The sequence below is a fragment of the Oryzias latipes genome, chromosome 12 (assembly GCF_002234675.1).
Source record: "Oryzias latipes chromosome 12, ASM223467v1".
In the NCBI taxonomy this organism is placed as follows: domain Eukaryota; kingdom Metazoa; phylum Chordata; class Actinopteri; order Beloniformes; family Adrianichthyidae; genus Oryzias; species Oryzias latipes.
In genome coordinates, this window is record NC_019870.2 from 1,333,134 (window position 1) to 1,394,081 (window position 60,948).

At 45.4% G+C, this 60,948-nt stretch overlaps 3 protein-coding genes across 6 annotated transcripts in view; all 3 read right to left on the reverse strand.

Annotated features, from left to right (window-relative positions):
* The window catches only part of LOC101169909 (tetratricopeptide repeat protein 28), a 111,499-nt gene extending 89,502 nt beyond the window's left edge, over positions 1 to 21,997 (reverse strand). For all 3 annotated transcript variants that reach the window (XM_023960668.1, XM_023960669.1, XM_023960667.1), the window contains exons 1-2: positions 21,368 to 21,997; positions 14,334 to 14,690 (exon numbers count right to left, since the gene is read on the reverse strand). In XM_023960668.1, coding sequence (XP_023816436.1) covers positions 14,334 to 14,690; positions 21,368 to 21,472 — 462 coding nt within the window. In that variant the 5' untranslated portion in view covers positions 21,473 to 21,997. The remainder of the gene's footprint in view (positions 1 to 14,333; positions 14,691 to 21,367) is intronic.
* A 762-nt stretch (positions 21,998 to 22,759) lies between these two features.
* Positions 22,760 to 30,789, reverse strand: LOC105355175 (group 3 secretory phospholipase A2-like). Of its 2 annotated transcripts, none has more exons than XM_011481392.2 (7): positions 28,934 to 30,789; positions 27,832 to 27,964; positions 27,623 to 27,757; positions 25,953 to 26,311; positions 25,746 to 25,875; positions 25,261 to 25,371; positions 22,760 to 23,774 (listed from the first exon to the last, which is right to left on the reverse strand). In XM_011481392.2, the coding sequence occupies exons 1-7, from the start codon at positions 29,535 to 29,537 to the stop codon at positions 23,546 to 23,548; spliced, it is 1,701 nt and encodes a 566-aa protein (XP_011479694.2). In that variant the 5' UTR covers positions 29,538 to 30,789; the 3' UTR covers positions 22,760 to 23,545. The 2 variants fall into 2 exon arrangements, with proteins under 2 accessions (XP_011479694.2, XP_023816866.1); XM_023961098.1 differs by having other exon boundaries at positions 22,760 to 23,771; positions 28,934 to 30,788.
* Positions 30,790 to 33,187: 2,398 nt separating this feature from the next.
* LOC101156594 (rabphilin-3A) lies at positions 33,188 to 60,729 on the reverse strand. The gene is made up of 16 exons (XM_023961007.1): positions 59,234 to 60,729; positions 46,371 to 46,499; positions 46,165 to 46,294; positions 44,726 to 44,809; positions 43,220 to 43,382; positions 39,867 to 39,998; positions 39,608 to 39,793; positions 39,063 to 39,142; positions 38,289 to 38,363; positions 38,080 to 38,189; positions 37,878 to 38,004; positions 36,664 to 36,717; positions 35,654 to 35,805; positions 34,563 to 34,644; positions 34,383 to 34,479; positions 33,188 to 33,925 (listed from the first exon to the last, which is right to left on the reverse strand). The coding sequence occupies exons 2-16, from the start codon at positions 46,484 to 46,486 to the stop codon at positions 33,792 to 33,794; spliced, it is 1,722 nt and encodes a 573-aa protein (XP_023816775.1). The 5' UTR covers positions 46,487 to 46,499; positions 59,234 to 60,729; the 3' UTR covers positions 33,188 to 33,791.
* Positions 60,730 to 60,948: the final 219 nt, after the last annotated feature.

Sequence of the window (60,948 nt, forward strand, 5' to 3'; positions counted from 1 at the left end):
GAACTGAAAAACCAAATGACATTACGAGAGAAAAGTGACCTGAAAAAGGAGAAAATCCAACAAATAACAGAAAGGAATAAGAGTCTACAAATAAAAATTGAATTCCTTTGTGAGAAACTTGTGGACCAGAATGCTTTGGAGAAGAATTACAACCTTTTGAAGAAGGAGGAAAAGTTGTTGATGGAGAAACAAATCATGTTGGAAAAAGAGCTTTCCAGACTTCAGTCTCTGTTTTCTCCACTAAACATAACGCTGGAAACAATCCAAGAAAAAGAAGAACTTCTCCAATATTTACAACAAAAAATCCAAACTCTCACCGAGGAAAAGAGGGAAATGCTGGAAATTGTTGACCAGAAGGAAGACATTGAAGATCAACTGTCTGCTGTAAAAGCTGCTTCAGACGCTGCCGAGGAGAGAATTTTAAAGCTGCAAAGCAGAATCCAGAGGCTCAATAGTAAATCCAAGGAATACAGGAGAATGCAGGATCTACTTGTGGCAGAACAGGAGAGGCTCAGAGGAAAAAATGAAACATTGATGGAGCTGAAGCAACATTGTGAGGCCTCCAAAGCAAAAGCCATTGCTGTCAAAATGAAGAACATTGAGGTTGCTCATGAAAATGCGGATCTTTTAAAGCTTCAGGAAAATCTTCCTGCACTTAAGAAAAACCATTCCACTTCAAAAAAGCAGATGACTCCCCCAGGGAAGGAAAGCAAAGTTGAAGAAAAACACGAGAAGATGCCAAGAACAGAAAAGAAAGCTGATGACCCTGTAACGCTGGAACAAGAACCAGAACAGGAAGAACCAGCAGAAAATGACAGCCACACATCAGTGGACGGCAGATCGCCACATGAAGATGTTGCTGATGGTTCACCACAAGACCATCCCTCAGACACCAACAGCTGGGATGAAGACAGCGATGAAGAGACAGAAACCACTAAAACATCCTCACACCATGCCCAAAAGGCCAAAAGCTCCTCCAATGAGGGCACTTCTAAGGCTCCACCAACGGTCAGCAGTCCTATCAAGGTCCCAGTCAGAAAACCAGAGGAGGATTCTGGGAGGGAAAGCTTATGGAAAGAAACCGCTAAAAGTCAGGGGTCATCAAAGGTCACCAAAGATAAGAAAACTACAGAAAGCTCTGGTGACATCGCTGATGACATCAACAACATGATAGATGGTTTTCTGTCTGGAAACATAAACTATGAAGACCTTTTTTAAAGGCCGAAACAGGAAAAAGCTACTGGACTTGCTTGAGAAGAAATCTAGAAACTACAGAAGTAATAGAACATTTTCATTTAGTAAAACTTACTTCTTTAGTTTGTTTGTACAAAGTTCAGGGAAGAAATAGTTCATTATTAGGTTCCAGTTACCGTTCTACGTTCTTTAGTGCATGTTTGGGTTCTCTCCGGGCGCTCCGGCTTTCCCTGAAGTTCAAAAAAGACGTTTTTCCAAGTCAATCAGAGACACTTAACTGTTTGAAAGTGTTGTTTTCTGCATAAATCACCGTGTGCAGAAATTGTTTGTGTGTTTGTGTGCATGTTTGGGTTCTCTCCGGGCGCTCCGGCTTTCCCTAAAGTCTAAAAAAGACTTAAAAAGTGAATTAGAGGCTAACAGGCGCTACCTGCCCTCGCCGCCGCCTCTGCGCGTTCAAAAAAGACGTTTTTAAAATGGATTAGTCCTGGAAAACACAACAACAATTGTCTTCAGGGCTTTTAAAGTAAAAAAAAAAGGTTTTTTTTTGTTCATTTTGGAAAGCAGCAATTATCAGCAGCTAAAAAATAAAAATAAAATCAACAAATGAGAAGAAATAAAAATACCAAAGGCCACCTTTGACCCCATGGCTTCCCCAGGCTCAGACAGTTAGTCAGTTGTCTGGAAGTGTTGCTTTCTGCACAAATGGCTCAATGTGCAAAAAATGTTTTTGTGATCAGGAAGTCACTTTACCAGAACGAAGGTCAATTATTCCATCCCAGCCGAGACCTTCCTGTGTTACCGTTCTACGTTCTTTAGTGCATGTTTGGGTTCTCTCCGGGCGCTCCGGCTTTCCCTGAAGTCTAAAAAAGACTTAAAAGGTGAATTAGAGGCTAACAGTCCCTACCTGCCCTCACCGCCCGCCCGCCTCTACGCGCCACCGCCGCTCTCCCCCCCACACCTTTGACCCCACCTCACTTGCTGAGCCACAAGTGGAAAACAATATGTTCCTTGCAGTCAGTGACTGCTGTGGGCCATGATAATAATCCAAAGGAAATACTAAAATATACAAAGTGATTATATAATAATACATTCATAATAAATAAATCAAAACATCAAATAAATAAATAAATATCAGTCACCAAAATGTATAGATACTGAACCAAATTGAAGCGGCAGTCCTGTGGGTTTTCTCCGAGAACTTCGGTTTCCCCACAGTAATTGTTAGTGATTGGCCAGTGACTGATAAATACCCCCTCCCTGAATCGCCACCTTATCGTGGTGGAGGGGTTTGCGTGTCCGAATGACCCCAGGAACCGGTAGCCGGGTGGTGTTCCACCTCCAACTGGTCCTGGGAGACGGGCCAGACTAAGGGCGATTCAACCAGAAACCTTTTCATGACTAGATCCACTTACTGCCCCCGATAAGAGTCACCAGCCCCCCACCCTGGAGCCAGACTAGTTAGTTCTTGTCTGGTGGCTTTTAATTGCTCTGTGGCAGTGGGCATGTTGTCCTGAAGGCCCCCCCCAAAGCAAAAGAACCTTTTCTGTAGGTCCTCTTGTGGCTTTGGTTGCTTGTTGGTGATAGATGTTGGGTCAGGACGAGCGACGGTGGGACACTGGCTTTATCCACCTTTGGTCAGACGCTCCACAGTGGATCACTCAATCGTCTGTCTCCAATGAGCCCCCCATCCCCAGAGAAACAAAGAACTCCTCCCCCGTGTCTTTGTGGCAGATGAGGCCTTCCCCCTGCAGAGAAACCCGATGCCGTCATTCCCTGGACGCCTCCTTCCCCGATAGAGGAGCATCTTTACCTACGACCTGTCCCCAGCCCGGCTGCTTGTGGAGAATGGATGCTCTCTGCACAGTGGGGTCTGTGCTGGACCTGACTGAAGATCCAGAGTGGGAAGTTCTGGTGTTCTGCACAGCTTCATCAGCACCTCAGCACCTCAGGAACCTGCAGTGATGAGGCCGTGGTAACTGAAGACCAGCCGCTGCACGGGATCAGAAAGGTTGCTGCCAGCAGAGACGCTCTCCAGCTGAGAGAGTCCTTCATGATCCACTTTCCTGCAGAGGGAGCAGACCCATGGCAGCTCCACAATCCTGTTTCTGTCCTCCAAGGACTGACCCACAACGGCTCTTTTGAGAGCCACCCACAACACCTTTCAGAGCTGGATTCTCTCTTTTCACAGCTTTTACTCAAACTTGAAAGTACTACATTAGTTGAAAAGGTCAGAGCTTCAAACTGGTAAAATATTACATCTGAACTGCCCTCTTCCTGGTAAAATCACACTGCTGTAGGTGCAGGACGCTGCTCAGTAGCAGAAAAGCAGTGAGAGAGCGGGAAAAGTGACCCGAGGTCTAAAATGGGTCTCGTCAGAGTGTAAACACGCTTCATGCTACGTGTAATGCTCCATGTGCACTGAGCATGTGTGGTGCATTCAAGAACACACTGAACATTGGCTTTTGGACGCACTCTTAGCTCACAGCGTTCACACGTTGAACACTCACTAAAAGTCAAACCCCTTGAACTTTGACCTATTGGGTGGATCTAAGGGATCTGAACATCCATCCATCCATCGTCTTGCACTCATCCAGGACCGGGTCGTGAGGGCAGCAGTCCAACCAAAGATGCCCAGACTTCCCTTGCCCCGCCCACTTCCTCTAGCTCCTCTGGGGGGACCCAGACGTAGTTGGACACGCCCGGAACACCTCCCCAGAGAGGCGTCCAGGAGGCATCGGGACCAGATGCCCCAGCCGCCTCGGCTGGCTCCTCTGGATGTGGAGGAGCAGCGGTTCTCCTCACAGCTCTCCGTGGGGGACAGAGCCTCTCCCCCTATCTGTAAGGGAGCTTCCAGCCCCCCCACGGAGGAAGCTCACTTAAGCTGCTTGTATTCAGGACCTGGTTCTTTGGATCATGTTGCAGGATATGGATGGCATCATTTTTAATTCACAAGTGTCAATGGTTTAAAAATTGATCTTGTAGGGGAAATGAATTATTGCTGTTTGTGTCCAGCTGGGATTCTATGACACCAAGTCTTTCATTTATCGGAATAGAGCTGCGAAAGAAAAATCCTGGAGCCAGATTCCTCACATTTGCCGCTTTGACATTTCACACCAAGACTCTTCCAACTGTCCGGACATGTGCTCGTATCGTGTATTCAGACCAGTGTCAACACCGCACGCTCAAAGCGCGTACCCGTGTTCCACGCGTTCTTGAATGCATCACACATGCCCGGCCGGTCCGTCACATTAGAGCCGTTCAATTGGGTCAGAGCGTGTCACGTTTGAACTCCAGTAGATTCCCTGTAACGAGTAAACATGAAGAGTGAGGGTTCTAAAAATGCACATTAGATTTTCTTTTACGTTTCAGTTTAATTTCTATGTTTCAGTTTGATTCCCATCAAGCTTTTCAAGAGATTTTCACAAGAGGCTGACTTTAGAAATTAATAGAGGTTAGAGATAAGCAGTGAACATACATGGGAGAATTGACCCTATCTGATGAGGGAACCGCTGTGTTCGCTGATCCTTTGAGGCCGAAATATTTAAATGAGGAAACGTTCACACATTCCCACCAAGACGAGGGACAGCAAAGAGCAGCAGGACAAAGAAAAGCTCCTTTAGGTTTGTGGTTGTGTGCGATTCTCTTCAGCTCAGACGCACAGTTGGTAGCACATATGCCCGGTGGAGCCGCTTGGCACGTCCTCACGGTGGTCCTGCCAAACAGATGAGCCTGTAATTGTGTTTGGTTTCACACTGAGGAGAGCTTACACAAGGTTTACATGCAGATCCACTGTTTTTGTCTTTGTCTCTCAACCATGTGTCCAAACCTTCATCCTGAAATGTTGTAAAAACAGACACAGTCGTTGAATTTGGTCATTTTTAATGTCATCTGCTGACTTTAGAAATGAACGTGTGTTATTACAGATGACAGTAATTTATTCCACCTGGGTCCAGTCTGTTGTGGATCAGGAGACAGTGGGAAGCAAAGACTTCTTTCTAACAGAAATAAATGGGTTCCTTTCCCCTGATAAAGCTGGTGTTCTCCTGGTTCTGGTCCAAACTCCGGCCCCAACATTTGGTTTTGTTTCCTTCAGAACTTCAGTGACTCTTTCTTTCTTCTGTCTTGTCCCATAAACTGATGGGATGTTGACGGGATCCAGGAGTTCAGCTGCTCCGAGCATCAGAGATGGAGCATTAGGCCACGCCCCTTTGGTGTCAGAGGTGTGGAGTTAGAGATATTCCAGAAGCGTTTTCCCATTTTCTCTGAGTGCAGTCTGTGTGACCATCTGAAGTGCTCCTCCTCTGTTGTAAAGCTTGAACATTCCTGCTTTGTCTTCCAGCAGTTTCCAAATGGTAGATGTTTGCAGCAGCCGTTGGTGACCGTTTTTCTGTTGGACCACATGTTAAACTTCAGCTTCACACACATTCAACAGAACCTCCCAGAGTCCACAGACTCCCACACAGACATGAGAGGAGCTACAGAGAGGAACTCCTTCATTAACCTCAACCTCTGTCTGTCATAGCAACATGCACGTTCATAAAGACTCGTTCGCTGGGGTGTTTATCTTAAAAAATTAGGATTATGAAAAAAACGTTAAAAAATGTATCAGATCAAGAATGTTTATTCTGACCAATAGAATTTCTCTATAGAAGTCTATTGGATTTTGGGTACTTCCTGTTTGGAACGCCAGGGGGAGGAGTCACTCAGTCCAGTTCCTATATACAGTTATTTGTTGTCAATTAATACTTTGTAAAATCTCTAATTAAGCATCTTCTTCCTGCTCCTTCCTCTTACCCATATATGGTCATTTAAATTCAAATTTAAACCAACATGTAACGTTTGAACCGTCAGTTTACTCAACGTTTGGAGGTTTCCTAAATGAGATGTTTAATTGGCTGTCAGTACCTCACACAGGGGTTTCTTTACTTCAAACTACCGTAATTAGAAACATCAGTTTGTCTAATAATCTCTGACCTACATGGAGAACAAGTTTGTGTGAGTTTCTGCTGGTTTTCTTTTGGATCTGTGTACGGAGGGATTAACGTCTGAGAAACGGCTAAGACCCAGACCCACGTCATGTGACACCGAGACGATCTTTGATGACCTCTCCCAGCATCGTGGCCTGAAGGCCCCGCTGAGGCAGCAGAGTTCAGTCGGGTTTTATCCCGAGGAAGGAACCGGCAGCAGCAGAGAGGCGGGAGTCCATCTGCTGATTACTGACAGATGATTAGCTTCTGCCCTCCTGGAGGCAGAATCCACTCATTACACCCAGCAGGAGGAGGAAGGCTGGGCAAGAGCAGGAAGTGGATCTTTATCCAACATGTCATCACTTCTGATGCATCCGGCGAAAGCCGCTTTTTTGCAGCTTCATCTTAAGGTGGATGACACACTCTGAGCAGGATGTAAATGACTTTCCTGCAAAGCCTCATGGGACTAGGGTCATGAGGAACAGCAGGAACAAAGGGAAGTCTGTGCTTTCAGATCTTGAAGAGGCATGTAGCACTTCTCCTTTGTTTCAGCGCTGCCCTCTGGTGGCCGCTGACCAAACACACCTCTACTCAACTTAATATTAATAAAAATAATACATTTTATTTATACGGCGCCTTTATTAACACTCAAGGACGCCTCAAAGTACATAAAGCAGCAGTAAAAGCATAAAAACACAACAACAACAACTCAACAATAACACAACTAAGTCAACAGTTAAAACAGCAGTTTAGCTAATAAATAATAATAAATTTTATTTGTATAGCGCTTTAAATGGCACACAAAGACGCTTGATGTCATGTATGGAAAGGTGATGAGAAAGGTTTTAGGATGTTTGGAGAACTGAGAGAGTCAGTCCATATTTGGTAGATCTGAGGGGAGGGAGTTCCAGAGTTGTTGACTAAATCTGTGAAAAAGGTTTAATTAACGAGAACAAGAGCTCATCAAAACCACCATGGCTCAGGCTCCCAGAATATTTACAGAAATAATTCAAACTGGAAGAAAATATCTCCTCAATTGAGTCGAAATGGCAACTGCACAAAACGTGGTTAGAAAAAGCAAAACATTGAACTTTTTCCTGCAGTCGGTTCAACATTTGTCAAATCAAGACAAGAAAAAAAAAGGATGGTAATTTGACCTCCGACCTTTGCTGATGAGGCAATTTTTGAATCAGACGGCCTTTGAATCTATGTAATTGTATGTCTTCAAAATAAAGTGTCTCTGAAGTATTTCTGATAAATCTAAACGAGTCTGTTTTTCTGAATTTATGTGGTTGAAATAACTAAAAGCGTTTATGAAACCACAGAACGCATCGTTATCAACGCTTCCATTCTCAGACACAACAACGTCGACTGAAACATCAACCGATCGTTTTACTGGTTCTAGTAGTTTTATTAAAGTAATTGAATCAAAAGTTCTAAAAGAAGAACCAGGTCTCCTGCTCTTTGTGTTTTCAGGGTCTCTGAAACAGAGCAGAAAGTCACTTGAACAGGATTTCAACGCTGCAGCCTCACATGCTCTGCAGCCGGCCCTGGATTAGCCTACTAAGTTCTCCAGGACCCCGTTTCTGATGCGCCACAGACCCTGCAGGACAGTTCTGGGTCTGTTCCTGCTGTTGAAGGAGGAGGAAGGCGCTGAGATGGAGTTCCTGCACTTTGATCTCATCGTGTGGAGAAACAAACTATTTCAGGTCCAGAGTTCCGCTTAAGGAAACGGGACTTTCTTTGTTGGTAATATTTCTGCAGAATGTGGTTTCAGAGTAGTTTCTTAATGACAGGGCAGCCGGGGCGGTCTGCGTACGCAGGCAGAGCCAGCAGCCATCTGGTTGGCTTCCACTTCAGAGCCCGTCAGAGCTCTGTGAGGCGACCCTTACTGCAGCTTCCTGTTGAAGGAGCAGCTTCCTGTCGAAGGAGCCGCAGCTTCCTGTCAAAGGAGCCGCAGCTTCCTGTTGAAGGAGCAGCTTCCTGTCGAAGGAGCCGCAGCTTCCTGTTGAAGGAGCCGCAGCTTCCTGTCGAAGGAGCCGCAGCTTCCTGTTGAAGGAGCAACTTCCTGTCAAAGGAGCGGCAGCTTCCTGTCAAAGGAGCCGCAGCTTCCTGTCGAAGGAGCCGCAGCTTCCTGTCGAAGGAGCCGCAGCTTCCTGTCGAAAGAGCCGCAGCTTCCTGTCGAAGGAGCCGCAGCTTCCTGTTGAAGGAGCCGCAGCTTCCTGTCAAAGGAGCCGCAGCTTCCTGTTGAAGGAGCAGCTTCCTGTCGAAGGAGCCGCAGCTTCCTGTCGAAGGAGCCGCAGCTTCCTGTCGAAGGAGCCGCAGCTTCCTGTCGAAGGAGCCGCAGCTTCCTGTCGAAGGAGCCGCAGCTTCCTGTCGAAGGAGCCGCAGCTTCCTGTCGAAGGAGCAACTTCCTGTCAAAGGAGCCGCAGCTTCCTGTTGAAGGAGCAACTTCCTGTCAAAGGAGCGGCAGCTTCCTGTTGAAGGAGCCGCAGCTTCTTGTCGACGAGCCGCAGCTTCCTGTCGAAGGAGCCGCAGCTTCCTGTCGAAGGAGCCGCAGCTTCCTGTCGAAGGAGCCGCAGCTTCCTGTCGAAGGAGCAACTTCCTGTCAAAGGAGCCGCAGCTTCCTGTTGAAGGAGCAACTTCCTGTCAAAGGAGCGGCAGCTTCCTGTTGAAGGAGCCGCAGCTTCTTGTCGACGAGCCGCAGCTTCCTGTCGAAGGAGCCGCAGCTTCCTGTCGAAGGAGCCGCAGCTTCCTGTCGAAGGAGCCGCAGCTTCCTGTCGAAGGAGCCGCAGCTTCCTGTCGAAGGAGCCGCAGCTTCCTGTCGAAGGAGCCGCAGCTTCCTGTCGAAGGAGCAACTTCCTGTCGAAGGAGCCGCAGCTTCCTGTTGAAGGAGCAACTTCCTGTCAAAGGAGCGGCAGCTTCCTGCAGGGCCGAGTCTCTGACCGTCAACAAAACCTGATGACAATGAAACTGTGAGGTCAACACGTAGAAAATGAGAGGGAACTAGAAGGAGCTGCATTTCCAGTGGAAGACGCAGGTTTAATGCTGTGTTGCTGAATGAAAATGAAACTTAAAGGGTCATAAATGGAATAAAAAATACATTAACAAATGATCAAAGTTAACCATAAATAAAGTGAAAACAGCACAATAACTACAAAGATATCTTTGTGAAAAATGCCAGAGCCGGGTATCGAACCAGCGAGCTTCTGCACCAAGGATTGTCCATGGATTTCAATGGAGGCAGAAATCCTGGAATATCTGGAAAAGTTCAAGGATTTGAAGGACCAAAACTGGAAAAAGCTGAAAGAGCTGAACATTTGAATAGTTGAATGGTTAAAATAGATGAAAAATTAGAGGAGATAAGCGGCAAAAAATGGTGGAAGATACTAAAATAAAGAAAGAGAAACAGGAAAACAATGGTTGAAGGATTTATAGCATTGAACCCATTAAACAAAGAGGATTTATTTACTGATGAAACCAGCTCTCCACCAATAGAACGATCAAAAGAGAAAGGGGATCAGAAATTCCTCAAGCAGGTCTTTCAAGAAGAAGGACACGGAGAGGCCTGCAGGTTCTCCGGGATCCCAGGAGATCCACTGGGAGAGTCCAGGGAGGAGGACCAGGAGCAGCAAGAACACAGAGCTTCGGGTCCCATTTGACAAAAAAACTTTCTTGAAGATGTGAATCCCCTTAAACCTAGGAGTAGATCTTCCCAAAATGACATCAGGACAGCAGACAAACACGGTGGAGGTAGTTTGATGGTGTGTGGCAGGAAAAGTCCTCACTGTTCGTTCCTGGGGAGAAACTCCTCCCTGAGTTTCTAAGCTCAAGGGCACTTTGGTTCTGCAGCAGAACGGTGATCCTAGCATGTGGAAGCGTTCACGTCTGGACGCTTGGAAGGAAGGTTCTGGAAGGTCCCTCCTCTGTGAGGAGGTGCAAACCCTCCCATGCCTCTGTTAAGTAGGGGGGGGCAAACCCTCCCAGGCATCTGTTAAGTAGGGGGGGGCAAACCCTCCCAGGCATCTGTTAAGTAGGGGGGGCAAACCCTCCCAGGCATCTGTTAAGTAGGGGGGGCAAACCCTCCCAGGCATCTGTTAAGGGGGGGCAAACCCTCCCAGGCATCTGTTAAGGGGGTGCAAACCCTCCCAGGCATCTGTTAAGTAGGGGGGGCAAACCCTCCCAGGCCTCTGTGAGGAGGTGCAAACCCTCCCAGGCCTCTGTTAAGGGGGTGCAAACCCTCCCATGCCTCTGTTAAGGGGGGGCAAACCCTCCCAGGCCTCTGTGAGGAGGTGCAAACCCTCCCAGGCCTCTGTTAAGGGGGTGCAAACCCTCCCATGCCTCTGTTAAGGGGGGGCAAACCCTCCCAGGCCTCTGTGAGGAGGGGGGGCAAACCCTCCCAGGCATCTGTTAAGTAGGGGGTGCAAACCCTCCCATGCCTCTGTTAAGGGGGTGCAAACCCTCCCATGCCTCTGTTAAGGGGGTGCAAACCCTCCCAGGCCTCTGTTAAGGGGGTGCAAACCCTCCCAGGCCTCTGTTAAGTAGGGGGGGGCAAACCCTCCCAGGCCTCTGTGAGGAGGTGCAATCCCTCCCATGCCTCTGTTAAGGGGGTGCAAACCCTCCCAGGCATCTGTTAAGTAGGGGGGGGCAAACCCTCCCAGGCCTCTGTGAGGAGGTGCAATCCCTCCCATGCCTCTGTTAAGGGGGTGCAAACCCTCCCAGGCATCTGTTAAGTAGGGGGGGGCAAACCCTCCCAGGCATCTGTGAGGGGGTGCAAACCCTCCCATGCCTCTGTTAAGGGGGTGCAAACCCTCCCATGCCTCTGTTAAGGGGGTGCAAACCCTCCCAGGCATCTGTTAAGTAGGGGGGGGGCAAACCCTCCCATGCCTCTGTTAAGGGGGTGCAAACCCTCCCAGGCATCTGTTAAGGGGGTGCAAACCCTCCCATGCCTCTGTTAAGGGGGTGCAAACCCTCCCAGGCCTCTGTTAAGTAGGGGGGGCAAACCCTCCCAGGCCTCTGTGAGGAGGTGCAAATCCTCCCAGGCCTCTGTTAAGTAGGGGGGGCAAACCCTCACAGGCCTCTGTGAGGAGGTGAAAACCCTCCCGGGCCTCTGTGAGGGGTGCAAACCCTCCCAGGCATCTGTTAAGTAGGGGGGGGCAAACCCTCCCAGGCCTCTGTGAGGAGGTGCAAACCCTCCCAGGCCTCTGTGAGGAGGTGCAAACCCTCCCAGGCATCTGTTAAGTAGGGGGGGCAAACCCTCCCAGGCCTCTGTGTGGAGGTGCAAACCCTCCCAGGCTTCTGTGAGGAGGTGCAAATCCTCCCAGGCATCTGTTAAGTAGGGGGGGCAAACCCTCCCAGGCCTCTGTGAGGAGGTGCAAACCCTCCCAGGCATCTGTTAAGTAGGGGGGGCAAACCCTCCCAGGCCTCTGTGAGGAGGTGCAAACCCTACCAGGCTTCTGTGAGGGGTGCAAACCCTCCCAGGCATCTGTTAAGTAGGGGGGGCAAACCCTCCCAGGCCTCTGTGAGGAGGTGCAAACCCTCCCAGGCATCTGTTAAGTAGGGGGGGCAAACCCTCCCAGGCCTCTGTGAGGAGGTGCAAACCCTACCAGGCTTCTGTGAGGAGGTGCAAATCCTCCCAGGCCTCTGTGAGGGGTGCAAACCCTCCCAGGCATCTGTTAAGTAGGGGGGGCAAACCCTCCCAGGCCTCTGTGAGGAGGTGCAAACCCTCCCAGGCCTCTGTGAGGAGGTGCAAATCCTCCCAGGCCTCTGTGAGGAGGTCTGTTAAGTAGGGGGGGCAAACCCTCACAGGCCCCAGGAGCTTCACGGAGTAAACAAGTGGAATTCTAAAGAGTTTGTGATGCAGAGAGCTACAAACCCTCACAGACCATTCAAACTCTGAACAGTGAGGTCCAAAGAAGTGGAGTCTTCGCTCCTGCAGGAGGTTTTGTCTGTGTGTGTGTGTGTGGGGGGGGGGGGGGGCATTTGCATTACAAACAAACAAAAGGCGTCCTGCGATGTTTGTGCTCGAGAAGGAGACGAAATCAGGAGAATGCAAAGAAGCTGCAGAGACATGAGACTTCTGACCACCATCACCTCAGTGTGTTATGGGGGGGGGGGGTTGGTAGGGGGCAGCAGGAGGCACCAGAGGGGCACCAGAGGGGCAGACTGTGGGAGGCGGATGGAGAAGAAGAAAAGCGTAGAGCAGAAAGTAGAAAAGGCAGAAAGAGGGAAGTGAAGCAGAAGTAAACATTCCCTCAGAACTCTGGTTCTCTCAGCCGCTCTGAGGGTCTGACCTTGGCTTTGACCCGCGGCGAAGGCTGCAGTGAGCTCACTGCAACGCCGCCACCGCCAACGGCGCCTCCGTTATTGTGTTAGAGTGACAAACTCCAGCCAAGGCTGGGCCAGCTTTCCAGAACACAATAACAGCCATGCACACGCACACAGGAACACGCCCATGCTCACTTCCGTCCATTCTCTCCTGCAGGGAAAGGAAGCAGGGCGACCCGGCCCCCGCCGTCCAGACAGAGGCCGACCCCCCTGGCCTCAGCTGAGAGTTTACTTCATTTTAGCTACTGACAAATATCCGGATTATTTCAGATTTCCAAACATCTGAAACATTTTGGAGTTTCATCCATTGACTCTTTTTAAGAACCGTAAAATTAAAAGTAAAATTAATGAATGAATGCAGAAAAACGGAAGAGAAGGATTTGGAAAAAAAGGCTGAAATGTATTTAAACTAACCCAGTGTTTTTCAACCGGTGTGCCGCGGTACACTAAAATGACCCAATCACTGATCTAAAAACATTCAGCATCTTCAGGATATCAGCTCTGTGTTCATCCATACAGGCCCTGATAAAACACTGAGTAGTTAGGAATATGAAAGATCATTAAATACTTCTTTCTTTGTGTTTATTTGATTCTATTAAAGACATTTTGATTAGAATGACGGTACTGCGATTTAGCCGTAGCGTCAGCTGTTTTCTGAAAAGTCCCGCCCCTTTAACTGTCTCCACCAATCATTCTTGGACTCTTAATCACATGTCATCAGTCTGACCAATCAGAAGTGGTTAAAGTCTTCACTTCCTTGTTCTGATTCTGCTCATAAAGTCTCTCAGTTCCAACAGAAATACCAGCTAAAGCTCGTCTTTAGCGGTGTAGCTAACAATGAAGCTCAGAGAAGAGAGTCTGTCTGACATCACTACATCTCCCATGATGCATTGGGTTAAAGTGACAGCATCTCTGCTTACAATGAGTCTTCCTTTATATGTAATCATATAATTGTTCAAACATTACAGTTGCCTTTGCACCAACATTTAAAAAAATATAAAATAAATAAATCACTATTTAGAAAGAATATATTTGTTTTTTTATGAGGTTACATTAAATTACATGTCAATAAACTGGAGGAGAAAACAACTACCAGAGTAAAATGTCAAATAATTTAGTTGAAAATTATTACTGTAAACTAACTTCACTTTTATTACATATTTTAGAAAAAACAGCTGCAACTTCCAGCTTTTTCTGCCACAATTATCACAGAAATGTGTGAGAGATTGTAGATCTGTAGAATGTAGATCAATACAGACTATAGAGTTTCTGCTTTTTTCATTTTTGGATGCTGGTGTGCCGCGGCTCAAAAAAGGTTAAAAAACACTGATTTAACCTAATCTACTCTATTCCAATCTAACCTAAAATTAATGCTGTTATTAATTCAAATAACTGAAAAACGCTACATAAGCTGAATACATTGGGTACAATCTGAATAATGTTGATAAAGTTTAAAGTTTTAAAAATGCAAATATTTCCTGAAATGATGAAGACCGAAGGTTAAAAATGATGACATACTAAAGAACCTGATTCCTGATTCTTGACATGATGAGGCGTCATGAAAACCATGAGGAGCTCTTCCTGTAGATATTCCAACATGAATGTTCTCCTTACAACAAAGGTGACTGAAGTTGGTAGAGAAAAAAGGTTTTGTCGTTTCTTCACGTTACAGTAAATGAGCAAAAAACGTTTGAAGTTTCCAAATCCATAAACGTAAATGAAAATGAGAAGATACCAGACGGACGAAAACGAGTTAAAGTCTGCAGAAGAACGTCGAGAGGAACCAGGAGCCCCCTCCTCATCAAACCCTGGTCCGAAGCCTCGGATGGGAATCGAACCTCTTACCTTCGGCCACTTGGGGTTGATGAGCCGCGCTTTGATGGCGTCGTCCAGAGCCGTGCTGTACTGGCCCAGCCTCAGGTACGCGGCGGAGCGGTTGCTGTACAGGATGCAGTTCTGCGGGTCGGCGCCGAGGGCCTCCGAGTACAGACGTACGGCCAGGGCGAAGTCCCCCTTCTGGCAGGCCTGGTTACTGCGCCGCACACGCTCCAGAAATTCAGCCTTGCTCAGGGCGGCGGCACCAGAACCAGATCCAGGGACGGACCGCGTCCCCACAGGAGATGGAGGCTTCAGAGGACAGGAAGAGGGTGCAGAAGGGGGGTGGACGGTTCTGTTCGTGGAGCGGGATCCAAAAAAAGAGAACTGAGGAAAAAGAGGAGAGAGCCGTGAAAGCTGAAGGACACGCCCATCTTCAAGATATTAGAGAAATCAAACAAACGGAGGAGCCGGTAAATGTCTGCCAAACGCTGACCTGGACTCCTCCTGGGTTGACCCAACGTGACCTGAAGGTCACGAGTCTGAAGGGATGAAGATGACAGGAGGAGCAGAGGCTTGTCAATAAAAACAACACATAAGATCTGGTGAAACCTGATTCTGAGAGGACTGCTTGACGTCTAGAGAAGAAGAAGATCTGCTCGTCTCCATGTTGGAGGATGAAGATGAGGATGAAGATGAGGAGTTCACATCTTTTTACTGTCTGATCGCTTAAGCTCCAGCATGAATGGAGGCCGTTTGTGGTCAGAAAGGCTCCCCTTGTTGGCCCATGTTTGGTTCAAACCAGGAAGTAAGAAGAAGTGCAGTTCCTCAACAGACCACAGGGGGCAGGTTCCAGAGGAGAACCACGCCCCGTTGACTCCACTGTTAAAAATCAAACTTTACTCTATGGCTGTGTCTGAATTCCCACCGTAACCCCTAACTACTAAAAGGTTTTAAAGGATTTAAAAGCAATTCAAACACCACACTCACTACTTAGTTGTTGTTTTTTAAGGGGGAGGATATGACGTCATCGATTTCACAAAATGAAAGTCTAATCGATATGAGCCGATTATTTATGAATCTACTGAGTTCTGAAGATGAAAATGTTGATGGTTTTAAAAAAAATACATTTAAATACAATTTGTTCCACTGCAATGCATTGTGGTCTATTTTCAACAATCTAGTCAGCATGGATGCACACTGGTTTTTCGCAGAGACTTCTGGGAAATTTCTAGGGCTCTGAAATCTGGAATTGTAGATTCAGACAAACTAGAAAATGGCAAACGCTCTCCATAGAGCATAAACAGTCTGATGAAAGAAACGGTTTTAATGTTTACCGTTTTATTCTATTCATGACAACTGTGGGGGAGGGGCTTCTTTCAAATCAGTTGTTTTGACTTTATTAGAACTTAAATCTGCTCAAGTTTGGGGATTTTTTATGCTGATTGGGTAACTTCAAACTTTACTTTGTCCCACCCATTCGCCAACTACAACATGCATGCAGGTGGGCGGAGCAAACAAGCCCATCCCTCTTAAGGTTTTATTTCTGCTGTACAGAGATGATCTATTGGATACAAGTCTAGGATTTAGCAATGCAAGAGAAATCTACATCTCCCATGATGCATTGGGTTAAAGTGACAGCGTCTCAGCGTACAATGAGTCTTCCCTGTTAAACGTCTTAAACCACAACGAACACATCAATAAGTTTATAAATCTTCTTGATGAAATCAGAGGTCAGAGGTCAACAGTTTAGTTCTCCTTCCAGGTTTGTGTTTCTTAACAGCCAAACATCCCAGAGTTTGGTCCAAGTCATCTTTCTGACTAAAACACTTTTCTAAAGACGTCTGGATTATTTTAGATGTTAAACTGAAGAAGAAGTAAGAACATTAAAGAAACAGGATGAAGGTGAAACAGACACAATTAAACTAAACTGAAACAATTTAATCATCTAAAAAGAAAAAAAACATTTCTGTTAAAGTTTTCAAAGACTTCATTTTTGATTAAGACGAAAGAAAAACTAATAAAACTTCAACATCTTCACTTTTTGTGTAGCTACAGAAAACAGAAATATCTTATTTTTGTGTACATTTTATCAAACATTGTGATCATATAATTGTTCAAACATTACAGTTGCCTTTGCACCAACATTTAAAAAAATATAAAATAAATAAATCACTATTTAGAAAGAATATATTTGTTTTTTATGAGGTTACATTAAATTACATGTCAATAAACTGGAGGAAAAAACAACTACCAGAGTAAAATGTCAAATAATTTAGTTGAAAATTATTACTGTAAACTAACTTCACTTTTATTACATATTTTAGAAAAAACAGCTGCAACTTCCAGCTTTTTCTGCCACAATTATCACAGAAATGTGTGAGAGATTGTAGATCTGTAGAATGTAGATCAATACAGACTATAGAGTTTCTGCTTTTTCATTTTTGGATGCTGGTGTGCCGCGGGTTTTTTGTCAAGGTTAAAGTGCGCCGTGGCTCAAAAAAGGTTGAAAAACACTGCTCTACATAATCGTGATCTTTTCTACATTTTAGGTTGAATGGCTCAGCAGTAGAGTCTGTGGGTTTTCTGTGGTTGTGGGTTTGAATCCACACTCTGGTCATGGAAGGAAAATCGTTTCAGAGGGTCAAACGTGACTTCATCCTCTGCAGCTTCATCTTCAGGCGATGCTTCAGCTTTGGCTGAATCAGCAGCGACATCTTGAATCCCTCTGAAGAACAGAGGAGACTCTCAGACAGAGGAAGGAGGGTCGTCTTCCTCTCATTCATTTGTGACACGTGAGCTTAGGAGGGAAACATGTCAGAAAGAGGCCTGTGTGGGCAGCTGGAGGCCTGAAATGCAGCTCCGCTCTCTGATGGGACGTTTCCAAATCTGTCCTCTCAGCACAGCTTCCAGCAAAGCCCTCATTATCTCAGAACACACAAGCAGGCCCGCTTTACGCCGGAAATCTGCAGGCTGGAGGGACTCCCGACACCTTCACCCCCCAGCTTTGACGCACAGCAACGGTAAATTTACAGCCTGAAGATGCAGAAAGCCTGTGACTGTCACTGCGTTGTTATGAAGCCGTGTTTGCTCCAGAGAAGAGAAAAGGCTGCATTTTATCATCATAAAGACATTTTACATCTGGTGTTTTGGTATTTATAAAGCTCCATCAGTGAAATAGATCATCGAAACAAAAACACACCAATAGAAACTAAACGGGTAAAGACTAAACACCGAAACAAAAGACGACACTCGAGAAACAACCAAACCTCAGAAGATGGAAGAGAACGGACAGAGAGGAAGAAACACAAATGAAAAACTCAAAAAACAAGAAAGATTCTGGAGAATTCTGACAAGAACTAGACTGCAGACAGACCTGGTCCTTTTTTTTTACAATAATCAACCACATAAACGTCGGCCCATAAAGGTGAGACATAAGCATCCTTTAACCTTCATTAAACCTTCAGTTACAATTCTGTACTGTTAGTATGTGGAACTCTGTTTGTTGGGTTTTCTACATTATTTTATAAGTCAGGCCTTATTTCAGAGACAGAATGAACATTTAAGTCGGCTTTGTTTCCATCATGTCACTCATCTTAACTCTGGTGTTTGACAGACAGAAAATCTATTCAAGGTTGTGGAAAATGGACTAAAGATCAAAGGAAACATCAAAGAATAAACATAATTAAAATAATTCAATAAATATCCTGACAGTATTTTGAATCAATACAAGTACTACATGAACTATCGTGATCTATCGGCAAAAACATTTCTTCTAACACATCTAGTGTTGCGGCTCCTTGTTCTTTCATCTCAGTGGGAAACTGATCCAAACGTCTCTTTGAGAGCTTCAGGTTTCTGACCGCTGGTCTAACACATCCACATGCATTCCAGGTTTGTATTGGAACATTATCATGAATAAAGTAAATGTTTTGTTAAAAAAACACTGTTGTTGCATAATGAGGAAATAAAACACTTTATGTTCTTAATTTGTTATTTATTTATGTATTTTACATCCTCAAAAAGTATCGATGAGAGTATCGTTAAAATACCGGATCGATAAGCAGTATCAATAAGAGTAGTAGAACCGTTAAAACCTTAACGATACCCATCCCTACCCCTAAGAGACGAACAGGCAGCCATTCACAAACACTCAGGATCAGGTGCATCTTCAACCAGAGGTCACACAGCAACAGGTTAGGCAGCAGCTCTGCCACAGAAACAGTGGGAATATCCTGTTACAGTCCTTCCAAGATCACCAGCAAACACACACTTCCCCCCTCCATCCTGTCAACCCCCCCGTTCAGCCCTGGTCACAGAGAGGGCCTTCCTGTAGAGACGCACAAACACCTGGGGGCTGAATTCCTGAAAAAGAGGACATTTTGCAGCAGAATGTGTCCCCTTGGGTTTGGACTTGAACCTCCGCTGGAGTGTGAGGACCAGAGGACGCAGATCAAACCCAGGATGTGATGTGGAGGTGTCTAAAGGAGATGGAGATGAAGAACACAGCAGCTCCTCAGGCCTCTTCTGCGCAGTGAGGAATCCCAGCTGGTGTCAGGATGTCTTTCCTACTCACTCTATAGAGCGTTCTCCATGTTCTAGTTTGTCTGAATCTACATTTCCTAAATCCAAACCCCCAGAAATTTCCCAGAAGTCTCTGCAAAAAACCAGTGTCCATCAATGCTCACTAAATCGACGAATATAGACCACAATGCATTGCGTCAAAACATTTGCCCCCCCCAAAAAAAGTATTTACATGTATTTTTTAAATAAACTATTAACCTTTTTTATCTTCAGAAGACAGTGGACTCATAAATAATCGTAGCAAAACGCTCATATCAGTTAGAATTTAACTTTGTGAAAATGATAAAGTTATATCCGCCGTTTAAACATTTTTAGTAGTGAGCTTGGTGTCTGAATAGGTTTTCCAATTCAAGGCATTACATAGTGCCCCATTATATAGTTTTTTAGTAGTTTGGGATTAGGGCGGGAATACGGACACAACCTGAAACAGGCAAAGGTCAAAGGTCACACACAATCTAAACTTGTTGCTGTGCTTCCCAAGACGTGAAAGCCAAGAGAATGCCGATAAAGACGCCCGGCAGGGCCCAGAATGCATCCAGCATCCAGCCAACAGGAAGCTCCAACGGCCATCTGAGGCATGGCAGGAGCGCGGCATGCATGGAACAGAAATACCAGGTAGACCTCCAGCCAAAGGACTCCAACAGCGGAGGTCAAAGGTGGGTTCTGAGAGTCGGTGAGGGTCAGAGACCGACAAGAATCCAAACTGCTGTTGGCGGACGCTGACCAAAAAACCCACCTTTAACATGTTCTTGTGGAATTTTTCTGATTATGGAGGACATATGTGTAAAGAAAATTACATATACATTTGTTTTTCTGGGTATTTTTTCATTCAAATTGTTGCGAATCAGGAGCAGATGAAAAAATGCAGTTTAAGAGAGATCGTATTTGTGACATAGAAAATACGCTGGGCGGGGCCATGACCTCCAAGCTCCGCCCCTTTCTGATCATCCACCTGCAGATTGGAGAAACTCAGTCTGTATTGATGTACAGTCCCTCCATTCCATGAAGGTCTTTGTCTTCCTGGTCTGAGCTGGAATCTGGATCAGAACTGGACGGATGGATGGATCTGAAGTTGCTGCCGGTTTTTTTTGTGCCGTTAATGTTAGGTTGGGGGTGTGAGGGCTGTAAGCTAGTGGGAGAGGGTGTAAACATGGAGCTCTCAGTTGTGAGTGATGTGAAGAGTTTGGGTTGCTCCCACCCGCAACTTAGAGGTAAATACCTACAGAACTCCTGCTATGTCTTAAAACAGCAGGCTTGTTGATTTAGGCTAAAAATAGCATCATCATAATGAAAAGACCGATGGGAACAACATCACATTTTATTGAATAAGTATTCAGGATTTAAAAATTCTGACTGTTTTACTTTAGATTCCATAAATGTGTTTTTTCACATTGATATTGAAGCAGGTTGTGAAGTCTATCTATACCTGGAGACTAAAATGAATTGTTAAGACCATCATGTCATCTCTAATGGGGACAAATCTGCCAACAGAGAGGAGGTGGAACGGCTGGTGTTCAACCAACAACCTCCTCCTCATCACATCAAAGACTAAAGACACGATAAAGGACTACAGGAAGAAGAAGACGGACACACTGCCACTCTTCACTGCGAGGAGACGGTGGCAGACTTCCACTTCCGGGAGGACGAACACCAGCGAGCTGCTGAAAAGGCCCAGCAGAGACTGGATTTCCTGAACAACATCACCCAAAGACTGCTGGTGACCTTTCACCCTGCCACTGTAGAAAGTGTACTGACATACTGCATCAGCACCTGGTCCATGCAGCTGGACAGCGGCTCTCATCAACACCGCCAGAAGACTGTTGGGGCCCTCTCCCCACTCTGGAGACCCTCCACGGCCCCCGCCGCCTCAACAGAGCATCATCAGAGACGCTTCCCACCCCGGACACTTCCTGTTTGACCTGTGGCCTTCAGGCAAACGCCGCAGGTCAAACAACAGTTTTCATCCAACTGTCAGGAAAACATTCGACCTGATCTCTTCCAGTAAATGATGATAGTTTGGGAGCTCTCTTCATATTATTTATTATTATTATTTCTCTGGTTTTTAACCATTTGAACACATATTGAACCACTTTTTATGTAGTTGTTTGTATTATTTATTATTTTTAGTAGTAAGTGGTTTATTTTTTAAATGTATGAATGTTCCACTGACCAGAAGGCACGTGTGATGATGACGATGAAGATCCATCTATTCTATGCTATCTAATGTAAACAGAGATGATTTATTTAGATTCTTTAAAACAAACAGGCTGTTTAAAAAAGCTTCTTGAACTTTCTGATCTTGACTTTTCCCATCCTTTAATGTCAGGATGCTCATTTCATCCTAACAGGTCTGGTCTGAACCTCCTGGAGGAGCTGAGGGACTTCAGGACTGAGACTGGGACCGTCAGAGACGCGCATCTCCTTCCAGACATCCTGAAGTTTAGTCAGAAGTTCCTGACAGTCAGAAGCGACCATCTTACCTTCTCCTTCTTCGTTCGTGGCTTCTCCATGTCTGTCAGACTCTGCGGCCGCCGCTCCCAGCGTTCATCCCCGGACTGGAGCCCGGAGAAACTCCCGGGGAACATCCGGAGACAGAACCGTCCAACAACGCGGGGCTTCTGCTCCGCTATGAGGCGGCCGCTCGGCGCCGGTCTGCGCTTAAATTAATCCGAAGGGAACGCGCCATGTCCCGCAGTGGATCTTCGCCCCATGGCGGAATGCGGGTCCGGTGAGAGGCGGGGATCCGGTCGGCTCGGCGGCCGCAGCCTGCGGCTCGGTGTCGGTTACTCCCCGTGACATCAGAGCGGAGTTGAGTTACCTGACGGACACAATGCAGACGGCGGCGGGGGGGTGTCCACGCACGGACTGAGCGGGGCGCGGGGGTGGACCCCCACGTCAGCTGCAAGTTTGTGAAAGTCACGAAGAAATGAACGGATCAAACGGATCAAAGGCAGCTGAAAGTGTCTCACTCCAACAACTTCTGCGCGCGCGTCAAAAATGAAGACAATTTTAAAAATGATTGTACAAAAGACTTCAATTAAAGTTTTATTAAGAAAAGTCAGGTGTTTATCTTAAAAACTGGCGATATTCCCCCTTTTTTGTGTACGTGGTCTCAGGGCTGGACTAAGGGCGCCATCTTAAGACGAAATAAAAAAGTTTTTTCCCGCCCTTGCTAGTTCTTTTAGCTAGTTCTTTTTATATAACTTATTAAACCCAGAATTTTGGTATTTGTGTGTGTATATATATACACATATATACACACACACATATATATGTGTGTATATATATACTGTATACATATATACACATATGTATGTATATATATGTATACATATATATAAGAAATATACGTGCGACAGACACAAAAGATGAGTATATCATGTATTTTTATATTAAAATCTGAAAGGCTTGCAGGTTTGGAAGTTATTTTTTTCAATAGCTTCCAAACCTGGTGACCCAAAGAGTCCAAATGTATCCCGGGTTGTGGCACTGACATACCACCATCAGACACACCACTTTGCTCTGTAATTCTAGATGAGAAACATTTTAAATGAATTTTTTGTATTAAAATCCAAAAGACTCACATTTCAAGATCACATCCAGCTCAGAGGAAAGAAGAGGGAAAGTACATATAACGACTCGCAGAACAACACGTCGTATGTCACGTGACGGCCAGTCTAGTGATGTATAGCAATGAGTAAATAAATAATTGCTCATCTGGAGGATTTTAAAGCTTTCTTGGAATGAAAGAAAATGATGAAAGGATGAAGACGGGCAAAAAACTCACCATCATGATGCTAAATTTCGCCACCTGTTGACCAATTTCAGTTGGTTTACTTTACAGGTCATGACATCAAATGAGTTACAAGAAAGCCAACAAATGTTTACTTTATTTCAGATTTTTTGTTAATTTTTCTTGCTTTATAAACCACCTGCTTCATATTTAGAAATATCTACAAACAAACCCTTTCTGTTACATTTAAATATTTCTAAGAAAACACTGCAAAAATCCAAGTGAAATGTGTTCATAGGGTTTCTCGGGAACACAGGAAGAGAACCTAAAGCCACAGTTTTACTTCATGAACCTTAAAAAACAAAACGTTTTCCACAGAAAAGCAGGAGTCTATTTCTGGCTGTGCTTAAAAAACTGTTCAAATGTTGACTCAAAACCTCCATATGGGCCTTTATTTCAGATATTACCATAAACATTGATTCTCTTTGAATACACACATAAACAGGAGGAGAAGATTTCAAAGAATGTAGACTCAGAGATCGTCCAGGTCAGCTTGACATCCTGACAAACGGAAGGTTTTTAAAGCACAGCAGAAAAGTTTGACTTCAGACGAGCTGCTCTCTGAAATTCACTTGAGTCACTCTTTGTGTTTAAGGGTAATGCTTCTCCTTCAGGATTGTGGCTAAACGTTACTTTCTTATCTTCCAAATGTTAATCAAATACTGGAAGTGCAATGGTTCAAAGGGCTGAAGATGTTCAGGACTGAACTTTAAAAAAGACGGGAAAAAAAACTAAAAATATGTCCTGTACATACGCTATTTTAGTCATTTCTAATTTTGAATAAATAAAATCAAACCCATCCATCCCTGGACTTTCATCACGGATTGTCTTTTTTTTACAGATGTGTTTCATGACCACACGGCTGTCACTCAGGTGGTTGCATCTTCTGTCCAGCTCTTTTTCCCTTCCTTGCTTGTCTAGGTCGCGTCTTCCTGATGCACAGCTTGAAGAGCCTCACAGGTCTGTCTTTTCTCGCAGCTCTGCTCGTTTTTGGCCTCCTGACCTTCAGCTGAAGGGCCTGCAGGTGGCGCTGCAGCCCCTCTTCAGAGTCCCCCTTCTGAAGCGTGGCTTTCACCTCCACAGCCGGACAGCTGCTGACGGAAGCAGAAGGAAGGCGGGTTTATGATGACTTCATGCTGTCTGCAAAGTATTTATCCTGATTTCCTTATCTCGTGTATACTTTTATGGGATACGTAATTTAATTTGTAGATTAAAATACAGATAAAGAACTTAGAAATGGTGCAGCTGATTAAGCAAGTAAGTTGTGGCTTCATTGGATGTTGACTTTAGTCACACAGTTTAATATGAAAAAGTATAAGGATACTCAAACAGAAATAATAAATAATAAAAAATCTAAATTGTGGAAAGAATGTGTAGTTTTTTGCCATTTTTGATATTCCCCTAGCTGTGCGTTACATGTTTATGTTTGGAATATGAAGTGTTTAAATAGAAACAGTACTGTGCATTATTCAACAGCTTGAGGTTTATTTGTTATTTATGAATAACTTTTATTAAAAGCATAAAAACTTACAGGGACCAATAAAAAAGTTAATAAAGTTGGATTAAGACTTTTTAATATAAGTCAGCATTCACTATAGAGAGATTTACATTTCTTAGAAATCTAATTTCTTAGCAGAAAGTATTACACTTGAAGTTTATTTTATGAAGCATGCTTGAGTAGTAAGTATACTATAGACCATTTACGGTAGTGTAGGTATTGCACTAACTGAATACTTCTACAGACTAAATTGGAACATTTGAAGTTACAGTATATAGATAGTACGGAGCCAATGAAGGGACATTAGAAAATAAATCAAAGTAAAACAAAAAAACGATTCAATTAATTCAGTTCAATTCAGTTTATTTAAATGGCCCAATTTAACAACACAGTTGTCTCAACGGGCTTCACTAATTATACAATACATAAAATCAGTAATAAAATTCCAATAGTTTATTGCTAAACTAAACTAAACACATAAGCTAAACTGGACATCCCTGCCCTTAGACTCAGCCAGATAAGGCTGGGGGGCCTAGGGGCGCGAGACGAGCTAGAGGCGAGGACCACGGGCAAAGACAGGAGCACAGATGAGCCAAGACGAGATGCTATCTTGTACTCACCAGTTAGTTTTTTTTTTCACTTCAATTTCTTTTTCTTTAAGGTCTCTTTAGGGGCTCCGTAAGATACTATACTAACTATACTTTACTAAGAGGTAAACTTCAAGTATATTGCCTCAGTTTTACCATAGACTAAGTATACTTTTATACTTGAACAGAGTAATTTTTACTAAGGGGCTGCATGTTGGCTGCAAAATTATCCACTTTAGCGTTTCTGGTTTCGGTTAATTGCTCTACTCCGTCACTCGTTTAGTCCATATATGGATGGTGTGGTTCTGTTTTTGAATGAAATTTTTTAGCTCAAACATTTCTGCCAATGACAAGAACCTGCAGGGAGCTGTGGATGTGCTTGAAACATGCTAACATCAGCATGCTCCCAGTATGTTTTCAGCTTTGACTAACTAGTTCCACAAATGCATTTGTGTTAACTAGTCAACATGTGAGCTCATTTTTGTAAATACTGACGTGTTTGCCGGTGTGCAGTCCTGAAACAGGAAGCAGGACTGGGAGACGTAACTGAGCAGAAGAATCTCCACTTCTGCCAGTGATCTCTGCTGAGCCAACGTCTGGAATAATCTAGAAAGACACAAACAGACACGGGTTCAGAAATACTAAAGACTCATGCAGCACATTTGTCCAAACACGCCTGCATGGTCGTGTTCAGATGCACTCAATCCTCTGAGGAAACGCAGACAGCTGCCTCTGCTTATGTAAGGCTGTAGGCCTGAATGCATGTGTGCTTTTGGCCTAGATTAGTTCGATGCAGTCATGCCACGTCTAATCTGGCACACACCCAAACAAGGTAAGTCCACTACAATCACTGCATGTGGGGTGTAAATGGGGATGTAAATATTTACTATGCGGATATATGCGCTCATGTTATGATTGTCATAACTGACTAGACTATCTCAGAACCATCAGGGTTTACTGATAGGGATTTGTTGGTTTACCTGGCCGTACAGTTGCAGTGGTACAGCGTCCCCGCCTTGGTGTTGATGAGGCCGTACTTCACTTGCTGAGGCAGAATTTTCATCTTGCATTCATCAAGTTCCCTGTAGATCCCACAGTCCGTCTGTTTCTCTGAAAAGAGGGTACGTAGAAAATGTTCAGGGTTCTTCAGATGTTGCTGAACTGGTAACCTTCAGCACCAGCAGTACCTGTGACGTTAGCATGCTGTTGAACCACTGTTGGGAGTTTGACTGGTAAAGCGTTCCCCAGATCGTTCGTCCCGTGTCCAGACCCTGTGGGTTTACCAGCTGCGCCTTTGCTCAGGGGACTCATAGGTTTGGGCGGGGAAGTGATGGAGGGGAAATCTCTGGAGGATGTAGGGAAGGTGGCGGTGGCTGTGGTGGTGGAGAGGTGTGTTTGTGGAGCTAATGTACTGACTTTCTGTTCTGCCGGCACAGTGGAGCTGATGTTGGAGCACGTGATGTTCAGGCAGTCTTCAGGTGGAGTCGTCTCGTACAGAGTGGGTGGATGGACGTCCGCATACAAAGCCATCTGAGTCTCTTTACACCTGTGAGTCAAAGCAGAGGGAACCACATGAGACATCAGCTTAAGTTTGTTAACCCTTTAACACCGGCAAGGTCACCGGCAACATGTAAAGAACACACACTCCATGAACTACTGCAACTATTTAACTACGCAATTAACTAAATTCCTACGAATTCTGACTCAGAGAACAGCAGCCTTCTGCCGTTATGCAACACGATACGCAAAGTCGCTATCTCCACGTCGAAATCCGTTGGAACTACGTTGATTGTGCAAAGAGTCGAAGGGTTACCGTAGTTCAAAGAGCGTGTGTTCTTTTGATGTTACCGGCGACGTCTCCAGTGTTAAAGGGTTAAGCTAACATTATCAAAGCCAACATGGCTGAGGGGCTTTTTTGTTAGTCTAAGTCCAGTTTCAGACTGAAAAATCCATGTTAAGTCTCAACCAGCCAGGTCCAAGTCCCAACTGGCCAGGTCCAATCTCAACTGTCCACGTTCCTGTCTCAACTGTCCAGGACCAAGTCTCAACCATGCAGATCCCGGTCTCAACAGTCCATGTCAAACCTCAAGTTTTAATGAAGAACTCTAAACCAAGTCCAGTACGAAGAACTGGTGATGTTTCAGATCTTTACTTTTAAGTTACAGTATGGTTTTAAGTCTGTGGTCACAAGTCTAAGCCAAGTCTCAAGACATATATTGGAAAGTTTAAATCCAACCTTAAGTGTGTAGTCAGTTGTTACAAACTTAAGTCAAGTCTTTAGTCTTTAAATGTTCCAAGAAAGGACAAGTTTCAAGACTTTGGTCGGGAGTTCAAATCAAGTTCAGAGTTATGGAAAAGCAGATCCAAGGTAAGCTGGACGCCAAGTTGAGACAAGAACTTTGTACCAGGCTCACTTCTCAAGTTCTAGAGGAGCACGTTCAAGTCAAAAGTTCAAGACAGGTATCAATTCTGTAGATGCAAATCTAAGTCTGCTAAGTTTGACCTGATTGAACGGTTTTTGGAGATTGTTCCAAACCTTTACAAGGTCAGGTAAAGTTTTAGCGCAGACAATGGATCCAAAGCCAATTCAAGTCTCAACTGGTACAAGAAAAGTTCCAAGTTAAGGTTCAAGTCATATCTCCAGTCTCTCACTGAAGGTCTAAGTCAGATCTAGTCTCTGCTTGTGAGATTGAATTGATCTGTAATCCAGTCTCAAAGAGTTTTAACTGTTTTAAATAAAAGACCAAAAGCAAACGTCTGATATCAGAGTAAAGGAGAGGAATTCATGAAGCTACAGACTCGATCATGATTTGAAGAGATCAAACTGACATCATCAATGGACGTAAAGGTTCCTCACATTCCAAACCAGTTTCTCTTTGCACACTGGAGTCGATGGGAGAAGGTGAAGCAGTGCATCTTCAGCAGGTTGAAGAACGTGTATCCCACCACGTCTGAGATGCTGTCATTGGCTTCCTTCAGGCAGCCGTGAAACCTTCAGCGAACATCAGAGAGGGTTTTGAGGAGCCTGTTCCCTCAGGATGCATCAGCCGTGGAGTTAACAGTTACCTGTCATCGCAGTCGCAGTGAGACATGGTGAAGATGTTGCTGTTGAAGACGCCAAACTCAGACTGAAAGGACAGGATGGTGTGCTGGCACTGGTCGTGCTCCCGGCAGCAGCTGTCTGTGTCCGAAAAAACCCCTGAAAAGCACAAAACGGATGCAGGACAGGTTCATCAACTTGTTTACCTGTAGTCCACCTGTACCTCCAACAAAGACGGCGTGCCGTTTGTCACGACGAACAGGTGAGCAGATTTCAACAGATCTGTGGTTCACTGCGAAAGCCTGTTTCACAGGAAACTCCCCGTTTGTCTTTGTCCTGTTCAGGAATACCAGATCCTATTTACCAAACACTGAAAACAAAACCTGCCAACGGATGATGCTGCCTAAACATACGAGGTCAATGAAGCTACAAAGGATTCATTTTATTCATAATGTTCAATCTTTAGGAAAACCAATAGCCCCTCCCCATGGCAGATTTTATGCACTACACTGCAGGAATTATATTTAAAAAAAAAAAGGAAAAGTGCAGGTCCACAACAGTCTGTTTGTGTTTTCTCTGATTTTTGGAAATCAAATTATTTGTAAATGAAAGGAACATTTTTTATAGTTTAACCCTGGAGAACTTATAAGGTCAAAGTTATCCTCTCATTTATGTCATTATGTTTATCATTTCTCAGCTGCTGCTTTACCAAAAGGAACAAACAAACAGAAACACGGTAAAGACGTTTGTTCCTGGGTTCTTCAAGGTTAAATCATCTGTATGTGGCTTTTTTCTATCATAATGTTCAAACATCATCTTCACCTGATGACAGACGTCAGCAACTGGAACTGCTGTGTTCCAGGAGCTGTGGGAGCTTTAGAAAAAGACTTCTCTTCTGAAACTTTATGGTAAAATCTGGAGTTAAGACTGTAAAATAGTTTTAAGGTGAAGGAACTGCAGCTCCAACAAATTCAGATTTGAAAATATTTTCGGACATTTAGTATCACAGAAAAATGTTTGATAGTCCTAAAAGAACTCATTAAAATAATTCTTTTCTGTTCTTAACAGATAATCTGAGGAAGTTTCCTGCAGGATAATCGGGTGGAGTCTGACAGAAAAGTAACCAACCTAAATCCTCAAATGACGGCGCCTTGTTACCGGAGCCGCACCACAGCGTCCCCGGCACAATGAAGCCGCGCTTCACGCGCAGGTGAGCGCTGACCTCTGACCCCCCATCATCACCCCTGACGCTCCTGGGGTGTCTCCTCTGTCTGCGCTCCGCCAGCCCCCCGGAGCGCAGAGCCTCCAGGGAGGCGCACTCTACTCCTTCTAACAGGGAGTGCAGGAGTCGGTTCGGATGGTCGGAGAAGTCCCGCGGGCGCTGCCGGCACCGGGACAGGAAGCTCTGGACCACCGCTGCGTCATCGCTCCAGGCGCAGGCGAGCAGCGCGCGCCGCGCGGACCACGCGCTGTGGTGCAGGCGCAGGGCCGGGGGGGTGCTGCGGAGGTCGCTTTGGAGGAAGGCGTAGTGCACCTCATCGTTCGGAGACACTTTAGTCCACGTGCATAGGATGGAAGCGCGCGCGTGCAGGAGTGATGATGCTAAAATGAGAGACAGGAGCGCAGCGGCGCGCGTCATGGCGCAGCGGAGGATGGAGGCGGCTGCTGAGCTGCTGTCCGAATGAAACTGCAGGTTGTTAAATATGGAGGAGGAGGAGGGGGGCGCCAGCATCCAGAGTGGACACGTGACCTGACAGTGTTGCCAAACATCTCTATCTCTCTGCCCCACATTATTGCCCGCCTTCACGCGCACGAGCTCGTAGCTTTATTGGAATTGATGCATCGACCAGGCCCAGAAACGGGACAGCCTGATCGAAGCTCCCGGACCAGAAACAGCCTTTCATGACCCAGTTTGACCCCTTCCTCCTGGTCATGAGCCCAGAGGAGCAGAACTTATTGATTCATGTGAGAAACAGGAGGAGGAGCCCAGGTCCAGGTCCAGGTCCAGGTTCGGGTTCAGGTCCAGGTTCAGGTTCAGGTTCAGATTCAGGTTCCTGCAATCATGATATTCAAAACTGATCATGAAAAAACGTCATTTTGTAAAAATGAGTTGATTTCTAAAGTTCTGAGCAGAAACTTCTGGTTTTCATTCCTGAGTTTGGGTTGAGTTCTCCTGCAGAGACGGAGCCACTGGGTTAGGAACCAAAGCCACGTCTGTTACATAACACAGAGACAGGAAAAGCTCTGAGCCTGTTTGGGTGGAGGAGTTCAGTCATTCTTGCTTTTCCCCTGATTACTACTGGAATAACTGCTGTTGTCAAACGTTTATGATGTAATTGTCTGAAGTCTTTCAGGCCGTTTGGTCCACATCCAAATTTGTTCACTTTGTTTGGCAGAAACAGAAGAAGCCGAACAAATCCTCATTGGGCCTCGATGCAAACGGGAAAAGTCTTAAATCTTCTGCAAGATGTTAAAAAAATAAAAGAGAAGGGTTTTTTCTTTTTCTGTGATTTCATGGGATTAGGTCACGGTGGAGGACTGGTTTGTGCTCTTTCAGGGAAACCTGCACTTCTGCAGACAGGTGATGCATGAATTCATGCTGCTGCCATTTTTTATTTTTGCTCGTTTTGTGTATTTCTGTCTCTGTTGTGTTTCTGAAGCTTCAGAACGTTGTCTTTTTCTATCCATAGTGCAGCACAGCCAGGCTGCTGCCCTGGAGCAGAACTGTCCTCATTCTAGTGAAGTCCTGTTCCAGAACGAAGCCCCCGTGAGAAGAAAACATCCTCTCCGCTCTCTGCCGGCAGGTTCCAGTGGATGTTTCTGATGACAGAACTAGGATGTGGAAATCAGTCCACCAGTCAGTCTCTCCTGACGATGAGTTGATTAGCCAGTCGTTCTTGTTCAAACTCAACGTTTTTTGCTGAAATCTTTTTTTATTTATCAAAGTCTTCATAAAATGGCCTCATGAGACTTTTTTTAACATTATTTTGGAAAACAAATCCGTGATGTTCTGAGTTTTGAAATTATTTTTTGATTTCACTCAATAACAAATGATTTCCTGTTTTTTGTGTCCGTCAGTCGCGTCAGTTGGTTGCTGGATGTCACTTTTTGCACACCAGAGTGGGTTCTGTTGCTCCGTTCTCCTCTGGGATGCATTCATTAAATCGTTTTCTCGTCTTCACGTCTTTCATGTTTATGAAAACAGGAGCATCTTTTTCCACATGGATGCTGAAACAGTCACGGTTTTTGGAGAGTGACGTCATTTTTACTAAAAAAACGGCTTGAAGTTTGAAAACTGTCTGAGCCCTAAAGCCGTTCTACCGACAAACGTCCGTATCTCACAGAGATATACAAATATCTAGATACTGTATATCTAGAACTGACTTCAAAGTCCGCCTTATCATGTAATCATGACTTCAGCTCGATCTGTTTGGATGTTGTTGACTAAGATTATCTTCAGCTGAAGGTGTGAACAGAAACCAAACAGCAAAATCATTTGTTCAAACTTTAGCAGATAAACATCTTCTATCGTCTTTAAAAACAAAATTCTCACCTAGAGGCTTTACTGAGTTACAGTTTTAATGAAAATACAAGCTTTCAATCGACTAACTGGAGTTTTTTTTTTATTTTTATAAAGCGCTGTAGTCATTTTATTTTGTCAGATTTGCTTTACTTTGAAAGACTCCTTGGAAAAAGCAGACTGAGGTTTGCTCGTTTGGTTCAGACTCAGACCGGTAAACTGTGACGTCACCCGCTGGGTTCTGAAGGGGCAAAATGACACAGGAAGTGGGCCGGCCATACTGACCGGAGCTTGCTCCGCCCACATTCCATTAATGGTCGACTAGACATGACTTGGGAGGAGTTTGGTTGAATCCACCCAACGTGTTCAAAAACCTGCCAGTGAAAAAACACCACTAATAATTCACACAAACTTTGACTTAAAGACATTTTTAAAAGCTGACATAAAATACTCCCCCCCCTCGCCATGTGTGCCACACATAGGATTATAAATATATATACACATTTAGGGTGGACATACGCTTACGTTTGGTATTATAGACTTTTTTCCATGGTGGTCAACGGGAAATTGCTTGGTTCTGAAACCAGCCTCCAGTGGTCGCTGAAAGAACTCCAGCATTTGGAATTTGCTTCCGATTCAGGAGCGGAAAAGGTGGGGGCTCGGCTCTGCGGTGGCGTTCAGATGAAAGCTGGTGCTTGATGGTCAGGAGACGGTCTGGCGTGGATCAAACGTTAACGTCTGAGATGGTTTGGTCTGATGTCATCTCTCTTTTTTCTCTCCTTTCTGTGCAGGCTGGCTGTGACTCCGCCCACTCTCCCAGTGATCCCTGGGGCAGCGGCCTGCACTCTGTTCATCAGCCCTGACTGCATGTCAGGAACTCTCTCTGAGCCCTCAGTGTCGGCTCGTCTTGTTTCTAGTCCCTGAGAGTCTTCACCTGCATTTATCTTTGTAAAGGAAACCTTTGCTTCTGTGTGCTCCTGGTTCTTCCCTGCATCTGTGTTTCCTCCTGCTCGCCCAAACATGACATCAACTTTCTGTAGATGAGTCCAGGTGAGGCGGTGGGGTCATGGCGCCTGGTGTATCTCACCAAATTGTCTCTTTACTGCTGCGTTCACATCGTGCACGTGACGCGCATTGAAGAACGCGCTTAAAGAGCATTCAGCATGCGGCGTTCACACTGGACGTCCGCTATCTGATACTAGCGCACGTCCACCCCCCACAGTTGGAAGAGGCTTGGTGGGAAATCTTGCAGCGGTGCAAATCTGGTGAATCAAGCGTTTTGTCCGTAGGGCCCCAAAAACAGTCATAGAAACGAGCGTGGCGACTCGTAACGGCGAGAGTTTAGAACGCAGACGCCTGAAACGTGCATTTATGTGCGTTTACAGACTTCTGATTGAAAGTGATCGCCATAATGTGCCTTGCCTGTGAGCGCGTCGCATAAGGAGGAGAGAACGTTTAAGGCGGTAATCTTGAAAGAATCTACTGGAACTTCAAAGTAAAAGGCCATGTCTTTGGCATGACCTAAAAAACCAACCAACCAACTGCAACCAGGAGCAGAGATTTGAGGGTTATAGAGGGAAAGAGCGACAACACCAGGCCTTTGGTGACTCACAATCCTGGCATTCGTCTCCACATGTCTGATTCCCGTCTTCCCGGTTGGATTGATCTGGAAGCCGAGGGAAGGTCAGGTTTTGCAGCGCGGCTGTCAACTTTCACCCAGAGGGAGTAAAAAAAATAATCAGCAGGAGTCAAAGGTCGTTCAGTTTTCAGCTGCGTGTCTAAACGATCCGATTGGCTGAAAAGCTCACCCTACTCAGGCAAAGTTTGCACCAAGTCACACAACAAACACACAACCCAGGAAGTGATGCGCCACCTCTTTATTTAGCCTCAGACATGCGTCCACAGATGTTTGACCTTTAACTCGTTTCGGGAAGTTGAGGTGTGAGACGTTGCTTGACCCCGCCCCCCCATAATGATTTCATAGGGAGGTTGCCATGCAGAGGCTTGTCCAGCATTCAGACACGTCACAGGGGGGGGGGGGCACACGGGGAGGTGAGCATCTGAAACCCAAGCATTTCACGTGCACAGCAAACGTGTTTCACATCAACACAAGCAGGAAGCGTGTTTCCATCCTGAACGAGAACAGGTGAACACAGGTGAACACAGGTAACCCCCCACTGTGGCTCAGCTGATGGAGTGACTGGAAACCCGATCTGGAGCGCCGATGGATGACCTCATAGCCACTGGATGACAGCGATAGCAGAAAGCTTATCTTCTTCATGAGATATGACAGGAGCTCCGAGGTTCAGAGGTTTACTGATGATACGATGCTGATTCTGACTCGTTAGCATCCGTTTTTAATCCCAAAAGCCCAGAGATCAACACCCATGCGGGTCACAGGCGACTTCAGGACACCGAATGGAACCAGGAGAAGGGAGGATGACGTTCCACGGGGACAGGGGGGCGTTAGTCCTCAAAGTGGGCGGTGCTGTCGTTTAGCAGAACGTGCCAGCGCTCGATCTTCTTGTCTTTGTTCTTCAGGCATTCGTACCAGTGCTTCAAGCACTCGCCTTTGGCCTGGATGCCCAGCTGACACCCCCCTGCAGCACAGAGACAGCCAGACAGGGAGAACGCCATTAAGCATCTTCAAGCGCCGTCAAACCTCTGCCATCAACACTCTCAGCTCCTTCTGGTCATTTCTGCTCCTTTTTACTAAGTATTAACGCTCCTGTGGTTGCTGAAAATGTGAAAAAAAACTTTTAAGTCTCAATAAAAAGTTATGCTTTTTGACAGCCAAGAGTTCCAGCAAACCTTTGTGGAAGAAAATTGTTCAAACTTGTAACCCGGCTCCAGTCGTTGTGACTTTAAACATATTTCTCTCCATGTTACCCATCAGCCCCTTTGTTGTGAACCTCTAGACTTCCTCCAGACTGTTTGGGCCTGGGGGAACTGTGAGCTCACAGGTTAGCTTTACTTTGACACCTGCTGTGGTTTGGATCCGTCTGAACCACTGAGTCAGAAGTGGATCCAGAAGAACCCGTCCCCAAACTAACTCACCAATGAAATCGTTGGATTTTCCCATGTCGTAATCCCAGACTGAGATGTCAAGAGTTTTCTTGGCGAGGTCGGCGTGCTTTATTTCGTAACTGAACTCCTGAAAAACAGTGGCAAAACCGTTTCTGACAACATCAGTGTGAAATCTGCGGTGGCCGTGGTTACCAAAGAGGGCGGACTGACCTCGCTGAACTCTGGGTTGAGGGTCTTCTTCTTTATCTGGGTTTTGTTCTTTGCCTTCTTTCCCATATCTGGTTTCAGACATCTGCATCATGAGGGGAGCAAGAACATAGTTCCAGAAGTAATCCCATACAATGTGTTACTTTAGGGCGGCTGTGGTGCAGCGGTAGGGCAGTCGACCTCCGATCAGAAGATTGCAGGTTCGATTCATGCATGTGTGGAAGTATCCCTGGGCGAGACCCTGAACTGAAGGTTGGCGCCAGTGTTCAGCAGCAGAGCCTCCATGTGTGTGTGAATGTAAAGCGCCATACAAGTACACACCATTTACCATTTATGCTTCAGTCACATGACGTACGGGGGGCCGGCCCTGTAAACGTGCTGTGAGTTTTTGGGTTGGGTCCGTGGAGGGTCACAGGGAGGAGCGGCTGCATCTTAAGGGGTTTCTCGCAGGCTTGTACGACCACCTCAAGAAACCTCATACGAATGGAACGAACCATTGTTGTGTGTTTGGTGAGTACATCCTGAAAGTATTTGTAAGGATGACGGAAGTTACACACAGCTATGGCGTACAGGTGATGCTGTCATACGGCGTCACCTGTTCGCCACACTCTGGTCCTTGGTGAGGTACGAGTACTGGCTCCTTACTGACAAACGCTGCACACACGGGGCGTGCACGTGAACCGTACGCGCCCGTGGAGCGTCCAGACAAGCTCCCCCTCACCAGTTGTCTAAGCGTTCACTATGACCTGTCGCCAGCAGAATGAAGGTAGAAAAACATGAACATTTTCTCTCTACGGGTTCACTGACCTCCATATTTCCTGCGGATGAGCAATTTTAATCTGATTTTCAGTCAATTTCAAAGTAAAATAGAGACAAACATTTTTGATGTGAGTGTATTCACATCAACTGTTGTGTATCTGCAGTCTCCCACTTTCTTGTTTTTCTTTTTCTGACGTTTTTTTGTTGTTTAATACAAACTAAAGGTTCTCATGACTCTGATCCTCATGTATTCATAACTGCTGCTGTGTTTTCCTGAATGTCTTTGGGTTCAGGAACAGCTCAGGTCTGCCAGGTTCCAAGAACAGAGTTCTCACATTTTGACGAACGGATCCGAGTATCCGTTGGAGTCCATGGCAGCCAGGTGAGCACAGCGGACCACGCCCACCACCAGACGGCCCTGCTGGCTGTTGTAGGTCAGTGAGATGAGGATGCGACCCCTCTCCTCGGAGTCTTCGCCCTCTTTCAGCTGCAGGGAAACAAACCACAGTCACCGCAGACGGATGATGAGGCATGAAACCGCTGCACTGTCCGGATGAAAACGACACGCTTGGTTTTCCTACAACCGTCACTTTATGGCGTTCAGCTGTCATTTTCTAACGGAGTCAGAACATCTGAGTGAGATGAACCTCCCCGCTCACAGCTATTGGTCCAAACGTTTTGATAAAAAAAAAAAATCAATTCTGGAGTTGAAGTAATTCATCAGAATAAAAGGTTTTCGGGTTTACCTTCAACTAAACCCAGAGATATTTAAGAAATAGTGTTGAAGATTTCAACATTATCGAAAGAACTGAAACCTGCATGAGCTGCGTGCAGAATGTCAAAATAAAAGCACGTAGTAAAAGCTTTTAACAGGTCCACAGATTTTCTTTACGTTCTCCTGCCAGTAGGTGGTGCTGTGGTTACTTCAGCTCATTTTCCACTTGACTTATTATAACTTATGAGAAAATTTACCAGAAATGGAGCAGCAGCTGCTTTGCAGCTTGGAATCTTTTAGTCTATCTTATTTTAAATAAGTTAAAGCGAATTAAGATCCCTGTCTATCACACCTTCAAGTCTCATGGATGGAATTAGGAGCCACATCTGTGTCAGAAGTGTTTTTTTTAACATACATAAGCGACAGCGGCCAAAATAGACATGAAGAAGGAATGAAATGTCACAACAAAAACTGCAAAAAGACAAGAACAAAAAAAGCTAAATGGGACTAAAAAAGATCTGACTCAGCAGTTTGTGGTGTGGAATCTAAAGCATTAAAAAAAATTACATTTTATCTTACTTTAGAGCATTTCCTTTTACAAAGTGTCAGTTTGAACCTTGCATATCTTACATCGTCCTCATAGAGCGCCATGCCGCGAATCGATCCTCCAGCCGTCTTCTTCACCTGTAAATAAGATCAACTTCATCACTTTCATGATCATAAAACAGCCGTCAGGCGTCTTTGCCTAAAAGAAAAACCGCATTAAAGGAATGGAACTAAATGCATATGAATTGGTTGACTTCTCTGAATGAGCAATAAATAAATTAGCGAAGAAGAATTGATTTATTATGATATAGTTTCCAGCATTTTAACGCGTAGATTACCTTCTGGCTGGGGTTAGGCTAGAAGAGCAAACGTATGGGTTATTCTAATGTTGGCAGGTAACCAGCTACATGCTAAGATTAGCATACAACAACTAGCATCGAGCCTCAGTCACATGACCCGTATGGGTTCTGGTTTTTTTTCATCCATAAAAATGTTTAGTACTTGTAATAAAACAAATTGTTCATCAGTAAGAATAAGAGTGAAAAGCTGCTGATTGGTTGATAAATAGAGAAGACTTGGACTTGTAACTCGGGTTTTGATTGTAGATCAATGCGTGTGACTGTATGAGCGCGAGCAAAACCTTTGTCGGTCGGACAGTTTCTCTCTACAGATACGAAAGCCTTTTCCAAACACACAAAACTCTTATTACGAGTACAAAGCCTTTTTATGCGCTGACAATACTTCATACAGGAGCCACAAAAGGCTTCATATAGTGCAGTGTCCTGGATTTGAATGGAATTCCAGTTCATGTTAAACTTCTTTCTAAAACCCCAAACATGACGTCATCCATTTGCAGCAGTAAAAAAACGTAATAAATCTGAACATTTTACGGAAAAAACATTTATGAATCCACTGTATTAATGTGGATTATTTATTAAAAAAAGAAACGTCATTTCCATTGTGAATGTATTATTTTTGCACCGCTGACCCATTTATGGCCTTTTTCAATGACAGATCGTTCAAACGCAATGCATTATGGTCTATAATTCCCACCCTAGTGATGACCGATATGCACTGGTTTTCGCAGCAAAGACTTTTGGGAAATTTTCAGGGCACTGGATTTTGGGATACTCCAAAAAAAAAAAAAAAAGGCAAACTCCCCGTATAGCGCACTAATCAGGAAGTAGGGAATTCTGACGCAGCCTAACATTTGTTGTAGTAAGCTAACATTAGCGCATTAGCTAATTAGCTTATTGACTGAAAAAGACAAAAGAGCAGTTAGCTTAGCTCTGGCCTACTGGGATCACTCTCTCTAAGCAAACGTTGAAGTTCTTCTTCTGGTTGAAGTGCAGTTTTTTCAGGGCCACTCGGGTTTCTCCGATGAATTCGTTGTGTCCAAACTTGTCTTCGTCGCTCACCGAGAGCCTGAGGACAGAGGGCCGACGCCGTCAGGCACCTTACGGCAAACCACGGGGAGCGCGTCAAGCTAGCTGAGGTTACCGCAGCGTTTTGCGCGCCATGTCTTCATCGGTGATGCCGTGGTAGACGAGGGTCTCGTTCCACGCCGGATTCAAGGTGTTCTTCAGAGTCTTGGTGCGAAGCTTGGTGGACTGCAGACAAAACAAAGAGACGGTTCTCCAGGAAAAAAGGACAGACCTTCCAATCTTCAGAGGTGTTCTCTGAGTCCTTAAATCTACAGTTTTTTTTACCTTACTGGCTCCAGGTAACAGGTGCAGCTTAACGTAGGGATCAGCGAGTCCATTGGAGTCCATGGGCTTCAAACCCTGACAACAAAAAGCAGATGAGGCCTCCTTTAAACAGGGACTGTGTTTGAAACGGGGTCTCCTCCCTGCTGGTTTGGTCTTTTTAGATTTTCCGTTCAGGTTGTGTCCTGTTTGTGTTAACATTTTGTGTTTTGGTTCTGCTTTCGTTACTCGTTTGAAGTCATTTGTCTTTAGTTTACTTGTTTCGTCTTTTCTGAGCGATCTAAGTCTTGTCTTCTCTAATCCTGCAGTCGTTCTTCTCTCAGCTCATCAGGTTGTTTTCTCGCCTAAATTCATTTTGTCTCCTTTATTTCCATCCCGTCCTCCCCCATTGTCTTTCAAACTTCCTGTTTTAGTTTGGGATGTTTGTCCAATCGTCTTACGTCGTGTCCTGTTGTCTTTTCTTTCGCTCTTGCCATCGTGTTACCTTTTCTGTCCTGAAGCTGAAGTTTAGGTTTCCTCTTTCTTCCTAAATCTCACATGATTTGTTCCATGTTTATCAGTGTTTTGCCAAGTTTATCTCCGTTTTTTCTTGTTTTATTTCATAAATGTGTTTTTTTCTCATTCTTGGTCCTCCTGTGTTGTCCTATCAGCTTTTCTCAACGTCTTCCTTCTGGTTTTCCCTCATTTCCGTTGATCTCGTCACATCTTCTGAACTGTGAATAATCCATGTGGATTCTGCGTCTTTGTGTTGTCCGGTCTAACCCCGCCCTGGATTACCTTAGCTTTGATGATGCAGCAGTGGAGGGCGTGGCCTTCCTGCTCGTAGAGCAAACTGAACTCCAGAGATCCCAGCGTGGCTGCAGGAACACGACAGAAGACATGAAACACCTGAAGACGCACGAGAAGCTCCACAGAGAACAACGTAAAGGTTCAGAAGCCATCAGGTACAAATTGGCGTTGATGACAATCGTTTCCCTGGAGGCTTCAGGTTTTAACATTCTTGTTGCCTTATGGTTCCACCTGCAGCTCCACAAGGATCACTCTCACCTTCATAAAGCCGGACTCAACGACTCCATGTTTGGCTGGTTGGCATGGCAACGATAAACCGTTGCTAATGGAATATTTCAGAGTACGTTGAACGAAATAGTGTTGAGAAAAACTGCAGTGAGACTCCAGGATACTAGTCTCAGAGGTTTTTCTGCTTTAAAGAATTAGTGGTTTCGACCCCCACCAGTCCTGCTCCTGACGCCTCATTCAGTCCCGTTTCTTGTGGCTTTGAACCCACAACCTCCCAGACAATCTGCTCAGCTGACGGGTCTTACTGGAGTCATCGGAGTCGTAGTCGTTCTCTTCTCCTGCTGGTTCTGCTGCAGGCCTCGGGGGCGTGGCGCTGCTGACAGGTGGATGAAGGGGCGGAGTCACTGTGGCGGCAGAGAGGTGAGATGAAACGGAGGCGGGTGGTTGTTTTTCCTCCACGGCTGGATGGGCCGTTTGCTCCGCCTCCGGACCTGGGGGGTGTTGGAGCAGCAGCTGTGAGGGTCTGCGGGGGTTTTGTTGTTAGAAAGAGCAGTGTGACTTCACCTGAGGTGGGGGCGGCCTGCGGGGGTTCGGGCGGCGCCACGCGGCGCTCCGTCTTCACTCCAGCTGCCTGACCGGAATGAATCTCAGCGCAGCCGTCAGCTGGCGCTCCTGCTGGCCGCTCCGCCCCGAGCTCTGAACAGACAAACCAGATGAACGGCGTCACAGAACCATCATCCTCCTCCTCTCCATCCATAATCCTGGGAGCTCCCCCCTCTTCCCGACATCCTCCTCCTCTCAAACATCTAAAGGACCTGCTCCTCTGATGGATGGATTCAGTCCTGATCCATCCTCATCAACTTCATCTCTGCTGTCTTTAGATTAAAAAGAACAACCTATAGGTTGTTTCAGGTTTGGAGTCAAAATTGTCTTTCTCAGAGGTCAGAGGTCAGATATGTGAGTTTTGTTTTCATGATAAACGTCTGTCAAGTTTTGCCAGTCAAAGTCAAACTTCCTAATTGCACTTGAATGGAGTTTTAAATTTTCGGATTCAATTAATTATGTGGCTAATTAATTCACTTTGAATTGATCGATTACACATCTATAAATATAATTATTAAAAGTCATTAGGTGATAAAAATATCAACTTAACTATTAAACTGTTTACATCTATAGTCGGCACAGTTTCACTTTTGATGTTTTTTCCGCTTTCATTTGGAGTTTTTATGCTTCAAATCTTAAAACGGCATCAGTCAGACGGCCCAGCGGGGGCTCGGCTGAGAGAAGACCGTGATGACACCCGACGTTCATGTGGATCAGCGTCTCCACCGTTTCAAAACAGAAACAGTCAGTGCTTTCCGTCCTCCAGGCCATCACTCCATCCACTGTTTTCCAAAGTAAAAGAGACAAATGTAGCTTAAGGAATCTGGAACCGAGGAAATTCAAGTCTGGAGCATTTCACGTAAACGCGCTGCAGTTCGAACAAGAAACCTTATTTCATCCAAGGTCCAAACCGTTTGGAACATTTCTACGGCCTCATCTCAGACTCTACAGGCCTCAGGTTAACGCCGGACTTCTTATAAAAACATGGAAAGACAACAAAGTGCTTTGAAAAGACAAAAGCTTATTTCAAAATCAAGTCATTTGAATGTAGATTTTATGATTTTTGTTTTCATTATTTGGGGAACTTTTGATGATAATATTTAACAGAAGAATAATACTTTTATTCGGTTGAATGGGACATTAAGGAACAGGACTTCTACTGTTTGGAGGTCATTTGTCTCGGTTCTACGGAGCTCCGTGTCTCAGTCTTCTGTTTTTCTCTCTTTTTAGAGAGACCGGACTCGACAAACCCGGACTCGTGAGCAAAATCGCAGTCAGAAAGAAAAGAGGTTCTCCGGTCCAAGTCGAGGCTCGAGTCTTCAAACATATTTTCTCATCAAACTTCTTTTAGAAACCGTCAGCGTCTGGACTCCAAAGAGAGCGTTTCTGTTTACAGCGTTTCTGTTTACAGCTTTTCTGCGGCGACCTGCAGATGAAAAACAAGAAGAAACGACCTTCACAAGTCTCTAGTCAGCCTTCGAGTCTCTGCATGTGAGACCAAAGCCTGGAATCTGAAGTCCTGGGGCCTCATTTCTATAACTTTGCGTAGGATTTGGTCAGAAGTGGCGTACGGATGAAACATAGGACGTGCGTACGCACAGAAATATTCGGATTTATAAAACCGTGCGCACGCACATCCTACGCATCTTTCCCTTAATAAATCACAACCAATTCTAAATGCAGCGCAGCTTTTGCGGCTTCATGACACGCCCATATTTGTCCATAAATAGTCCGTGAAACGCCCACAAATGAATATTCATGGATGGCGAAACCATGGCAACACAGAGAGGAAAACAAAAAAACGTAACTTCACTCAATGTGAAGTAGAAGTTATCGTTGGCGAGGTGGAAAAGAGGAGAAAAATGTTGTTTGGGGCCCAGTGTGGGCATTACTAATGCCAAAAAGGCACTTGAGTGGCAAACGGTGGCAGACGCCGTAAATGCTGTAGCCTCACAACCTCGGACCGTGGCCGAAATAAAAAAGAAATGAAAGAAATGGTCGGACATCAAAGTCGAGGCAAAAAAACGTCTAGCGCTGCATCGCCAGAGTGTGTCTGCCACGGGGGGGGGACACCGGAGCTGACCCCTCTTGATGAGAGACAAGCGGCAAGAATTGGGGAATCCCTTAAGTGGGGTGGTGACTGAGGCGCAGGGGGACGCCGACGCGCCAGATGCACCGGGTGACACCCCCCCAAAAGCTCCAACAGGACGGCTGGAGGAAGTCAGAACCGGCTCATCAGCCAGTCGTCCTCATTTGCCAGCAAGTCTTCTTGCTGTCTAAAGATGCGTTCACTCCGTATTCTTCCATTTGCCACATCTTCTAAGAGCGCAAGATCAGCCATTGTGCGTCATTACGCATTGTGATGGGGCATTTTATGTCCATCTATTTAATTACATCTGACAAGCTACAGATGTCGGTAATAATCCATGTGGAAATGGGAAATTGATCAGCAAATGTAATTTCTTGTTGCTTTCTGAATGGTTGAGACATACGCCATACATTGTTTTATCAAAAATAAAACAAACTAAAGGCATATGCATGAATACCATAATTCTGTAGCTTATGAAGAAATGTTTTAATATGAAAACAACTTTCCCCAGTGGACAATTAATGCGTCTGTCCGTCCGTCCGAACGCCCGCACCTATATCTGCTCCTCCAGACGGACACATTGACGGGAATGTCAGTTTTGTACATTATTTCGTTCTGTTAACTATATTATTTATGAGGATGAATTGCACAACATGCCAATATTGCAGAACATATTTCACTTTTCTTTTTGCAAATATGTGTTCATTTGAATTTCTGTTGTAATTTTCGTTTGATTTTTTTGTTTGTTTCACTGCTGATGGATCAAACGGGTGTTGGTGTAGCTGTTAATTGTCAGACTTGCTTTGTGAAGTCTTCTTGTTATTTATGAGAGGCAGTATTGTCATTTTCATTTCACGTGTTTCTTCCATCTGCCGACGGTGTCGCTGTTTCTCATTTCACCCGTTTTTGTGCGTATGCCTGGGTCAGAGCTTGAAGGACCGCACATTTTCCCGTCAAGTTTGCTTTTTATAAATCTCAACTATTGCGTAGAGAGTGGCGTACGCCTTCTTTTGTGCGTACGCAACCTTTATAAATGAGGCCCCAGATCTGTGGCTCTTCCTGAACTTTCCGTCAGTCCGTGCTGCTTCCAAAGCTGACGTGAGGATTTGCCGTCTGTGAACTCGTCGTTTCACTGTAGATCATTTTTGATTGAGACTAAAATAAATCAGTTGAAAGTTGTTTCCTGTTGGTTTCATGGAAAACAAAGGCAGACGTGGAAAGTTACCGGGTCCCTGACGGCGCCTTCTCGCGTCCTCTGATGCTTTCTGGCGTCCTGGACCGGAGCTGCTTCCTGTGCCGGACTGTGCCGGTCCGGACAGAGGCAGGGGGGCAGGCAGATGGTGCTGCTGGTTCCCCTTGAAGAACCAAGCTCCTGAACGTTTCTGCATCTGCAGGGAAACAGAACCATCCAAGAACCTGAAGGAGAAACAATTCGGAATCTGTGTCCAACAGGAACCACAGGAGCTCGTTCTGCGTCACTGACTGCGTCTTTGAGCGAAAATCGGACCCCCGCCACATGCGCGAAAAGTCACCAAAATCTGCACACACCTAGGACCCGGCGAAAATGAATTCTCAGCAAAGTAAAAGAGACCCCACCCATGACGATGACATCACAGCGAGCAATAACGTAAAAAAAAATGAAAGGGTCGAAAAACGTGTGTGGATTAAAAAAAGTCACAAATTAGTAACGAAACCAAAACCCACGTGTCGGTAGTATGCCAAGGAAGTTTTGAAACCATTATGGGATGGCAACACGACCTACGGTTTGGCGGCCATTTTGTGGCGAACTCTGAGAATTGCAGGTTTTCGTGTTTTCCGACAATATGGGAAAACGACATTTTTGTCTGTGCGATTTTCACAAAATTGCACACACATGCCGCCAGCCCGCGTCTACAAACACCACAAAAGTTTCGCTGACCTTTGACCTTGGAAAGAGGCCGCCATCTTGAATTGTCAAAAAACATAACTAGCATAGTTAGCATAACTAGCATCTCAAGTAATACGTTTTCCCGAGTCAGTTGATAATGCTGATCGCAATGCTAGCACTTTTAGCCACGTGCAGCTCAGTTAGCCTCACAGCAGAAGAAGGGGGGGTCAGATGCACATAGTGGCTGCCCAGCAAGCATGTAGAGAAGAAATTAAGAATAAAAACTGCATTTCTAAGTATTTCTTAATTCAAATTGTTGTAAATCAGAGCAGATTAGAAAGGGCACAGACGTCCTGCTCCGCTCCATTCTGATCATCCACCTGCAGACAGATAGGCTGGGGGTGTGAGGGGCTGTAGGCTAGCAGGAGCGAGTGTAAACAAAGGAATGCTGGGACATAAGCAGAGGCTTACTTCCGCTCCAACAGTCCCATCAATTTCTGATGTAGTCCTGCGGCTCTGCAGAGACTATGTCCCAGAAAACGATATCCTCAGATAGATGTTTGTTTGTTCACCTTTTAGCACCTCCCCTCCAGGGTGGCCTCAGCCAATCAGCTTCCACAGATCCACACAGGTGGTCTGTCAGAGATTTTCACGCCGGTCCCCCTGTCTGACTGACACAATCCTCACTTGTTGCTCTTTTCCTCGTCTGGATAGTTGAGAGGTTTTGCTGAAAAGAGGTTTTCTGGACCAACGGGCCGTGAAATTTAGAAGGGATTTCATCTGGAAAAATCAATGTCAAAAGCTGCAGCTCTGGAGGCGGAGTCAGGACGTGAGGCCACAGCTCCTCCTCCTTCCTCCGCTCACCTCCTGCTGCTCTTTGCAGATCTGGCACAGCCACGTGGGAGACGGCCTGCTGTTGATCCAGATCCCACATTTACTGCAGATGTGCTGCGGAGAAGCAAACGCACACAAAACGACACAAGTGAGACACACACACACAGAGTTTCGGAGCCTCTTTTTTCTTTACAGTTCAGATTCACTCCATGTTGTTCTGTTCAGCAAAAATGTCGTCATGCGTGAAACCTGGAAACCCAGGGAGCATCTGAGCGTGCTCACACATGGCGCTCTGCCCGACACCATCAGATCCCTGCTGGAAGCAAGAGCTCTGCTGAAACGGCCAAAGAGACGGAACGAAGCCTCAGATTTAGGAAGAAAATGTTTAGAGATCCTGTCGACTCAGGCTCGTCCCAGAGATGCTGAGCAGCTGAAAGGTTTAAGCAAACATTTATAGAAATGAGGGAAAATGATGTGGAAAATTCAATTAAACACCCACTCTGATGGAAATCCTGTTTGTGGTGTTTTTAACGTGTTATACATATATTTACAAAAATAAGATGAAAATTGCATTGCTGAGTATTTCTTCATGCAAAGCAGATGAAACTGGGACTATGTTGTGGTTAAAAACGGTGATGGGCGGGGCCACAAGATCCCAGCTCCGCCCATTTCTGATCATCCACCTGCAGACCAACAGATCCATGAAGGTCTTTGTTTTTCTGGTCTGAGCTGGAATCTGGATCAGAAATGGACGGATCTGATGTTGCTGCTGTTTTTGTTGCACCGCTAATGTTAGGGTGGGGGTGTGAGGGGCTGTAAGCTAGCAGGAGAGCGTGGAAACAAAGAGATGATGGGGGGTTTACTCCACGCCAACAGTCCCGCCCAAAACTCAGAGGGGAATTTCTATCAAAGTCCTGTCGCTCTGCAGAAACTATGTCCTGGAAAACGACTCAGGTTTTGCTAAAAACAGCATCATCATCATCATCATCATCATCACTGCTAAAGACCACTGGGAAGGCTTTGAACATGGAACAGAAGATGATCGGAGCAGGAATCTCTGTGTGCTGGAGGTAAAAGTTTTACTCAACTTTGTTCTCAAGTAGGAACTCTTCCTGAAAAGGAAATTATTTTTGAAATTTCTCTGGAGAAAGTTGACAAAAAACCAAATCATTTCTGACTTTGTTGGATGAAACTTCAGATCCAACGGAGGCAAATTCAAAATGACATTGGATTATTTGAATGTAAATTAAACCCGATTACTGAAAGAAGATTTTCCCAAATCAACATCCCCCTCCCCTCTGCGACGGTGGCAGCCTCATATTTCATTCAGACGGTCCTTTTCTTTCATTTATGCTAAATGCTGCTCGTTTACAGACGTGCTGCTGGTGTCATTAGGAGCCGATGGCGTGTTCATCAGTGACGATGCTGTTATCTGCTGGGTTCAATCGGTCTCTTTGGTCAAAACCTACTTTTTTACACTGCGCACACATGACCGCCGTCACGCCCTGCAGCCCGAAGGACGCCGCGCAGAGCAGGCAGTGGGAGTGTCCGTCCCCGCACGCCGTCTTCTTGATGGTGTCCAGGCGACTGGAGAGGCGCCTGCGGACATGATGAGCAGAGCGTCAGCAGGTCCGAGTCCGGTCACCACGGAGCTGCTGGAAGGACTCCGGCTCACTGGATCCTCTGCTGCTCCATGGCCTCCATCGTGGCGGCCCGGGCCAGGACGCCGTTGATGATCTCCTTCTCCTCATCCGTTAGCTCCTCCCCCAGCGTGCTGCCACCTGAGGTCATTGTGTGTCCCTTCCTGTCGAGCACAAAAACACAAACGCATGAAAAGAGGCAGACTGGGATGGCTGGACACTCTCCCTCCTTCTTTTTACATCCCATCATCCATTTTAGAAGAACATAAAGACTCACCTGAGCACAGGTGTTAGCTCACCTTTACACTAATAGTTTGAGTGATTGAATGAAATATTTCACATTAGTTGGTTTGAATGCATAAGTATGCGTGTGTGAACACTATCTGTATTGTGTACATGTTGACATGTGAACATTTTTGCAGCTAACAGGTGTGTTGATAACATTTGGCCCCGCCCCTTCTAGATTTGTATTACATATTAACCTCACTGTAATCAGTATAACCATCCAGAAACTTGTTGCTTTATGCTGCTTCATGGTTTTACCCCCCCCCCCCCCCCCCCCCCCCCAACATGCCTCTCTCTTCTTCCCTTCTTTCCTTTCCTCCTCCGGTCCAACACCAAAGATTTTCAAATATGATTAAAATGAATAAAGTTTGGCCTCAATTCCAAAAGGGGTTTATTCAGACATACCTTTGGTTTGTCTGAAGATTAATAACCCCTCTTGTTAAAGTAAAATATGTCCAACACAAGAGGCCTTCAGCTCTCATCTGTCTGCCCAGCTGTTGGACAGGACAGGTTAAAAAAAAAAAAGAAAGAAAGAAAGAAGAGGCAAACGACAAAAAAACGTGAAAGATGAAGACGGGAGCACGGCCAGAGTTCAAAGGTCATCTTTCTTCTCCTGAAATTATGTTTTTTTAATCAGTGCAAACATTTCATTTCAGATTTTATGAGTAAAAACAAAAAAATTTGTTAACCTTATAATAACATAAACTTAAATTAACTTTTTTTAAACAGAATCATAAACAGATCCATACCTATACACTTTTCCCCCCTAAATGACTGTTTTGAAGAGCAGAACTAAAATAAAAGTAAGGGTCTATCAACACGTTTTGGATTATTCACTAATAAACTTCCAAATATAATTCATGTGAACAGAGAAATGAGGGATTGTGGTTTTGATCAGAGAAAAGGAATCTGTTCCTCTCGTTTGGCCCCTGAGGGCCAAACGAGAGGAACGAGTGGCTTCACAGCGGTTTATGACACAGTTCAGCCAATCGCAATCAAGAAATCGTAGCTCTCAGAAAGTGCTGGGGCCACGTGTTATTGATAATAAGACAGGAGCTGGTGAGCCAGTAGAAACTTGAACAACCTGGTAAAAAAAAGGTTTAATAAAGAAGAAACCAGAAATGATGAGACAAATGTCAAACAAAAACAAGGAAACATGTGGAAATGGGCGTGGCTACATGAACAAATGCCACACAAGAAGTCATGAAAGTGTCACTAAACGCTTCGGCGCCCTTCGCCCCTCATTTGCCTGAACGACGGCGTTCTGACCCGGAAGCTCGTAAATGTCCGCCTCCACTGTCGCTGCAGACAATGTGGCAACCTGACAGACGGACGTCTTTAGGACTACGGCAGCCTGGAGGTGTTTGGACTGAGGCGGCGGTCGGAGAGGAGGCGTTCAGAAACACAAACTCACTCTGTCACTGTAAGTCACATCACTGCAGCCGCAGCCTGGAAGATTAGCATGAAGGCATCAACCATTAAAGCAGGAGGGGGGGTTTCTGGCTGTGAGACGGACGCTCCTGCACCCAGAAGGACGGTGGAACCAGCATCCATCCATGTCCTCCAGAACCAACAGACATATACGGAACCGTGGAAACGTTCTACTGAAGGAGGAGAAGCTTCAAAAATGACCAAAATCCCACAGACGTCTATAGAGACAGAAACAGCTGTTAGTCCGTCGTTCTATTGGTCAGAAGAACCGTTCTGGATCTGATAGTGACACATCTTCCTGATAATCATCTTTGTTTTCATATTTATCTGTATTTCAAGTTATTCAAGTTCTAAACTGACCAATCAGACGCCTTAAAAAAAGTAGGTGGAGCCTGCTGGACTCATGCCAGCGCTCAATGTGTTTGACAGGTTTTGTGAAGCCGGCTTTGTAGTGGTAGGGGTGCGCCCTTCCAACAAGCTCACCAGTGATTGGCGAGAGTGGTTGCCATGGAAACGTCGACTGACTGACTCGGACCGCCCGCTGCTCACCGATGACTTCTGGCTCCAACATGGCGTCATACGTGAAAGAATGGCAGCTGCGTCGGCTTGGAGGCGGATGTAAAGCGATTTCTATGGACGACGTCACGCTCAGTCCAGGTCTCTGATACAGTCAACGGTCTAACTCCACTTCATCCCTTTCAGGGTCACAGGATCCACAGGCTTTTTGCACGTATGACATGTCGGTCTTTAACTTTTAGATCACGCATACGATACACGTATCACGTTTAAACGACGTCATTGACGCATGAATCCCTCATGACTCGCATAGAAACGGCGCAATAATCACACGGTTCATGTTCCTCGTTGGTTTCCGTGTTTTTGCCTGATCATTCCTACTTCTTCTGTGGTTTTAGCCTCGTTCCTTCCTGATACATCAGTGAATATTTCACGTCAAGACCACAACTTTTCTCCCTTTTTCCACGTAGATTCACGTCTGACCAGTCTGCACAAAATGTACGTAGTGGTTCTGCGGCACGGCCTTAATGAAGGATCATCAAGAAAACCCAGACGAGGAGAGCGTGCAGCTCCACAGCCGGGGTTTGAACCATGTCACATGATGTATTTGACTCTTTATTCTAATCCCATTGAAAAGGACTTTTCTTTCTGCATGAGGAGCAGCAAGCAACAGTTCCCGGTGAATCTGTTGTGCTCGTTGTTGTGCTCGTTGTTGTGCTCGTTGTTGTGCTTGTTGTTGTGCTCGTTGTTGTGCTCGTTGTGCTCGTTGTTGTGCTCGTCTGCCTCCTCCGGCCTCTAGACTGCAGCTGCACTAAAATAAGACTCTGCTTTCCAAGACCTTTGCTAACCTGCTATTAACATTGATGCAAATTGACGTGCAGATAAACAGACGCACTCTTTCCCGTGGTCATATCCCACACACACACACACACACACACACACACACGTGTGCACGGCCGCACCGTGCAGGCAGAGCAGCGCCCTGTCACATGCCGTCAGCGGTGCAGAGAAAAGCATCACAAATTGACGTGAAGTAAAAGAAAACTGAAGCATCTCGGATCTGTGGGCCTTCCAGGAGCTGCAGGGCTCTTAGTGCGACACACAAGAGACAGCACAAGTTATTCATATCGGAACGCACACGCACACCGGATGAGTGACTGTTTAAGTGCAGCTGGGGGGGAAACGGGGCGTGTTACGTCATCCTCCAGTGTTTCCTGTGACGCTGCGAGGCTTCCCGGATCCACCAAGGCCTCACGCGTGTCGCTCCGCATGTTTGGAGGGAAAACACGACTTCCCTCCTTAAAAACAGACATTTCCATGAGGCGTTATCCACTTAAATATGAATGTATCGTCAGAGAAAGATGTAAAACGGGTAAATGTGAATGATCTGCATCTTTGGCTGCTCGCCGTTCGTCACAACTTTGTTTTGGCAAAAAACAGAAGTTTGGACAGAAACTGAGAAAATGTAAGATCTCCAGAGTTTTGCTGATATTCATTTTCCTTTTTAAACAAAGTAAACTTTTGAGAATAAAACGTGTATTTTATGCCTCAGAGGCCAATCTTATGCTGTTCTGCTGTGAGAATGAAACAACTTTCTTAATCCTCCACGTTTCAAGCAAACCTGCCAAAATAAAAGCACCTGGAGGATTCGACTGTAGCTCCAGACAAAGTAAACAAATTTATTATAATATCATTTAAGGAGCAGTCATGGCATTTTGATCAAAATATCATTTTCATTGGTAAAGATGCTTTCAATTGAAGTTTAAAAAGAATAAATCTGATAAAAAAGAATCACACAAATTCAATTGTAACATCTGTGAGGCACCACTAACACAGTCTGCTGCTGGGATGTCCCAGAGCAACAGCCTCCATGAAGGTGACGCCCATAGTACTGTACGTGTCTGTCGTGTTTCGGGGTCAATAATTAATATCAGATCAGAAATTGTGTCTCCAAAGTGATTTCTACACCTTCCTGCGTCTGACTGCAGCAGCAGTTGAGGCTGAACCCCTTTTTCCCCCCAAACTAATGGATTCTACATACTTAAGGAGCGGCGGCCATCGTTTTACACACAGCCACAGTTCCATTAGTCTTTCACCGCTGACTTCTGCAGCTCCAAAAAATCACGATACTTTTTTCTAGAAATGTCTGGCAGTTATTTCATTTAAATGAAGGGAGAGTTTTCCTTCTCCTTCTGATTAAAAAAGGGCTTGAAAACTAAACAGACCGGATGGACGTTCAGAGGAAGGAGAAAGACCGTTTTAGAGAAGATCCTCAGTGCTTCAGATCATTTCCAGAACCTTCTCCAAACCCTCCTTCATGAACCGGACCTTCTGCTCATCATCCCTCTCCTCTCCTCTCCTCCACCTTCCCAGCAGCTGTCACCTCTCAAGCCGTCATCTCCTCATCCTCATCCTCATCCTCAGCCGTCCCTCCTCTTCTGCACGGAGAACAGGGTGGAGAGGAAGAGGCTTATGGAGCTTAGTGTGGCAGAAACGACTCACTTTATCCCCGGCTGATGGAGATCCCTCCAATGCAACATAAACACACACATGCCCCGTTTCTGGGGCTGTGGGGTTAAGCTGCTCCTCAAATCCCATCACAGGAGGCTGAGAGCTCCAGCATCACGACGTTTCAACCAACCCTCCTCCTCTCTGAGGGGGGTGGGAACAGAAACAGGTTCAGACGAGGAGCCGGTCCGGGCATGAAGGACAAAGGAGCTTGGAGGTTTTCTCCAGAAACGACAAAACTATTGAGGATTTCTGACGGCACTAAAGTCTCACTCCCATCTTCCTCTCATCTGTTCTCAAAGCTTTGAATTCGGTTGATGCCGCTTTTAGACAAATCTGAAAAACCTGTGTGCTTTTCTGGGACGTCGTCTCTGCAGAGCAGCAGGAGTTCAGTAGAAATTCACCTCTGAGTTGTGGGCGGGGTCGTTGTGGTGGAGCAACCCCGCCCCCCCTTCCTGTTCCCATTGGAGAGCGCGTTTTTTTTTTTCAAACTGCTCTGGATTCACGACGATTTGAATAAAGAAAGACTCAAAAAAGCAGTTTTAAGCTGCATTTTCTTTTTCATTAATGACCTCCATCATCAGAAAAAAGGCCACAAAAAGCAGCAGGGGGGGGGGGGGTCCTACATGTAAAGACTGATTTGGGGTACAAACTGTGAAACTATGGAATCCATTCATGTTAAAAAATAAATAAGAAAAAAAAAGCTTGTTTTGTTATTGATATAAATATAAAAATTCACATTAATGGTTTAATTATTTTTGGTTAAACGGTCCGGGTGAATACTCGACTCTGATTGGCTGCTGGGTGTGCGTTTAAAAAGTGATAACCACACGTCTAAAAAAGTAGTTCCGGTCAGATATCATAAATGTTCTGTATCACTGCGCTGGCTTCTTTAAAACAAACTTTATCTTCATCATCTGGACAAAAACAAGCAGTAAGAGGAGAACTTTTTGTCTGATCTGATGCTTTATTTAACACATCGTGATCATCAGCATAGATATATCACTTTCCTTTGTCGAGGTTGTTATGTGGAGCGGCGCGTTGTCACGGTAACAAGCGGCCGCTCCACGTAACGAATAGTCCGCTTTTTGTGAAGAAAGTGATCCAAACTGAAAAAATGACGAGAATAAAGTCCTAAAAACTGGTGGAACATTTATTTCTTCTGTTGGGGATGATTGTCTAAGCAGGTTCATGGCCTTCAAAGTGTGCATTATCACCACTAACGCACTTCAGTGTTATTAGTGGTGATAATGCACACTTCCTCAGCCATTAACCCTCACTTAACACAAGCTAAGTTAACTGTCTGAAGTCCCCATGTCGTGTACATTTTTGAATATTTCCTTCAGCCTGGATGTCAAAGGTGAGCTCAGGTGTAAAGATACTTTACTCTATTTCCTGATGTTTTGATGCAAAACGAAAAATCTAGAATCAAATCTGAAAATAAAAAAAAGGAGAAAGGAACCATCAGAGGACGGCGTTTGATCCATGGCGGCTTTTCCTCCCACCGTTTCCCTGCAGATGATTTAGGTCATGATGCAGGTGATGGAGGTGTCGTGTTTCTGCAGCTGTTTCTGCTACACAAACACACATCTGTGTCCCCCCTCCCAGCCCCCCAGCCCCCATGCCATTCCTGGCTGTGAGGCATTCAAGTGTGCCTGTAACGCGGCGGGTTTGTGCGGCCGTGAGGAGGGAGCTGACAGCAGCGCAGCTGCAGATCTGACGCCGGAAACTGGGTTCCTGCAGAACCGCTGAACGTTCTGGAGGATGACATCCCTGCGTGAAGCAGCAGCACGGAGAAACGGGCCAGTCGTTTGGTCCGAACAGAGCCGAGGTCAGGCGGATTTTCCCCATAAGACGAGGAAAACGTGCAGCGTTGGGTTTTCTCAGCGCGTTGTTTCATCACAAAAAGAGGCTTTCAGGGAATGAAGTCGTCAGTGCTGTGGCCTCAGAAAGCACAAAAACCCTCAGTAAGAAGGATTTCTCCTGACTTCAGCAGGCGCTTGTTGAGCTGCATTATCCACTTCAGTCAGCCCCCCAGCGGCCTCTGAACCCCCACCACCACCATCCGCCAAGCACAAACAGCAGTCGATGCAGCGGGGGGGGGTGACATGAGGAATTCATCAGGGCTCTACCAGAGCCTGGGAAACAGAGACGGGATCAATACATCGAGCTGAGGCTCTAGATGATGAACGGAATCAAAAACAGAGTTCTGCTGTTGCAAACCGATCCTCCAACATGGAACACGTCCTTCATCTCCTCCTCTTCATCTTCAACTGCAGCATTTTTACTGCTGGCTGAGACGAGACGAGAGAGACGAGTCGATCTCTGTCCAGCAGGCACACACTCTGATACAGACGTAAAGATGGACGGAGGTGAATGGATGGATGATAGATGGATGAATGGATGATAGATGGATGAATGGATAGACTTCATGTTTCCACTACCTAAAAATAGACCTAAGCGCCAAATGTCCTTCCGAAACTGGAAACAAATTGACTCAACTTCTATGGCTACAGAACCAGCAACCATCCGGACCTCAAAACTGCTGATGAACTGGTAGAACATTACAATGCATCCCTGAGCAGTGTCTTCAACCTTCATGCCGCTATCAGAACACGTGAAGTCAGGTTTGAACGCTCTGCTCCTTGGTACACACCAGCACTACACCAGATGAAAACAGCTGGTCGTGCTCTGGAACGCCATTTTAGAAAATCTGGACTTACTGTTCACAAAGCGCCTACATGGACCATCAAAAAGCCTACTGCCAGGCCCTGAAGGATGTAGAACGTCCAGTCAAATCTACAAAAACTCTGGAAATTCAAAGCAGCTCTTTTCCACTGTTAGCCATTTTCTGAAACCCAGACTGTCTTCACAAATTAAAGCTGTGTAATGCCTTTATGGACTTTTTTAGATCCAAGGTTATTAACATCCGCTCCCCCCTGTGTTTCTCTGTCCCAGACTCATTGTCTGAAAGCTCACCTCCCTTCCTATCCTTCACTGTGGTTTCAAAAACCCACATTGAGAAAACTCTGGGAGGAATGAATTCATCCACTTGCCCCTTGGATCCCCTCCTGACAGCTCTTGTCAAGTCTGTTTTGCCTACTGTGAGCCCAACTATCACTGAGCTTGTAAATATCTCTCTGGCTACATCCCACCCTCCTTAAAAACTGCTGTCATCCGTGCTACTCTAGAGAAACCCTCTCTGGACTCAGAAGTGCTCGCCAACTAAAGGCCTATTTCCAACCTCCCTTTTCTGTCAAAGGTACTGGAGAAGGTAGTCGCTTCACAGCTGCAAAACCATCTAAAGCAAGACAACCATTTTGAAAAGTTCCAGTCCAGAGATGAAGGCGTGGATGAACAGCAACTTCCTACAGCTAAACAGCAGCAAAACAGAGGCACTCCTTGTTGGCCCCCCCAGCAGATAAATTCCTCCTCAATATCCCAATTCACTTTCGACAGTCAGATCATCACCGTTTCCTCCTCAGTCACCAACCTAGGAGTACAGTTCGACCCTCAGCTAAACTTTAACAACCGCATAAAGGATCTATGCAAGACCTGATTCCATAAAAAACTTCAGTACATCCAACACAGAATCCTAAAAGGGGTGAGGAAATATGAGCACATCCCCCCCATCCTGAAATCGCTGCACTGTCTTCCTGTTTCATCATCACCTGCAAATGCATGACCGGTCAGGCACCACCGTACCTCCAGGAACTCCTCATTCCCCAGAAACAAACCCGTAGCCTCCGTTCATCAGGCAGCGTCCTTCTTCAGCCCCCCCCCCCCCCCCCCCCCCCCCACCAGGCTCCACATGATGGGAGACATTTTGTTCTGCTGCACCAAGACTTTGGAACTCCATCCTGTTCATCTCAGAACTTCACAGACCCTGGACTCTTTTAAAGCTCTTTCTATTTTAAAAAAAGCCTATGATTGCTAAATGTTTTTATTTTTTGCTTTTTAAGTGCTACTTTTATATTTTTTTTTAGTTTTAAGCTACTTTCGTAGTAAAATGTGCACTTTTCATTTTTTTAAATTTAAATTTCATTCACTCATCTTCTTAACCATTTATTCCCTTTCAGGGTCACGGGGTTGCCGGAGCCTATCCCGGCCACTTGGGCGTAGGCAAGGGATGCCCTGGACAGGTCGCCAGTCTGTCGCAGGGTAGAATATCCTCAATCACACATCCATTCACACCTATGGACAATCTAGAGTTGCCAATCAACCTATGTAGCATGTTTTTGGACAGTGGGAGGAAGCCAGAGATCCCGGAGAAAACCCACGCATACACGGGGAGAACATGCAAACTCCACACAGAAAGGTCCCCATTGAAGTAAGTTTTTTTATGTCCCCCAGCCGGGACTTGAACCGGGGGCTTTCTTGCTGTGAGGCAAGACCGCTAACCACTGCACAACTGTACAGCCCAAAAAAAAAGAAAAGTGCATTATAAATAAAATCTATTATTATTATTACTATTATGGATGCTTAGATGGATAGACAGATTAATGGGTGGATTGATAGTTGGTCAAAGAAAACTTAAGTTTTTGTGTCTTCTACATGTTCCTGTCTTCTACGTGTTCCTGTCCTCTACGTGTTCCTGTTTTCTACGTGTTCCTGTCCTCTACGTGTTCTTGTCTTCTACGTTATTTCTGTCTTCTACGTGTTCCTGTCCTCTACGTGTTCTTGTCTTCTACATGTTCCTGTCTTCTACGTGTTCCTGTCTTCTATGTGTTCCTGTCTTCTACGTGTTCCTGTCTTCTACGTGTTCCTGTCCTCTACATGTTCCTGTCTTCTACGTGTTCCTGTCTTATACATGTTCCTGTCTTCTACGTGTTCCTGTCTCCTACATGTTCCTGTTTTCTACGTGTTCCTGTCCTCTACGTGTTCTTGTCTTCTACATGTTCCTGTCTTCTACGTGTTCCTGTCTCCTACATGTTCCTGTTTTCTACGTGTTCCTGTCCTCTACGTGTTCTTGTCTTCTACATGTTCCTGTCCTCTACGTGTTCCTGTCTTCTACGTGTTCCTGTCTCCTACATGTTCCTGTCTTCTACGTGTTCCTGTCTTATACATGTTCCTGTCTTCTACGTGTTCCTGTCTCCTACATGTTCCTGTTTTCTACGTGTTCCTGTCCTCTACGTGTTCTTGTCTTCTACATGTTCCTGTCTTCTACGTGTTCCTGTCTCCTACATGTTCCTGTTTTCTACGTGTTCCTGTCCTCTACGTGTTCTTGTCTTCTACATGTTCCTGTCCTCTACGTGTTCCTGTCTTCTACGTGTTCCTGTCTCCTACATGTTCCTGTTTTCTACGTGTTCCTGTCCTCTACGTGTTCTTGTCTTCTACATGTTCCTGTCTTCTACGTGTTCCTGTCTTCTACGTGTTCCTGTCTTCTACGTGTTCCTGTCCTCTACATGTTCCTGTCTTCTACGTGTTCCTGTCTTATACATGTTCCTGTCTTCTACGTGTTCCTGTCTCCTACATGTTCCTGTTTTCTACGTGTTCCTGTCCTCTACGTGTTCTTGTCTTCTACATGTTCCTGTCTTCTACGTGTTCCTGTCTTCTACATGTTCCTGTCTTCTACGTGTTCCTGTCTCCTACATGTTCCTATTTTCTACGTGTTCCTGTCCTCTACGTGTTCCTGTCTTCTACGTGTTCCTGTCTCCTACATGTTCCTGTTTTCTACGTGTTCCTGTCCTCTACGTGTTCTTGTCTTCTACGTGTTCCTGTCTTCTACGTGTTCCTGTCTTCTACATGTTCTTGTCTTCTACATATTCCTGTCTTCTACATGTTCCTGTCTTCTACGTGTTCCTGTTTTCTACGTGTTCCTGTCTTCTACGTGTTCCTGTCTTCTACATGTTCTTGTCTTCTACGTTATTTCTGTCTTCTACGTGTTCCTGTCCTCTACGTGTTCCTGTCTTCTACGTGTTCCTGTCTCCTACATGTTCCTGTTTTCTACGTGTTCCTGTCCTCTACGTGTTCTTGTCTTCTACATGTTCCTGTCTTCTACGTGTTCCTGTCTTCTACGTGTTCCTGTCTTCTACGTGTTCCTGTCTTCTACGTGTTCCTGTCCTCTACATGTTCCTGTCTTCTACGTGTTCCTGTCTTATACATGTTCCTGTCTTCTACGTGTTCCTGTCTCCTACATGTTCCTGTTTTCTACGTGTTCCCGTCCTCTACGTGTTCTTGTCTTCTACATGTTCCTGTCTTCTACGTGTTCCTGTCTTCTACATGTTCCTGTCTTCTACGTGTTCCTGTCTCCTACATGTTCCTGTTTTCTACGTGTTCCTGTCCTCTACGTGTTCCTGTCTTCTACGTGTTCCTGTCTCCTACATGTTCCTGTCTTCTACGTGTTCCTGTCCTCTACGTGTTCCTGTCTTCTACGTGTTCCTGTCTCCTACATGTTCCTGTTTTCTACGTGTTCCTGTCCTCTACGTGTTCTTGTCTTCTACATGTTCCTGTCTTCTACGTGTTCCTGTCTTCTACGTGTTCCTGTCTTCTACGTGTTCCTGTCCTCTACATGTTCCTGTTTTCTACGTGTTCCTGTCCTCTACATGTTCTTGTCTTCTACGTTATTTCTGTCTTCTACGTGTTCCTGTCCTCTACGTGTTCCTGTCTTCTACGTGTTCCTGTCTCCTACATGTTCCTGTTTTCTACGTGTTCCTGTCCTCTACGTGTTCTTGTCTTCTACATGTTCCTGTCTTCTACGTGTTCCTGTCTTCTACATGTTCCTGCCTTCTACATGTTCCTGTTTTCTACGTGTTCCTGTTTTCTACGTGTTCCTGTCTTCTACGTGTTCCTGTTTTCTACGTGTTCCTGTCTTCTACATGTTCCTGTCTTCTACGTGTTCCTGTCCTCTACGTGTTCTTGTCTTCTACGTGTTCCTGTCTCCTACATGTTCCTGTCTTCTACGTGTTCCTGTCCTCTACGTGTTCTTGTCTTCTACATGTTCCTGTCTTCTACGTGTTCCTGTCTTCTACGTGTTCCTGTCTTCTACGTGTTCCTGTCCTCTACATGTTCCTGTCTTCTACGTGTTCCTGTCTCCTACATGTTCCTGTTTTCTACGTGTTCCTGTCCTCTACGTGTTCTTGTCTTCTACGTTATTTCTGTCTTCTACGTGTTCCTGTCCTCTACGTGTTCCTGTCTTCTACGTGTTCCTGTCTCCTACATGTTCCTGTTTTCTACGTGTTCCTGTCCTCTATGTGTTCTTGTCTTCTACATGTTCCTGTCTTCTACGTGTTCCTGTCTTCTACGTGTTCCTGTCTTCTACGTGTTCCTGTCCTCTACATGTTCCTGTCTTCTACGTGTTCCTGTCTTATACATGTTCCTGTCTTCTACGTGTTCCTGTCTCCTACATGTTCCTGTTTTCTACGTGTTCCTGTCCTCTACGTGTTTTTGTCTTCTAAATGTTCCTGTCTTCTACGTGTTCCTGTCTTCTACATGTTCCTGCCTTCTACATGTTCCTGTTTTCTACGTGTTCCTGTTTTCTACGTGTTCCTGTCTTCTACATGTTCCTGTCTTCTACGTGTTCCTGTTTTCTACGTGTTCCTGTCTTCTACGTGTTCCTGTCTTCTACATGTTCTTGTCTTCTACGTTATTTCTGTCCTCTACGTGTTCCTGTCTTCTACGTGTTCCTGTCTCCTACATGTTCCTGTTTTCTACGTGTTCCTGTCCTCTACGTGTTCTTGTCTTCTACATGTTCCTGTCTTCTACGTGTTCCTGTCTTCTACGTGTTCCTGTCTACTAGCTGGCACAGCTGCTTGGATTTTTGGTGGATGAAAGTTCAATATTTATATTTTTAGAGATCTGCATCTTTTTTTTCTTGTTCTTATAGATTTTGCAGTCGATGTATTTACAAACCAGAAAAGCAGCGATTTTAATTTAAAAGACAAAATAGTTCAGAGGTATGAAATAATTACAAAGACTTTGATTAAGTATTTCTTCTTTTTGCCTCAAAAATGTTCATTTTTTCAAAATAAGAGCATGATTAAAAGCAAAAGGCTGTAAAAACCAAATTTAAATTTCAAAACCAAAACAAATGTTTGAATAAAAAGGTTAAAAAATGATGATTCTTTGTGGAAAATAGGGATGATTGGTAATTTATGGAATTCAAATGATGAGTTAAAAGCGTCTTTGTCTGTGACCAGGAGCAGCTGTGAGGTCTTACCTGCAGCGCGGGGACAGGTGTGCGTTGGTTCTCCTGCTTCAGAGTGATGGAGCGCTCCGTCAGCATCCATCCAGCAGCCTCCTCTCCTCCGCTCTCGCTCAGCATCCTCCGTGCTCTCTGTAGTAAGAGCATGGCTCCGCCCCCTCCATGCCCCCCCAGCCTGTCCGCTCTCATCTCGTCAGCACAAACACAAAATGGTGATGCCACAGTTGTTGGAAAAGTCGATTACAAAAGGCTTTTAGCTCGTTCAATCGCATTTTTCTGATGTTTTTGCACGTTGGATTAAAAAAACTTTAAGAGGTTTTCCTTCACGGAGTATTTTTGACAACAGGAAACCCTTTAAAAGCTGTGATCTGAGGTAGAACCAGCTTGTTGGAGCTCAGAGCTGCTTACTGCAACCTCACAATGCAGAGAAAAGAACGCTCCACAAACACAAAGTTCACTCATTTCAACAAAAATGGCAAAAGCAGCAGATAGTGATGAACTGCTTCTCTGAATGAGATGCCAGATGCTGTAGTTCAATTTGGCCACTAGATGTCACTGTTTTTGTTCCTATTTTAATTGTCAAATCTTTCAACGTTTGTTTTTTGGGAGAAATTGTAGGTATATAATCCACATTGTATAAGATGCCATGCACTCACGTTTAGTTTTTCTTTCAGAATGCTGAAATACCTTTCATTGGTCTAAAGAAGCATTCTACCTTTGTCCTACCTGAGCTCTGCTTCCACCAGGCTGGAGCTCCTTCCTAAAGAAACGTTGTGCAACAACAAGCCATGTGGTAAAAACGGTGAACCTGAGACGATCAGTCCTCCTGAAGGGAGGAGAAACCCGTTTTATGTTCTGATGCTGGACTCAGATGTCAGGGAGACATCTGTGGTGGGTCAAACGGCCCACGGGGAGGGGGCGGTACAGAGCACAGCAGCAACCCGGCTATGGGCGAGCCTGACTTCAGAACATAAGCAGGTTCTGGTGGACCATCAATTGGACTTTAAAGGCGGAAGCCTAAAACGTGCATTTACATAGACTTTTTTATTGGAAGTGGTGGCTTGAACGCACGGTCTTGCACCCGGTGTGAAGAGTTTCAGGCTGTGAAAGTATTTAACAGATCTGGAGATAATTCCTGCACTTCATTAAGTTTATTTTTTTTATCTGCAGAGCTTCAACCAAAACCCGGACTAAAATTCAGATTATTCCCACACTTGAGGAGCTTCTATCACTTCTCCTTTATTCTTCATATCCAGCAGCTCCACTGTTGCTCTTGGATGCCCCCTGCAGGCGGTTTCCATGTGCAACACAAATCCAGCTGAGCAGTTTTCCAGAATGTGTTGTTCTGGTGACCTCCAGGATGTTTTCCAGAGCAGGGGCTGGAGCCAAGCAGCCAGACTCTGTGACACGCGCAGGACGCCAGGCCATCGCTCCACGTGCTCTGCTGCATCACCGCTGCATCACTGCTGCATCACTGCATCACCGCTGCATCACCGTTACATCAATGCATCACCGCTGCCTCACTGCAGCATCACTGCTGCATCACTGCTGCATCACCGCTGCATCACTGCTGCATCACTGATGCATCACTGCATCACCGCTGCATCACTGCATCACCGCTGCATCACTGCTGCATCACCGCTGCATCACTGCTGCATCACCGCTGCATCAATGCATCACCGCTGCATCACCGCTGCATCACTTCTGCATCACTGCATCACCACTGCATC

Coding starts and splice junctions, on each gene's coding strand:
- LOC105355175 (XM_011481392.2), bottom strand. CDS start 29,537: ATGCTGGCGCCCCCCTCCTCCTCCTCCATATTTAACAACCTGCAGTTT. Junction 25,372..25,745: donor CACTGCAACTGTACGGCCAG/GTAAACCAACAA, acceptor GTGTCTTTCTAG/ATTATTCCAGACGTTGGCTC. Junction 23,775..25,260: donor GACTGCACACCGGCAAACAC/GTCAGTATTTAC, acceptor TGCTTCCGTCAG/CAGCTGTCCGGCTGTGGAGG.
- LOC101156594 (XM_023961007.1), bottom strand. CDS start 46,486: ATGACCTCAGGTGGCAGCACGCTGGGGGAGGAGCTAACGGATGAGGAG. Junction 38,005..38,079: donor ATGGCGCGCAAAACGCTGCG/GTAACCTCAGCT, acceptor CTCTGTCCTCAG/GCTCTCGGTGAGCGACGAAG. Junction 36,718..37,877: donor GCTTAGAGAGAGTGATCCCA/GTAGGCCAGAGC, acceptor TCTTATTTACAG/GTGAAGAAGACGGCTGGAGG.